General features: G+C 38.7%; 1 protein-coding gene across 1 annotated transcript; it reads left to right on the top strand.

The window, feature by feature from the left end:
• The first annotated feature begins 3,831 nt into the window (after nt 1-3,831).
• LOC110680243 (RNA polymerase II degradation factor 1-like) lies at nt 3,832-54,264 on the top strand. The gene is made up of 2 exons (XM_021856057.1): nt 3,832-3,877; nt 51,886-54,264. Exon 2 carries the CDS (start codon nt 51,904-51,906, stop codon nt 54,262-54,264), a length of 2,361 nt encoding a protein of 786 aa, XP_021711749.1. The 5' UTR covers nt 3,832-3,877; nt 51,886-51,903.
• The last annotated feature ends 17,825 nt before the right edge of the window (nt 54,265-72,089 follow it).

The raw sequence follows: 72,089 nt of genomic DNA on the forward strand, positions 1-72,089 counted from the left end.
AAGCTTCGTACGCCCCTGACACGTAACCGACCTGCTCACACTCTGAAAGCACATAAAACGATGGTTAAAGCGTAACTCTGAAAAGGTTAATATTTCCCAGGGAAGCATTCCAGACACGCATTCCCGGACTCGGGAATCAACTTTCACCAACAATCCATCCATCTATCGTTCAAAACTGAACAATGGCATCAACCTTGAGTTCACTCTCATCTACTGTTTTTTCCAATGCACTAGAGCCAGAACGAAGATCTCACCCAACCATTTCGTAATTAACAGGTTACTCTCCATTTCTTGTCTACAAACTTGATTCCCCCAACAAGTTAAAACGTTTTCATTTTCATTTTACCTCACTCCTGGTGATGGTGCATCACTATAATCATCTTCCACTGTGGACAATTCCGGAGGAATGGGCTTCAAAAGAACCAAAGAAAATTAAAACCGGTTTCATACAATCATGAGAGCCCGTGAAGTGATTTGCTCCAGAGTTTCAAAGCAGGTGCTCCATGGAGGATCTGTATGTAATGGGGGATCCACATCACAAACAACGTTTACCTTGACCTATTTCTTGGCATATTTCCGTTCCAGTGAGTGGCTAACCCGTCTGGCCGGCTACATGAGCTGTTGGGAGCTTTGATAGAAGAACGAAGCAAGGAAAATGAAATATAAAAAGCAAATACCTTTTTATGAGGTGTATGATTAGTTCATCGACAGCGGAATTGAGTTGAGGTCAGTAGAGTAAGTTTGGTCATTAACTAATTTCCCAAAAAATAGCTTCAAAACCAATTAATTGATAAAAATAATCTATTTTTTTTTCTTATTCAGTTAGTATACAAACATAATTTTCAATGTATGTAGAGTAAAGGTTGGGCAATGATTTTTTAGCTCTATTCAAAACAAATATTTAAAATTCATGTTGCTTCGAATGCTATGTAAGAATTTATACACCAAAAATGTTATTAATTGATTGAAATTTAGTAAAATTATGGCCATTGGACATGATTATTTCCGTTTTAAGGCAAACGTCACTTGATAGCTGGTATAAAATATCGTAATTTTGGGTGAAATTGATATTTTTTTTACGGTTTTTCAGACCGAATGCAGGAAAACAAGTACATCGGTGAACTTCATTGACTGATAAACCGAAATTTTTGAACAGATTTTAAATTAGTGCTAAAAATCATGTTTAAAATAAAAAGTGAATCCGCCTAAAGTAAAAGCCTCTATAATAAAGAAAATCATCAAATCAATCTATATGGAAATTAACAAATCTAATTCTAATTCTAATTCTATATGGACTTCAACAAATCTTTGAATTGGTAACTTGGAATCCTGGAACCTGTTACGGAACCGCTAGGTGCCCAATGTTGCTTTAAATAACTGAAAATATCTTTGATGAGTTCGGTGTGGAATTCTACAAATATTGATGTGCCACACTGCTCTGTTCTATCATATGTTTGAATTGGCCACTTCTCCGAGAATCCCGGAACATGTTCCGGAACCACTAGGTGACCAATATTGATTTAGCTTACTAAGTGCATATCTCATGAATTCTGTATGAAATTCTGAAAAGTTTGATGTGTCGCATGATATGTTTGCATCAAATGAAAAAAATTAACCACTACTCCGGGAATCCTGGAATCTGTTAAGGAACCAATGAATGGCCAATGTTGCCTCGGATAATTGAAGGCATCTCCTATGAATTCTGTATGAAATTCTGAAAAGTTTGATAGGTCGCTTGCTATGGTTCCATAAAATGATTGAATTGGCCACTTTCCCAGGACCCCCAAGGAAACCTAAGAATCTGCCATGGTAACCTGTTGGCGTAGTTTGGAGGATTAAAACACAGTCCTGTAGTTGCCAAACTGGGCAGCTTCAAAGCTGCAAATATATTTACTTCATTTTAAAACTATTAGTTCATGAAGTGCAGATTTTTTACATTTCTGTGTACTTTTAGTTCTTAACCTGCGCCAACTAATTCTTTTAAACTAATTAAACTATTTCTCCTTACTACAGAGAGCTCATTTGGTGTACATACTACGTAACCAACGGAATGAAAACTAACTGAGAATGCATGAGCTGTGTCAATACTTTTGACAAATGTTTCGATTGTAAACTATTCTCAACCAAATACAATAAAAGATTCATCTTAGGTGTACATGTAACGTAGATAGAGATAGCTGAATTTTGTTGCTTCACCACTTCTATCTATTGCGCACAGTGGTTGCGGCAACAGTAACCCATGTGGACAATATTGCCATACTCAGGTGGCAACATCTTGGATCAATTTCTTATAAAATTCTGCAAAATCGTGGTGCCGCACGGGTTGGTTCTACTAAAAACATAAATTGACCACTAATACGGATGCCGTGAGAACCGTTCAATAGCCTCCGGAATTGGCCCCTTGACCACTTGGTAACCGGTAGTGCTCTGAACAATTAATCAAATGATTGGATACCATTTTCAATGCATTTTACATCAAATCCTATGTTTCACAATTGACAACAAATGCATTTTGCTCTCACAAATGCTCTTTCAAAAAATGGCCAAACCTTGGTCTCTTCGGCACCGGTTCTGAGCGGCCAATTCCATCCACACCAAGATTGATGGCTAGATTCACAAAATATAAGCCTAGACGATAATTTTGAGTATAAAAACATTTATATTTGGTTATAAAACGGCTGCGAAATTCTTAGGTCAAATCCGGGTCAATATAACTCGAAACACCTTAAACTTATTTTTTTTTGACCAGCCCTTCAGAATTGTCCTAGATTTTTTTTTCAAACGTGAAATTCTTATTTTCCACAAAAGTTTCAAAGTAACCAAATTTTGATAGCAATAGGAAGTAACAAACAAAAGTTGTGGCGCTTTGAAAGTGCGTTTCGGGTTATATTGCTACGGTTAAATGAAAAAAATCGAAGGTTTCGGCTTGAAATCGATCACTTGCCAATTCGATTATTGTAAGTTTCGAAAAGAACTGTACATACCTATTTTGGGCTCCCCAAACTCGAATAAGCTTACTAAATTCTTAACAATACACTATTTATGAAAAAAAATATTATAAAATTCAAGGAAAACCGTGGAAACCACCTAAATTTAGGCAATTCACAAAGAAATTTCTGAATATATAACAATTATTTCTACAACATGAGCAAATTAATACTTATTTTGATTATCAAATCTGTTTCAGGGATATATTTTAAATATACTTACAAGCATTCAAGATTATACTATGCCAAACCCTTGTTTATGAGCACTTGCAAAATTTTGGCGGAAAACCTGAAAACTATTTAATATTCATAAACTATCCTAGGTATCATGTCATCTGTAAAATATTGGGTTCATCTACGATGCATGCTAATCTTATTTTTGTTAAAATTTCTGCCACTTTTCGACCAATTTCAATTGTCTATAACTTATTTCAAGGAAAATAATTGGGCGTACATAATTGGTATGAGTTTTCACAGAATTTTCGTGTTTTGCGCACGATACACACTCCTAAGTAGTGAACCCAAACTTCTGCGACGATTCACAAAAGAGTTAGGTATATGGGAAAATCATGGCCAAAATTATTTGCTGCCTTCAATGATCTCCTTATGTCCTTATATTGATATAAAACTAGTTTTAGTTTACAGATAATTCATTAAAATAAAAAAATGTCATTTTTGCATAATAAATGATTTACGATTGATTGTTAGAATGCTGTGAATTTTCTGTTTAAATTTAAGTTGTATCTGAGCTGTGTTGAAAATTGATATATATTTGACTATGTGATAAAAAAATGCTCATGAGTTCATTTATATTTAAATGATTGAATTGTTACTCTTTTCTTCTTTTGCAGGTGCAAACTGTCGAGGACGACGCATAATTTATCACCGAGGTGAGACAATTTATATTTTTCATCATAATTGAAAAACTTTGGTAGATCATCAAAGACATTCAAGACTCAATACATTGATCCAGCAGTATGTTTCAACTGGTGGCATAAGAATTGTAATTCTGCAGTCTTTGAAAAATACTTGCAAAGTTCTAGCGTAAACATATATAATCTACTCAAAGTTAATAAAACAATTATACAAGTCATCATGTGAAAGTTTGGGGTCATTTGCGACATAAGGTCTACAAACATGATAGACGACAATAAATAAATAAATATTAAGAGATGATCCAGTCTCGGGCAACATATCATCCGAATAGAGATATCTGGCTATCTAATTGCACATAGTTGTTTTTTAATAATGCTATTATTGTTCATCTTATTTCAATTATAAATCGTGTAAAACCCAAAGGAAGAATCCGAGAAAAAATATGTTTGGTATAGTGACCGTGCACAGGGCATCTACTACTTACAGAAACCTGGGATATCAAGGAAAGAAAAAACTTAGCATCTTTATTGTTCTTTAATGAATGTTCGAATCCTCTGGGAATCTCAAATAGAGAAAAGATAAGCATTTAGGAGCGGAATTAAAAGGTACACGGTACTTCCATCTACTTTTAAGTTTCTCTATCTTTATTGTTTAAAATAGGGATTGTTCACATGCAACTGTGTTCACTGAATTTTGTTCATCAACAGACACACAGTGGAAATTTTTCATAAGCAAAGATAAGCATTTAGGAGCGGAATTAAAAGGTACACGGTACTCCATCTACTTTTAAGTTTCTCTATCTTTATTGTTTAAAATAGGGATTGTTCACATGCAACTGTGTTCACTGAATTTTGTTCATCAACAGACACACAGTGGAAAATTTTTCATCAATGTTGATTAAGTTTTGTGTGTGTGTGTGTGTGTGTGTGATCCATCTAACCCCCACTGTCCGGCAGTGGTATTATGGAAAAAAGTTTTCAGAAAAAATGTAGTACATTTTTGCAAAAAGCTTCAGTCCGGGAGTTAGAAGGTGATAGCTCTATTGCAGATCCAGTGACCCATTTCAGAATGGCTGGAGAGACACGTCCATTCAGAAGTCACTTTCACTAACAACAAGCCCCGCATGTATGCATAACCGTTATCAAATGGATAATGATAATACATACACACTTCATGTTTCGAAGATGTTTACTTCGAAACTGGCACGTATTTAATTTTTAAGTAGCAATATATATGTAATCAGAACAATCTCACCAAAATCCATCCAAGGCGGCGGTGTCATCAAATCCAATCAGTAATCGATTTTCTTCTTCTTCTTTTTTCCTCTGGGTGGCATCCATTTCCTTCTCCTTGTTACGCATATACCATTTCTCGTTGCCAGATCACATTTCGAACATGTTTTATCACTACTAATTCTTACTTTCACTTATTTCTCACCCATTATACTGATGCTTCTAAATTCCTAATTCCTGTAAGGTACTTCAGCTGCCGTTCCTTCTAGCCGGTGCACACGTTGCGCTCGGCCTCTGCAATTTCACTCGCTTGACACTTGTTTGATTGCATGAAAAGCGTCAAAGAATATTGATCTTAGAGATTATATATTTCAGCCACTATTGTCACTTCACTAACTTTATTCTTCAAATCATTAGCCGGGTGGCATAGCACCATCATCCGTTTCAGTGCCTCTCCGGACGAAAAATCGCGAAAACCGAGGAAAAAGCGACAGAAAATTTTAAACACACCTACTCGCGCGCATGGCTTGCTGCGATCCTTCTTTCATCAATGTTGATTAAAGTTTTGAATCGAAAAACTGTTTTTGAATTTTGGACGATATCGATGATTACGACGATGGATTTTTGAATGTTAGTTGTCTGCAAAGTCACTTCAAATTATTACAAAAAAAAATAATAATAATCGAAACAAGCTCATAAGCAAAAGACAGGATTGAATGAAGAGAGATTGCTCATGTCGAATCCAGCAATATAACAGCTTCTTTTTCTTCTTGGCATTACATCCTCACTGAGGCAGAGCCTGCTTCGCAGCTTAGTGTTCAATGAGCACTTCCACTTTATTAACTGAGAGCTTTCTTCGCCAAAGTGAGTGCTTTCGTGAAGCCCAAGCAGGACAGTTCAGTTTTGCGTCGTCCGATAAATTTGGCTCACGGTTTCCGCGCATGTTTTCGTCGCCGCGAGATTTTTTTTTTCCTGTTTTCAAGCGTCTTGCTGGGTAGTGCTTCGGTGAAGCCCAAGCAGGACAGTTCGGTTTTGCGTCATCCGATAGATTTGGGCTCACGGTTTCGCGCATGTTTTTCGTCGCCGGAGATTTTTTTTTCCTGTTTTCAAGCGTATTGCTGGGTAGTGCTTCGTGAAGCCCAAGCAGGACAGTTTCAGTTTTGCGTCGTCCCGATAAATTTGGCTCACGGTTTCGCGCATGTTTTCGTCGCCGGAGATTTTTTTTTCCTGTTTTCAAGCGTCTTGCTGGGTAGTGCTTCGTGAAGCCCAAGCAGGACAGTTCGGTTTTTGCTGTCGTCCGATAGATTTGGCTCACGGTTTCGCGCATGTTTTCGTCGCCGGAGATTTTTTTTTTTTTTCCTGTTTTCAAGCGTCTTGCTGGGTAGTGCTTCGTGAAGCCCAAGCAGGACAGTTCAGTTTGCGTCGTCCGATAAATTTGGCTCACGGTTTCGCGCATGTTTTCGTCGCCGGAGATTTTTTTCCTGTTTTCAAGCGTCTTGCTGGGTAGTGCTTCGTGAAGCCCAAGCAGGACAGTTCGGTTTTTGCGTCGTCCGATAGATTTGGCTCACGGTTTCGCGCATGTTTTCGTCGCCGGAGATTTTTTTTCCTGTTTTCAAGCGTATTGCTGGGTAGTGCTTCGTGAAGCCCAAGCAGGACAGTTCAGTTTTGCGTCGTCCGATAAATTTGGGCTCACGGTTTCGCGCATGTTTTCGTCGCCGGAGATTTTTTTTTCCTGTTTTCAAGCGTCTTGCTGGGAAGTGCTTCGTGAAGCCCAAGCAGGACAGTTCGGTTTTGCGTCATCCGATAGATTTGGCTCACGGTTTCGCGCATGTTTTCGTCGCCGGAGATTTTTTTTCCTGTTTTCAAGCGTATTGCTGGGGTAGTGCTTCGTGAAGCCCAAGCAGGACAGTTCAGTTTTGCGTCGTCCGATAAATTTGGCTCACGGTTTCGCGCATGTTTTCGTCGCCGGAGATTTTTTTTTCCTGTTTTCAAGCGTCTTGCTGGGTAGTGCTTCGTGAAGCCCAAGCAGGACAGTTCAGTTTTGGGTCGTCCGATAAATTTGGCTCACGGTTTCGCGCATGTTTTCGTCGCCGGAGATTTTTTTTTTCCTGTTTTCAAGCGTCTTGCTGGGTAGTGCTTCGTGAAGCCCCAAGCAGGACAGTTCGGTTTTGCGTCGTCCGATAGATTTGGCTCACGGTTTCGCGCATGTTTTCGTCGCCGGAGATTTTTTTTTTTTCCTGTTTTCAAGCGTCTTGCTGGGTAGTGCTTCGTGAAGCCCAAGCAGGACAGTTCAGTTTTGCGTCGTCCGATAAATTTGGCTCACGGTTTCACGCATGTTTTCGTCGCCGGATTTTTTTTTTTCCTGTTTCCAAGCGTCCTGCTGGGTAGTGCTTCGTGAAGCCCAAGCAGGACAGTTCGGTTTTGCGTCGTCCGATAGATTTGGCTCACGGTTTTGCGCATGTTTTCGTCGCCGGAGATTTTTTTTTCTCTGTTTTGGAGCGTCTTGCTGGGTAGGTATTTGGAAGGCACAAGCAAGACGGTTTGTTTTCGGGACGCCAAGAAGTTTTGCTGTCAGTATCAGTTTTGTGTTCAGTCGAGGATGGATTACCAACTGGTGAGTTCGTTTCATTCTTGTGATAACACATATTTTCTTGAAAGCGTAACTTTTAAGTAATTTTAAAACAAACTTTGTATGGTTCGGTCGCTATAAGTGTCGGCATTATGTTTTTTCTTATACAATTTCAATATACATATATTTGTCTCTTTTATACATTATTAAAAATTATCTTTTGAATTGTTCGACATTGTGAATGTTGACGTATTTTTTAAAACTTCTACCATATCGAGACAAAATGCACAGTAATACTCATATGTAATTTTCAAACAAACTATGTATAGTTCGTCACTACAAGAGTCGGCATTATTCCTGTTTCATATAATTTAAAATATATACATGTAATTTTCAGTTTTCGTCATTAATAAAAACATCTTTTGAATTGTTCGACATTATAGATGTTGACGTATTTTTTAAAGCTTCTACCAAAAACTTCTCGAGACAAAAATACAACACTAGCTTTAAATATGAGTCGTATATTTCCCCCTTGTCCATGGATCGCATCATCGACCAGAGGTGACTCCCAGATCTTTTCCTCCCTCAATAATAAACACCCTTCCCGAGTAGTGTTTGATCCTTCGACCTTGACGCTTGCTCCTGCGGGGGCGGGTGATGAGGGCAGGATCAAACATGTCGCGCGTCGGTCAGGTGAAGTGAAAAGTGGCGTGATCCGTTAGTTGTGTTTGATCCTTCGACCTTGACGCTTGCTCCTGCGGGGGCGGGTGATGAGGGCAGGATCAAACATGTCGCGCGTCGGTCGGGTGAAGTGAAAAGTGGCGTGATCCGTTAGTTGTGTTTGATCCTTCGACCTTGACGCTTGCTCCTGCGGGGGCGGGCGATGAGGGCAGGATCAAACATGTCGCGCGTCGGTCGAGTGAAAGTAAAAAGTGGCGTGATCCGTTAGTTGTGTTTGATCCTTCGACCTTAAGGCTTGCTCCTGCGGGGGCGGGTGATGAGGGCAGGATCAAACATGTCGCGCGTCGGTCGGGTGAAGTGAAAAGTGGCGTGATCCATTAGTTGTGTTTGATCTATTGATCGCATCGCTTGCTCTTGCGAGGGCGAGCGATGAACACTTGTCCGGCGTACAATGCGATTATCGAATTATTTCGCGAATTCGGTTAAGCGTAATTATATCATGGATCGCATCACCTACCATTGGTGACTCCCAGATCTATACCTTACCCACTAACCCAATATCCTGTCCATGACAACCGTGGAGATGCAGAGGTGATCTCGGTCCTCTAGTAACAACGGTAGTTGCACTAACATTCCTTCCCTTCCCCGATGACCGTAAGGACGTGGCCGGCGCCGTTATTGACTTTTAAAATTTGAGCTCTCGATTTGTGCACATTGAAGAATGGTAAGCTTATCCCAAGCCCCATTCATTAATTCCCTGTGCAACTTCGATTGTTCTGGTCAATCACGGAGTAGCAACTACGAATTGTACGGTCATCTATGCTTATGCTTATGCTTATGCTTATGAGAGCTTTCTTCGCCAAAGTTGCCTTTTTCGCATTCATATATCGTGTGACAGATACGATGATACTCTATGCACAGGGAAGTCAAGGAAATTTCCTTACGAAAAGATCCCGGACCGACTGGGAAAGACTTACAGCATGGCTTTGGTTTGTAGCCGTGGACTCCAACTACTTGGCTAAGGAAGGACCCCAATATAACAGCTAATAATCTTTGGGTATTCATTTGAAACATCTAGATACCATCTCAACATTCCTTATTCAAATATTTTTCACTCATGATTAAGAACAATGGAAATTCGTGATTACGCGGAAGCCGTGAAATGTGCGAAATTTAGAAAATCGCGCGAATTTGGTTAAATTTAGAAAAATGTTGCGTTTTGATTCATATTCCGAACACTTAAGGCTTTCAGTGACTTCCAACGCATATAATAACCATGAGGAAGTGCTATTAACCTTAGTAAGGACCATTTCAAAATTCAAATCAATGCAACTTTTGATTAAAATAACCTAGCAATTTGAAATTTTCTGTCAATTATTTTCTTTGTACGAAATTTAATTTTTACAGAAACAAAAGTTTTTAATGACTTCTCGGGGAGCATCCATGAAAAAAGTTACAAATTGTGACTTAGGGTCGTTTTCGCCACGAAAATTCAAACAGCTAACAAAAATCAGTGTTTCAACCTTTCAGTTCTGTTGGACTTAATTGAAAGGCACACATGTCTAGTTTCAGAAACCCTCCCGGAGATCCAGATTTGATCACTGTGCCACCGGGAACCTACTACTTCTGAAAAAAGTCCTTTAGAGATCCTTACTTTAACAACCTGTAGTTTCGTTACTAAACAAGTAATCTGAACCGTCTTTTTATTCTTGAATAGGTATTCACGTGGACTGTGAATAGAGATTCTCAAATCATCTACTTATTCATACCCCGGCTCCGGAAACCCGGAACATCCGAAAAGTATGTTGCTATCACAGTTTTGTTTATGTAATTCATATTGGTACTATTTGGTTGATGGATATTTTGGCATAAAACTTATCTGTAATAAGGAACCAATTACTGGAGCACTTTCTTGGAAAATTGGGTCCACTGTGGCCCATGAGGAACCGAATCCTGGAGTGCTGGAAGGTGGTCAATCTGTACAATTCGATGAAATTGTTCAGATTTATGCCTCAAAACCAAATGAATTGTGTCCCAATTCTTTACGATTTTTGTATGCTTAGATAATTATTATTATTATTATTTATACCCAACACTTTATGTTTAGATGTATTTTGCCAACAGGACGAAAGGATGGTTATGCTGCTCCTATTGGAGCACCGGAATGGTCACCGGAAAACCTGTCACATGTAGGACTTCAACTTTCATTTTTGATATAATTTGGTTGAAATGGCTCGTTTAAATTTAGAATAAACCTATTTTTTTCAACATGTTTGCGGTCTCCATACAAAACTTCTCGTTTCTCTATATGAGAAAGTACAAAACTTTTTTAAAACCACTAAAAAATAACTTTTCCACATCGAAATTAGTAATAAACTTTGTCGATAAGTATTGTTATACACATAAAGTTTGAATTCTGTAACAAATTAGGCAAATCAATTACCTTACAAGCTGGCAAACTTGCATGCAAGTTGGCTAAAATAGTAAATTTTGCATTTTCGACAGCCAATATCTCAAAAACTAGACATGCTATGATATTTTTGAAAATGGCCATGGATTCAGCACCCCTTAATTGAGTGTATAGCGGTATTTTGGTGTTTGAGACAAAAACGTGTTCCGCAGTGTTATAGACCACTTTGGTTCTCCTGAATCACCAAAAAATCAAGAATGACCACCGGAAATACCCTTATTGTGGAACAATTCAGTTTTCAACAATCTCAAGGCTCATACAATTAAATACATCTTTCTTGTAGTATCTACAACGAAAATTAGTTGAAATTATGAAAATTTTGATACTCGGTAAACGGTAAAATGAATTTTGTGATATTTTGGCTTTTTTACTAAGAGTTTTGAAAAAACTTATTATTGATCAGAATTCACATGATTTTGACTACATAAACTAAGTTTTTTAAGAATGCATTGTGACAAAACTTACTTCATTTCATCAGTTTTACCTTATTTTGCAAACAATTCAATTTTGTTTTACAAATTGTATGTATATGCTGTGGGAATCTATATATGTGCACGGTAACTGAAGGTCGACAGTACCTGTGACTGTGGGGCCCAGATAGCCGTAGCGGTAAACGCGCAGCTATTCAGTATGACCATGCTGGGGTCGTGGGTTCGAATCCCGCTGGTGGAGGATCTTTTCGTAAAGGAAATTTTCTCGATTCCCAGGGCATAGAGTATCTTCGTACCTGCCACACGATATACATATGCAAAAATGGTCAATCGGCAAAAGAGAGCTCTCAGTTAATAACTGTGGAAGAAGAAGTACCTGTGACTCTTCTAGTTCAATTATAGGTAAATGACCACTTTGGTACTTTTTGATCAACGAATAGCGCAGCAATGGCAACCGGAGATACCCGTGATGTATCCTTGTGCCTTAAACACAGAAATAGACCTGGAAAGGACACTGGAGAAACTCGTATAGTGAAACATTTTCGTTTTTTGTACCAAAACTAGATAAGCATTCGACAGCTCAATCTCTCAAGTTTTTGAACATCATGTCACATGGAGATTGAGCCGTTGAATGCCTTATTTTGGTACTTAAACTAAAATTCCCCTCAATACGTATGAGTTTCTGCGGTGATCATTCCTGGGGTATTTCTATGGCCACAAATTGGTCATCCACTCTTCATTGTGTGAGATGAGTCACATGCCCAATACACTAGAAAGATTGAACCGTCGTTTGCCTGTATTTAGTATAAAAATAATTCCCAGGAAACATTTTGACTGATATAATTTTGTTATGCATCGTTCTATATGAATCAATTCTATCGTATATAAAGCATGAAAAGGCTATATACATACTAAAGTGGAGGCTATATACACCATTGGCATGACTTTTTCAGACTTTCTGTGGCCAGCAATACGATGCCACAAAATTTGTATGAAAATAAAAAAAAGTTTCCAGCCGATATTCAAACACGGGTCCTTTGGATTCAAAAACCTACAGTTTACCACTGCTCCACCAGAGATACTTGGCAAGAGTGTAATTATTTGCCAATATGAATACATGTTTTCTATACAGCGCGACTTGCTTTGTTATTCTTTGGGACCATCCTCAGAAGATAGCGGAATTTGGGGCAAGTGTGCCACCTTAAGCAAATTGGTCTCTAGCTTTGCCTAAAGCTTATAAAATCAATTTAGCCAAATCAAAGCAGATGCTAATCGATAATTTAAAAAAATATTGTAAGTTTACCGTAATAAGGGGTTGTTTTATAACAAGGTTCAAAATGAGATTGAAGAGATGATTTGAGAATCTCTATTCACAGTCCACGTGAATATCTATTCAACAGTATAAGGACGGTTCAGATAACTTGTTTAGCTACGAAACTACAGGTTGTTCAAAGCAAGGGTCTCTAAAGGGACTTTTTTTATTAGATGTAGCAGGTTCCCGGTAGCCCCAGTGACCAAATCCGGATCTCCTGGAGGTCTTCTGAAATTAGACATGTATGCCTTTCATTTAAGCCCAACAGAACTGAAATCGGTCAACACACTAACTTTTGCGAGCTGTTTGAATTTTCGGGTCGAAAACGATCACAATTAGTAACATTTTGTTAGAGACTGTTCCAACCGGAATCCTTGGAATTCCAACCGGAATCCTCGGGATTCCAACCGGAATTAATTATTATAAAACTCCTAAAACATCAATTGATTTCAAAATAAATGAGACGGAATCGAAAGGTTGTAAGCCAAGAACCAGCTTAAGGCCTCGAAACTCCATAGGTACAATAAAAAACATTCCCCCGATGCCCGTATTTTTTTTTATTCTTTATTAATTTATTTAAAAATTAATGGAATAAAGAGGTTTAAAACCTCTAGTGTATGTGATTGGTTCAATTTTTTCAAAATAGAATTCGTCATAGTTCTTATTAACAAAACTGTTTTACATGTTCGGCGTCGCGGGTCATCAAACTTTTGCAGATTTTTTTGCCAGTCCGATATGGGGAAATTTTATCGCAAGCGATAGCTAAGATCAGATATCTTGATCTTAGCTATCGTTTGAGTTAAAATCCATAAAACTGATCCATTTATAAAACTTTGAATTAGAATCAACTCTTTTGATTGAGGTTCAAACAAAGGCAAAAATCAGTCCGGCTCGCGGGCCGCACGAATGTTTGTACTCAGTTGCATCGGTAAGATAAACATAAGAATAGTTTGAGTTTACCTCATGGGTTAGAAAAATAGACAACAGAGCTTTCGTTTGAGGTAGAAATTTCTCATATCGGGATATTATTGCGGCCACACCAACCATTTAAGTCAAAAATCAGACAAGAAGGTTGGGCAGCCCTGGAAAAAAAATAAAGAAATGTCAGAAAATATTCATATAGCGATCTCTTGAGTAATTTCTAAAAAAATCTTAAAAATTGCTTATTTAGTTCCTAGAATGTTTTTTCAAGAAACTGTAGGATGGATTAAAAAACAGGTACCGTTTTGACTCATATTCCGAACACTTAAGGTCAACAGTGACTTCAAATGCATCTGATAGGCATAAATTAGCTGATATTTGTGAAAATTTAATTTCTTCACAAACCCTAACCGTTAGTTGTTGGGTGTGTCGCTAAAATTTTTTATTCAAACTTGTTTATTATTGTTTTATTGTTTTTAGTTTTGTTTTTTTTTTTTAATTCCGAACAGCACGAATAAATTCAAATCGTTTTCAAATGAATAATTTTGCAAACAAATTTATCTGAGCCAGTAGTGCAACCAGGATTTGACTCTAGGGGGGGTTTTGTGAACTTTAAGGTAATGTGTTTTTCGGAAAGTAAGACGTGCGTAAAACATTTTAAATATTGCTTAATTAACATTAAAGAAAAAACGTAACAGTTTATGCAAAAATTAAGCTTTTCTCATCCACCCTGAGCATTCCATTTTTATATGAATTCACAACGCTCCTCTAAGAAAATCTGTTGCATCAGGTGAAATTTTCCAAAAAGTATTACGAAATACTTTTTTGGGGTTTGGAAAATCCTTCAGATTCCAAAGAATACTTCGTTCTCTACAAGCATAAGACAAAGCCTTTAGAGAATGAAATATTTTTTGGAACCTGATTACATTTTTTATATGTTAATGGCTAAACGGGATTACAATATTCTGATATCGATTATATCTACATTTTTCGTAGTTTGTTCGAAAGTTTATCCAAGCTGCATTTGTATGCACGTGTCCCAGGCTAGGGACACGGTTATATGAAAAATTGAGATTCTCGCTCCAGTCCACTTTTTGGATTGCATTTAGGTCCCATAACAACTGTGCAAAATTTCAGCTCGATCGGAGAAACTATATGCTATATGAATAGCATAGACTATTCGGAAATTTTGCCCGATTTTGTTATTATTGTTATTACTTTACGTGTTAATCAACGTCGCGTTGCCAATAGGTTTTCATTGAATAACTTTTTTCACAAGTGTCGGATTGTTTCGCGGTCTTCGGCAATATTCTTCGTCGTAAAAATACCTATCAAGGTCTGTGTTCAGAATTTTTATAGAGATCAATGTGCGACCTCTGGCGATTTTTCTTTGCAAAAGTAAGTTTTCCCATAGTAATCCCATACAAACTTTGAACGGCTGGCGCTAAAATATAGTTTATACGATCGAGCTGAAATTTTTTCACAGTTGTTATGGGACCTTAATGCAATCCAAAAAGTGGACTGGAGCGAGAATCTAAATTTTGTCCCACACTTACGCACACACATTGGCGTGATAGCGTTCAATCTCTCTTCCTCTGTTCTAATCTATTCCTTACATACGTTTTCAAATTTTTCAACGAAAAGAATGATCTTTCAGTGTAAGTCGCGGTAAGAAAGCATTGTGACTATCATTAGCAGTTTGTCGAAGGCAAATCAGCATTGCAAATATTAAAGCATTTTCAGATTGTAGACGAAAGTTTGTGAATTTTCGGCTTAGCAGCTGAACCACGGCACTCCATTACTTCTCCTATGGAAAGCAGATCCCGGCCGTATTTTTGCGAAATTTCAAAAATTGAAAAAAGCGTATAGACATAAATGTATGTAAATAAGCCCAAAACACACATGGCAAGTAATCTACTTAAAATATTCAGCTACTTAGCAAACGGCTTGAGTTTTTAGTATAAAAATATGTTTTTGGTATGAGGTACTATAAATAATCTAAAGTAGAGTAGAAGCGAAATTCTTGAGAAAAAAATAAATAAAAAGTGATCGTAGAACAGTTACGACAATGATTTGATATTAATTGTCTATTTGACGGGAAACCACTTTGTAAAAGAAAGGAACTCGTTTTTTATCATATTGCATACTTTCTGCAGTCGTTACATATAGGAGACTAAAGGCAATCTTTATAGCAGACACACAAACACAGAACAGTACAAAATGCAAGTAATGGAAAATAAAAGCAAGCATAATGTCAAAACGAAAACAAAGCAAAGGAGTACAACATCAGCAATAACCAACAAGTGTATTGCACGAAATGAAGTGGTTGATTCGCGTAAAGCATTTGTAAAAATGGCCTCAATAACCTGTTGCCCTATCATTTGATTGATTGCACCGTTTCTTCTAAATGGTTCATCATATGCTGTTATATTGTCAATCAGATTCAATTACTAATGCGAGAGGACTTTCAGTTTCTGTACCATTGTTTCTATTTCGTAACATTTTCCAGCGCTCAAATGTTTAAAATCTATATCTGTACATGCATCATCCGCGCATTCTTCGCAAAAACCGTTGTTGTGTTGCTGCAATAAAAGTTTCGACCAATTTTCCGACAAATGTAGGTATCCGGCGAACCAAATAGAGAAAGAGAGAGAGAGAGAAAATTGATAGATTGCATACCAGCACACACATCACATTGAGAGCATTGTCGGATCGAGATGTAGAGCACCTTGCATAACAACTAACTGTGTATGCGACGAGGTGATACCATTCTTTGCCGGTTAATTTTTCTCACTGAAATAGAGTAGCGATATAATAACCACATAAATGCACCCACACACTCGGAACGATCGTTATCATCGAAGATATACCAACAGTGGCACGCGTACATGCAGTGTAAACGTGCAAATATGCAGATAAAAGTAGATAATGGTTCTTTGAACCATTAAAAAGCGAAAGTTTATGTGCACTGCGAAACGTGGACTACATATGCTAACACTCATTATGGTCCTAGGATCTTTTCAAGCTGCAAGTATTCTTGACTTTTGTGTCCGAAAAACTCTTTGCATGCCATATGATATACTTATGTGAATAGAAACTTTTGTGAGGAATGCACTCATTTGATAATTGTCTAAGTGCTCTTAGAACATTAAACAGAGTGTTATTCTCTGTTCCTGTTGGAAAGATGAACCTAAATAGTTTTAAGTATCGAAACGTCCTCAAATCATTGCGCTAGAATTGAAAAGTCACGTGCAGCGATGATACATGGTATATTAACAAAACATACATACGCGATCGCGGTGCGATGGGTGCGTCAAAAATAGGTGAATAAATTTCAAACACGTTTGTTTTATGGAGCTCTTTTTCGCTTATGTCTAAGGTATCTTCAAGTTGATGTTTGTCCTTAAGTTTTACACCTGAGTGGGTGGATCAAGCAGTGGCAAAAATGAAATTCCAATGATTGCCCATTTGGCTATATAATTTGCATACTTTTCCCGTTGCGTTGTTGAGGAATTTGACCCCCTTTAGAAATGGGTGTGTATTTTGAATGGCAAAGGAGTGAACAATAATACTGATCAATGACACAACGATGTCCATCGTCACGCCAAAACTTTTATTCATGGTAAAATTAGTAGCTATCTTACTCTTAAACGTAAGATTGTGAACGAAAAAAATTGTATATCAATAGATTTAAGATGAATTACAGCAGACAATCTTCAATTTTTTTTTAAAATAATAAATAAAAATGCCTCAGTCATGAAATATTGTACTAAACATCTTGTTCCCGTCCTCTAAAGTAAACATTTGAAATAGAAAAATATTATTTTTTTGTATGATTTGAAATAGGTATAAGGTTTATTTTTCAACTTTCCCATGATAAAACAAACATTTTTTCAGTGCATACTGTTTCATCTAGCCCCAACAGTTACGTTTTCGATGTTGGGAACGTTTTTCTCTAAAATTAACAAGTTTCTATCCTAAAGATGCATTGAAGATTATTCGCTTCTGCTTAAATGTCTAATAGTCATTTTTAGGCAGATCTTTGTGATTTAAATTTGTGGGGCGACAGTTTGAAAACATATTTTGACTCAGGGAAAAATTGAAAATTTCCTGAAATCTTTTGAAAAAAAAAATACCAGAATTTCATGTTTTATCTCAGTTTTGCGAAAAATATCTATATTTGGAAAAAATTAAATTAAACCTCTTTCGGTACAGTTATCCCTTTAATAGGGTAACTGGGGGTAAAACGCGCCCTCTAAGGAAGGAAGCGTTTTTTAGCTATGAAGAACATTATTATAAGCCCTTTTTTATTCATTATCTCATAGGACAAACATGTTTTCTATCAAATAGCAGAAAACAGCCATCCATTTTCTATTTTCTGGAGTCAATAAATCAATTTTTATAAAATGCTTGCTTATCTTCATTTTATTTTTTGCGGGGTAAAACGCGCCACCTGATCTCGGCGTTAGTCGTTCGCTCGCACGCATGCGCAATCGTGCTTGTAAATACGTTGCATACATAAGGGCGTTTAATCAGATGTTATTGTTCGATTATAGTATAGAGGTCCCCAAGCAAACTGCCACGAATACCAACGCACAATCAATCTTACACAAGTCGATTTCCTCAGAATGAAAACGTATCGATGTTTGTTTGACGTAATTGAGCTTTCGGCCAACGGCAGTCCAACAAGGAAGCGGTTGTTTTGCAGCAATTCTGTTTTATATTTGGATTCTCACAGCAAACAAAAGCAATGTTGTGACAGTTCTCACAGCAAACAAAGAAAATTTTGTCAACATTGCACTACTACGCAGGCAACTGGATTGGTCTATACATGCTGATTCGAAAAATGTGCATTTGTAAGGTTCAAATTAGCACGTAACTACAGCTTGGCATTACGTTTGCTGGAATTTAAATTCAAACGGCTGTTTTGATGTTATGCAGGGGACTGACACGGCTGTCATCCTGCATACATCTCGGCTCTTCCTCACATCGTTTTGGTACTTCGCGTTTTGGTACCCACTTTCTGGGTCGGTTTGCCCCTAACTTTACTCCTGATTTTCGAGTATACGGCTCATACCGCTGCTAGTGCTAGATTCTGGCAATTAAACATATCGCATTGAATCGTCGTTTTTGATGACGCTTTTCATTAGTTTCATCATTTTGTTTAAAGTTTTACGCATCAGCGAGGTATCATTAATGTCTCCTACTCATAAAAACATATGTTTTGTCCCTCCCAAAATAGTCAAAACAAAAACACTGGACGCCATGTTGAAATTGATGTTGGGTTTGATAAATATTGGTTCATTCCACCCCCTGGTGTTATGAAATAGGAGTGGCCGTTTTGCCCCACGAGTTGATCAAAGTTTAAGTCCTTCAATACGCTTTTTAAGGACAAATTCAACACTTTTTTCGCACGGAATACTAACTATGGGAGTGCACAAGTCGATTCTCGGTGATAGTTTCAAAAGTGTTGTTATATATCGGGCCTGAAAAATGGCCCAGAAAATAAGACAAAATTACAACGAAAAACAGCGGAAAAACGTTTTTTTCGAGTTTTTTCACGATTTTTTCCAGGAAAACACATAAAAATATATATATGGAGCAGTGATGCTTTTTGAACTGAACGCGAGCCAAAAGTGAACGGAGCCCGAGCCAAATTTGCACGAGAACGCAGTAGACAATGAACTTCCGAGCAAGAGCAGCCGCTGCTCAAGAACGGCCCGTTCAGTTCACAATTTTGCTCGGAGCTCTTAAGTGAGAAATGAATGAATTGATCGTCTAATATTTTCATGAACAGAAAAATCATACTGCCCTAGGTGTTTTAAATACCTAAACATAACTTTGACTTAGATTTTTGTCGTGTATCAGTCATAGTCATTTGGGTTCAATTTTTTGGCTCGCACGGGTTCATATTTTTGAACTGCTCAATGTTCAAGCCTACTTGATCGCTGCTTTCAACAAATTGAACTGGAACGCGAACTGAACACGTTCAAATGCATCACTGATATGGAGAAGCATTTTAATACATTTTCCATAATCTCGAGTGCAAAACAGCGTCCCAGTTCCCCTACCCAATTTTTGTTTTAGATCAAAGTATCATTTTTCACTATCTTAAAACAATTGAAATTGTTGATGACTTCCCACGAACTCGTATACTGGTGACTGACGTCGGAAGATGATCTGGGATAACGCTTTGTAGGCTGCGTTTAGGATGGTGATTGCTCGAAAGTTCTAACAATCCAACTTGTCACCTTTCTTGTAGATGGGCCATATTACCCCTTCTCTCCACTCTTCCGGTAGCTGTTCTGTTTCACAGATTGTGCGTATCCGCCGATGCAGACAAATGGCCAGCTTCTCCAGGTCCATCTTTATGAGTTCAGCTCCGATACCATCCGTATCAGCAGCTTTATTGTTCTTGAGCTGGTGAATGGCATCCTTGACCTTTCGCAAAGTGGGAGCTGGTTGATTTCCATCGTCCGCAGTACTGACGAAATCATTTCCTCAGTTGCCTCGACTTCATTGCCAGATCATTCAGGTGTTCATCGGAATGCTGCTTCAACCTTTCGATCGAATCATGCTAGTCCGTCAAGATGCTCCCATTCTTTCCTGCAAATCTAGGCTCGAGCACGAAGCCATTGCGGGATGCGTTGAGCTTCTGATTCTGAAACTTCCACGTCTATTGAGACCGGCTCAGCTGTTCCATCTCTCGCACTCCGATCTCCTCTAGGCGGCCATTTTTTCTCCCGAAAGAGGCGGGTCTTCTACGTTCTGCGGGTCCCTTACGGTGATCGCCCATGCTGCATTCTTCTCCAGTATCTACTTACATTCCTCGTCGAACCAATCGTTCCGCGACTCCTTCCTACGTACCCGACGCTTTAATTGTACTCTAGTAGTCCTCAGATGGGCTTCATCCAGCTCACCATCTTCTGGTATTGCAGTCTCGAGTTGTGATATCCGGTTGCTTTAACGCTCTTGTCATTTATTATGCTGGCGTTGCACATCGGCGAGTATGCTTGTGCCTCCCGATGAAATTGAGAGATTTACAGTTCCCACGTTACCGAGCTTCCAATCGCAAGTCCCTTTACGTCTCGTCGATTGGTCCCGGTTCGTATTCTCTCGTTGATTATTCAATTATTCATTGTTTGATTTTAATGAATAGCTTGCAGGGCCTGACACCCAACCCCCTAGATTTCCGGTGGACCATTCCCCTAATTGTTCAGAGGGCCAAGTGCACAGTTTAATATAGAAGAGTCCTTTTCGGGCACTCGGATGATCAGCCTCCCCTGATATGGGGAACAGACGCCATTGTGAGCTTAGCCGCATAACCATGTTAGGAGTACACTGGCCGTTATAGCCATAATTGTCCCACTGTTCCAAAATATGCAATCGAGAAAAACGCGTTTAAAGATTTTAACACATTTAGGCCTCGTATTGACAGGGTGTGCGGTAAATTGAATTAAAATCTTTACAATAGTATAAAGAATTAGCGTGTTTATTAAAGTCAAGAGTTTGTATTATGGGTATAAAGTTAATTAAGCTACAAAAATCAAGTGGGACTGTTATGCCTAGAAATTACGGGGTTTTTGATGATTTTCTAACGCATAACAGTCCCACTGGATTGTGCTAACTTGTTCCCGAATGCAGTTTCCCCGAATGTCGGTTCACCGAACGTCAGTTCCCCGAATGCCCCGTTTCCCAGAATGACCCGTTTCCCCGAAAGTGTAGCAGTTCAAATAGTGCTATTAATAGTTTTCAGTGCAGGATGGTGAATTAGAAAGAATGGTAAGCAATCAAAAGAAGGAGTCATTCTCGACTAATCACATGTTTGCCAAAAATGCTGAGGATGGAAAAAACTCGTAAGAACGCCAATCAAAAAGAAGCGTGCATATCAGATGACCAGTTACTACCACCAAGCATGCAATATATGTCTTTAACTTTCATTTTCAAATATAATTTGGTTAGGATTGCACGATAAAATCAGATTTGAACTAATTTTTCCAACATACCGGCAGTCTCCATTTCAAAATGTTTTCGTTTTCCTTAATGGCATAATACAATGCTTTTTCGGAGCCATACAAAAAATAACTTTTGAGCATCGTAAGTATTATGAATTTTCTTTATAATAATTGTCATATACATGAAGTTTGAATTTGCGGCCAATTAAGTGAATAAATTGCCATACAAGCTGGCAAACTTGCATGCAAGTTGCCTGAAATAGTCAAAATTTTGCATTTTCACAATATCTTAAAATCTAGACGTGCTATGACATTTTGGAAAACGGCAATGGATTCACCAATCCTTAATTTAGTACAATAGCGATATTTTGGTGCTTGAGACAAAAACGTGTTCCGCAGTGTTATGGAGAGCCTGTTTAGTATACGATCTACAACTCTGATTAGATCGGGGGGATAATAGTGCATGATAAAACCCCTCTAAACAAACTCCAAACCTGGGGGACACAATTGCTATCGGATGTTTGGGGATTGTTTATCAAGGCAGTAAAATAAAACACCTACCCCAAATGGTAAACAAGCGAGAAAAAATGGATTTAATCATCGCTCTCGTTCGCTCACTGCTCTGCTTTATCCAAAACTGGTTACAATTTGCGATACATGGACCTATGCACGGGTTCACAGTTTGACGGTTTTAACGGTGCCGTGTTATTTATGTGACCATGGTAACCAATGAATTCGGCTCCGCTCAAACGTCAAATTAGTGAACTCGGCATCGATCCAAAAAAAAACCGATGCACGAGTTCACTAATTTGCCCATAGTTTAATTCATTGATAAATAGGCCAAATTTTAATGCGCCACCATCATAGAGGTCGCTAGGGAAGAAGGAGAGAAATTTCATTGGGAATGTTTGTTACGTCTAAAATTCAATTTTTGACCCAAAATTAGCTCATAATCAATTAATTATTAAACTATTTTCCATTGCCATAATCATTTCGACCCTTTATTCTTGCGATACGCGTGATTTCATAACAAATTTAACCACAAACAAAGAATCCGGAATTTTATAACCGATGTAGCCAAACACCAATTTTCCAATTTTATCCCACTAATCGTACATGAGCACTGACCGGATCTGTACATTTTTCGAAGGAAAAAAAGTTTATCATGTTTTTCAATAGGCTAAATATTTTCAAAGCTAAACGATCACTTCGAACATCTGGTGGCTAGTAGAAGAACCTTCAAAAAAGAGGTTGGATTAAGAACGACCGTGTGCAGCATAGGCAGGAGCATACAATTTACACTTTTTCTCGGAATAGTTATTTTGTAGACGATCAGAAGAGCATTGAAAAACATAATAAACTTATTTTCCAACGAAAATGAACAGATCCGGTCAGTGCTTATGTACGATTAGTGGGATAAAATTGGAAAATTGGTGTTTGGCAACATACCGTTTGACTCATATTCCGAACACTTAAGGTCAGCAGTGACTTCAAATGCATCTGATAAGCATAAATTAGGCGATATTTGTGAAAATTTTAATTTCTTCACAAAAGTCTAACCCTTAGCTATTGGGTGTACCGAAAAAAATATTTATTTAGACTTGTTTACTATTGTTTTTACGTTAAAGTATGGAACAACATTTTGATTCAAATACCGAACACTGTGTTCATTCTGTCTCATATTCCGAACACCTTGACTCAAATTCCGAACAGCACGAATAAATCTTATTCAAATAAATAATTTCGCAAATAAATTTATCTGAGCTAGCCTTACTGGTCTTGAACTAGAGAATCATCACTACTCCAAGGCTATACAATAGATTTGAAGACGTTAAAATGTAATTGCAATTGACAGCCATTTCGTAGTGATATGATGGCATATTTCAGCGAAACATTTCAACCAAGTCGCCATACAAAAACCGAGTGTTCGGAATATGAGTCTGTTCGGAAATTTGAGACAAAACGGTAGGTCATAAACTTCCGGATTCTTTGTTAGTGATTAAATTTGTTGTGAAATCACACGTTATTGGCAAGAATAATGGTACAAAATGAGTATGCCAATGGAAAAAAGTTCAATAATCGATTGATTATGAACTAATTTTTGGGTTGAAGAATTGAATTTTGGACGTAAACAAACATTTTCAGTGACATTTCACTCGTTCTTCCCCAGCGACCTCTATGACGGTGACGCATTATATTTGCATATGCTCTCTGATCGTCTAAAACATAAACTATTCCGAGAAAAAGTGTAATATGTGTGCTCTTTCCTATGCTGCATACGGTGCGTTCTACACCCAAACCTCTTTTATGACGGTTCTCCTACTAGCCACCAGATGTCGAAGTGATCGTTCAGCTTTGAAAATATTAGGATCCGTACTGCCCATAAAAGCATAACTGTCTCATATGGATTTCTGAACCAACACTTTTTTCATTGCATCACTCATTTTTTAACATATACTTTGTTATGCATATAAAAATCCATCTACATTATTTGAAAATATTAAAGAAAATTATTGAAGTTCATGCATTCCCCTATTGAAAAATAGAAGCATAAAAGTCTCTATTTGAAATATTAATAAATCAATATTTCACGAAATTCCGTTTTATTCCGTTTGCAACTGAACTGCTTGGACGATTTTTTTTTTCAATGGGGCGTAATGAAACGTAATCAGAGAAACAATTCGCCAAATTGGATTCCACGAAACTCAATGTCCAATATAGTACGCGAGCATATTACATAATAGGCCAAATTATAATGATAAATTACATGAAATTATAATGGAAACATAACTGTGCTAGAAATGTAGTAGGAAAAGTAGTTGTAATTATGAATCTGACAAGTTTTTGCATTATTGAGGTAAAAAAGTTGGAATAAGTAAATATCTTTATTTTTCCAAAAACTTTCTATTGGTTGTCAATATCGTTTATGTGCTTAAATCGCTAATCACATAAACGCTATTAAAAACCAATAAAAACATAATTGAAAAAAAATGTACAAGAACATTAAAACAAACTCATAAGTAGAAAGTACAGTTGCATTTTTTAGGACATGGTAACTGGTCGATGTTCAGACTGACTGGACCCAAGTGTCTTTTCATAACTTTGGAAATCATACTCAACCCAGTCAACAAAAGGTAGTGTGGGTGTGATGTAATTTATATTAACAAACGAGTTATTACGTGAACTATTATACGACTGCTGGTTGTCTGGGCAAGTATTCGGGGGTAACAAAACATTTGCATTATTTTCAGTAATAAAGGAATTTATCTATTTGATGAAAAGTCAATATCAAAATGTCATAGGAAAAACAAAAATTGACGTAGTCCTTGACTGATCTTTTCAAGACCAAATTGAATCCTGTCCGGTCTGTCTGAGCACCGATCAACAGTAGTTTAGTACTCTTGTACAGAATTAAAATAAAATCACACTTACCGGTGATAACCCTATTCTTAAAAGCTTTTGACACGCATTCACCAGCATTGGCTTTTTTTTTTGTTTAGTTTCAGCAGACCAAAATATCAATGGGTAATGTACATTTATGTTTCCGGTACCACCGTATAAAAATCTTGGTAAACATCAAAACCATAATTTTGTAATTTTTATATATTTTGGGAACATTTGCATAATCTTCCTTGAGAAGTTTCTTAAAGTTTGACACTGTATAGCCTACATTTCAATTCTTAGTAAAATTGTCCAAAAACAAAATGGCGATCGAAAAATATGATATTTATTTTTAGGTTAAAGTCTTCCATGAAAAATAGTAATAACTCCAAAATAAGGTTACTAATGATTTAAAATCAACGCAGATTCTGAACAAGAAGTTTTGAAGACTTGTAAAAAATAGTGCAGAATATATACATATATAAAAAAATCGATATTTCATTATTCGAATTAGGGTCTAACGCTAGTAATGCACTCCTTAATAGCTGATATTTATTCTCGACACTTTTCCGAAATGATATCTCAGACGCATATACGTTTTGTGGAGTCTAACAACAAGTTCAACGCCTATGAAACATACAAAATCATTCGATTTTTCCAGCGAAATATACATTTGAAAAACTGTTGTCCAAATGCCTATTATGGACCCTCCCGGGGTCCATAATAGGAAATGTTTATAAACTTTGATGTTTCCTTTTTATGGACCCACCTGGAAATTCGTATTATGGACCCTCTTGTGTGGTTTCATAAGCATAAGCATAAGCATTGATGACCGTACAATTCGTAGTTGCTACTCCGTGATTGACCAGAATAATCGAAGTTGCACAAGGAACCAACAGATGTAGCTTGGGAATAGCTTTCCATCTTCAATGTACACTTTCGAGAACTCCAAGCATTATAAAGTTCAATAACGGCGCCGGCCACGTCCTTACGGTCATCGGGGAAAGGTGGGATTATTAGTGTGACATCCATTGTTACTAGAGACCGAGATCACCTCTGCATCTCCATGGTTGTCACAGGGAGGAATTGTTAGTGGGGAGGGTTCAAAAGCTACATAATCAGGATTCACCTTGGTAAGTGATGCGATCCATGCAGCCTTAGTTCAAACAGTCACCTATTAGTCACTACAGACAACGTGCTCCTAAAGTAAGTCTACACTTTCAGTGTCGAGCCATTTCAAAACGATTTGTGTAATGAAAAATGTTGGATAAAAGGTAAGGTATGTGTATTTGAATACTTTTTAAACAATTACAATAGTCTTTGCCGACACTTATTGTGAAAAAAACATTCATGTTTGTTAAAAAAAAATATACATAAAAGTGACTTTTCTATCGTTGTCATGATTAAAAAGTGTTTCACAATAAAATATACATTAAAAATGAAAGCATGAAACGAGCTCACCAAATTGATCCTTCATCCCTGACTAAGCAGCCATAAGCAACTTTATCAGCATACTTGATATGCACACGGCGACGCGAAAACCGAACTAGCTTGCTTGGGCCTTCAAATGCACTGCCCAGCAAACGAAACGCGTGGCAGAAAAATAGACGTCTCACCGGCGACGCAAAAAACCGAACTAGCTTGCTTGGGCCTTCAAATGCACTGCCCAGCAAACAAAACACGTGGCAGAAAATAGACGTCTCACCGGCGACGCAAAAACCGAACTAGCTTGCTTGGGCCTTCAAATGCACTGCCCAGCAAACAAAACACGTGGCAGAAAAATAGACGTCACTCCGGCGACGCGAAAACCGAACTAGCTTCTATAGTGGTTATCACGCCCAATGGTATGGGTGCCCTAGTGTAGATGTAGTTGTGAACCTTAGAGGAAAACAATATGCACTCAGTCTCGAAAAACACCCAGAAACCGGGTGTAAATTTTTCAAATTGGGTAATATTTCCATATGCATTTTGATGAGTCTGGAAAGCGTGTGCAAGTTTCTTTGAGGAAAACAAAAACAAACTGTGTATGACGAGCGTATGCTAGTCTACGTGTGTTCAAATGTCACTAAGCTCTATAGTGGTTTTCACGCCCGATGGTATGGGTGCCCTAGTGTAGATGTAGTTGTGAACCTTAGAGGAAAACAATATGCACTCTGTCTCGAAAAACACCCAGAATCCGTGTATAAATTTTTCAAATTGGGTAATATTTCCATATGCATTTTGATGAGTCTGGAAAGCGTGTGCAAGTTTCTTTGAGGAAAACATAAACAAACTGTGTATGACGAGCGTATGCTAGTCTTCGTGTGTTCAAATGTCACTAAGCTCTATGGACCCTCTTGTGTGGTTTCATTTAAAAAACTGCTCCAATATATGTATTTATGCGTCGAAAACCAAATATTTTGCCTGAAACTGCTGACTCACAATGCAATCGAAGTTCCCCCGGTGGATTTTCATAGGAGTAACGTTGGTTTGAGTGTTAATTTTAGGTTTTATGTAGGAACTCCCTAATACGTGAAGGTTCGATAACCAGCATCGACTCCCTATCTTCGAAATAAATAAAAATTAATATTTGCAAATAGGAGAATCTTAACAACTTTCACTTTTCGGTTTTATCTTTACTCTCGATATCAATCATCCATCACAAAGGTGTCTACTATTAATATACGACCTCAGCACTAGTTTCTGGGACTGCACACTGCGCAAAATGGGACGGAGTACCAGACAAAGCTAACGTCGCCACCGAAACGTTATTTATTTTATCTGATTCGTTTTTTTTTTTTCAAATATGTCATGTGGTTTCTGGCCAACCAACCGTCGCACAACCGCGGATGATTTCAAATAAATAATGAAATATATGCATACGAAACCGACCACAGCCAACACGGTGTTGCAGGTTTACTCTTACCGCTATATCGATAAGCATACAGACAAAAATAAACGCTCAGAGAATTAATTAGCATATTCTTCCAAAAGGTGTCACCTTGTCCAATGGGAAGAATCAAAACCGTCAAACGAGGATGGAAATTGACCTACACATACCTGTATATAAGTGACTTAAAATGCATCTGATTGGCAAAAAATTAGCTGATATTTGTGAAAATTTAAATTTCTTCGCAAAGTCTAACTGTTAGCTGTTGAATGTACCGATAATAATGTCGAGTTAATACGTTTTAGTAGCGTTTTTTATGCAAAAGAATAGAACAACATTTTGATTCAAATGCCGAACAGTGTTAATTCTGTCTCATATTCCGAACACCTTGATTCAAATTCCGAACAACACGAATAAATCGTATTCAAATGAATAATTTCCCAAATAAATTTATCTGAGCTTGTTCTACTGGTATCAAACTAGAGAATCATCACTACTCCGGCGGTATAAATTATATTGGATACGGTTAAATTGAATTGCAATTGACTGCCATTTCCTTGTTATTTGGTGACATATTTCAGCGAAACATTTCTCGCATAACTTGAGATCTCGCCCTAAAAGCCATTGGTAACCGAGTGTGTAGCTCCTTGATTCTAAGCAAATTCATGGACCTGGATGAAAACTATCACCATTAGAAGATAGAGGAGGGTCTTCTCTTCATTGTAGCATTGTTGAATTACGTGAAAATCCATTCGTTTGCTCGGTAGCTACAAGCTACACACTCGGTTACCAATGGCTTTTAGGGCGAGATCTCAAGTTATGCGAGATTTCAAACAAATCACCATATAAAAACCGAGTGTTCGGATTATGAGTTTGTTCGGAATTTGAGACAAAACGGTACGCATATTTGTCCCGCAGTAAGGTTTATATAGAACATGGGACAAGGGATCTGCACTGTTTTGATTTTTTTTAGATTTTGACGTTTACTGACCTTGTTGTTTACTCATTTCACGAAGGAGTGAAAGAGAGAGATAGATTTTTGTGCAGAGCACTATATTACGTTGAAAGTTGATCGAGTAGAGGCGATTTGCGAAAAATGGTTACACATTGGCAAATAAATATGCGTCTCAAAATGATTCAAAACATGGCCAAATTTTTTTTTTCTTTTTTAGTGGGCTTCGTGGCCATGCGGTTAGTGTCGTCAGGCATTTAAGCGCATCGTGTCATGGGGTATGGCTTCGATTCCCGCTTCAGCCATTGAAACTTTTCGTCAAGAATGTTTTACGGCTGTGCCACTGGAGCATGCTTGTCCGTTGTCTAGTGTTAAGTTACAGTCTGTGCAGCTAAATAGCTGAAGACCGTGTCCGTGTCTTTTTCCTTTTTTTATAATTCAAAATCTTTTTCAACTCATGAGATTCCATAGCAGCCAAAAATATTCTAGGAGGAATATTTCCACAAGTTTGTGGCCCCAGGCATATGTAAATTCAGCCCTATGACTAAGTTGGGAGAAGAGGGGGAAATGAGCACTTAGCTGGTTCAACACTCAATAATCATCTGAAAAATGGAATCATTGTATAATTTTCTTCTCTTGCTTTTTACGCATGTGTACAAGTTTATATTCACACACCTGTTGACTGCTTCCTAGTGATTTCAACAGTTCCGCATCGTAACTCTGCTCATATCGAATACCTCCGTATGTAAGAAAATAAACTAAACTCCCAAGAGCCCGCCGCTAATTAAGATATTAGGCAAGCCGTTTCATTTGAATCGAATTTAAATACACCTTTCTCACGGTGTTTATTTTGTTATCGTCTCACTGAGCTACTGACTGCGTAAATGAAATTAAACGTACATATGTTGTGAGAAATGAATGTGAATGTAAGTCATGATATTGACGCTTGGGTAATGCAAAAGTAATCATAAACGATAAATGTACCAAAACCGATGGTTATATGGAAATGCAAACTCTTATTATGATCATGTTGAATAACCCTTTTGATAGTGCCACTTCCGTACCGTGGCAGCACACAGTGCATTAAATGTATGGAGTTGCGGGACAACAATCAAAACTGGAAGACCAAGCTATTTCAGCACATTGGTATAGAAGAGAAGATTGTTCTTAATCAAAGGAACTGTAATTTGCATAGATGACATAAAATATACGCATCATCAGTAGGGCGGTTCAAAATTTAAAAAATGTTTGAAAATCCAATCTCCCATATGTTCCTCACCATCATTACCATAAAAATAGTGATCTGTGAAATTTTCAACGTTCTAGTGGTGATTTAAAGATGGCCCAAAGACAATATAGGTTTATATGGAAATTACTACGAAGAAATTTTGAGAAATGTTCCAAAGACGCTAGTACTGTAATGTAAGTACAAACCTATTATCCCATAATAAAAACTCATTCTTCAAACCATAATAAAGAAATTTGCTGAAGAGAGAAAATGAATCCGACGGATAGCAGAAGAGATATTCTTGACTCTGTTTACTATTATTTTGCTTAATATGGGATTATAGCTCTGTAAACATGTACTTTCTGATATAAGTTTAATTTTACAGATAGCTTTAGTTCCATTGAGGCTATTCGTTTAATGAGACCGGTAAAGTACTTTCCGTAATTCCTCCTTGAAATACAATCTTCTTTGAGTGCTTTGCTGAATCATACGTTTGCATCTCATAGTACTGCTCGATTCCGGGCAATGGAAAAGCGGACGCACTCGCCAAGTTGGGTGCTATGGATTTTTCGCCTTCAGCAGTCTTTGTTCAGTTGGTAACAAAATGGGATAGAGGGGATTTTGACCGACATTCTCCGGCAGGTGTCCAAGAAATGGTGGCTAAAAGAGATGAAAATGAGTCGTGAATTATTAAGATAATGTAGTCAACACATTGATGTCCAATCACTACTCGTTATGCTCGCATTTGTAACGAATTGAGTTCGCGAATAGTAAAGGTCCAAACGCAATGATAGCGGAACGGCAACGGAATACAGAACCGGTTCGCCAACATGAATCACACCATCTCGACTGAGCTGTCAATGAATGAAAGTGATCCAACACTGAGTCGACTAGCATACTATAGTTCATACTGGCAAACCGGTTCCGCTTTTCGTTGCCGTTCCTCTGTCATTGCGTTTGGGCCTTAATCGATTTTGTGGAGCAGGTTGCAAAGACATCAACCATGTATGTACCTTGATTACATGTTTCTTGTATACAAGTTTTGGAAGCATAATAATTCATAAAAATGCGTCCCCACAAGCTTGATACAGATGTTTAGAAACAAATTGGCTACTTTATAGTAATCTCATGGGAACTCAAAAATGGTCATTTGTAGGATTAATCAAATGCAGGGAACATGGTTCCCAACTCAATCGTTTCTCAAAAGATTCACACTAATGCGTTTTTCTTAAAATTCTTCGATGTGGTGGCCACATTATAGACGATTCCGGAAACTATCAGTAAGTTAAAATTTACCTACCTCCAGGGGCACAAACGTACAGCACCATTTTCAACCGGCATGACCCAGTGACCCACCGGAATAATTCCGTTGACAGCAACATTCCATTGGCCATTTTCAGAAACTAGATATGTGTACGATTATACGGACAATATATAATTTAATCCCGTTAAGTTTTCACTGAGTGGTGAGAGTTTTAGTTTTTATTCGTGCACTCAGGCCTATACGAGTTAATAAAAGCTCCACTGCGAACTTTTTCAGAACTCCGGAATTTTGGCTTCTTGAGTCTAGTTAGCTGAGCTTCTTGAGGTACTTGAGTCTTGTTAGTTCTTATCCCAGTACTAAAAAATTGATTAAATTTTAGTCAAGAATGAATTCCACTCCTAATTTATTGCACGGACTTTTGATAAATTTTAAAAATGTTTTTAATTTCCTCACTTTTTATAATATAAACTCCAGGTTTTTGAAGACAAACAAACATACAGATATGTATGCATATTGAGATCAATTAAAAAACTGATAAATGCAAAATTGTTTTAATGTTTTGAAAAATCTTTTAGTTGGCTCAGCATTTAGCCAAAGTTTATGACCTTTATAGAGCACGTGAGTTTGCGGGGAAGCAATTTTTTAGTTTTTAATGATCACAGGTAAAAATCTTGGGAAATGTTAAGGGAGATCGAGGTTCTATTGCTAAGCTAAAAAATCACAAACATTCTTCTACAATCTGAAAACGCTTCAATATCTGTAATGCTGATTTGCATTCGAAAAACTGCTAATGATAGTCGCAATGCTTCTTACTGCGACTCGCACTGAAAGACCTTTCTGTTCGTAGAAAAACTTGAAAACGTATGTAAGGAACAGCCCACACGAAGAGTGTTTGAAGGCTATCACGCTAATGTATGTGCGTGCATCCAAATGTAGCTTGGATAAACTTTCGAACAAACTATGAAAAATGTGGATTTAAACGACTTCAGAACATTGTAATCCCGAAGATTTTTCCATACCCAACAAACGTATTTCGGAAAACTTATGGAAAATTTTACCATGTACAACAGATTTCCTTACAATACGTTTTACATTCATATTAAATAGATTCCCAGAGTGGACGAGAAAAGCTTAATTTTGCATAAGGCCTTACGTTTATTCTTTAATGTTAATCTAGCAATATTTTTATTTTCTCTGTTCGACATTTTTTGCGCTCGTTTTACTTTCCCAAAACACATGATCTTCAAGTTCACAAAACCCCGCCTAGAGCCAAATCCTGGTTGCGCTACTGTTCGGATATAAATATCTTTTATATTATGACGTGGGCGAACATTCGAGGCAAGGAATGTAAATAATCTCACCCCATCGTTGACGTTTTGAAAGCTCCAATCACTTATATGTTGAGCTCGATAACTTCATAATCAAATTAGATGGTATGTTTCCATATCCTCTATCGTAAGGAGGAAATATAAAATAAAAAATATGTCCAAAAATAAAACTGAGTGCAGACAGATAAAATGAATCAACTGATAAAAAAAAAACATAATTAGTTTTAATATTCGAAATAAAAACTATCACACAACATAACATGATATGACGATTTTCGCATTTGTTATGGGCCATATGTGTAGGCGGCACATTATCGCAGCAAAATGCTGCATATTTCGAACTGATGTAGTAGTTTACGTAACAAGTTGCAGAATGACGATATTACAGCACAAATCGTATATTTGTCCAACGAGGATTGCCGAGTCGGATAACTACGACGGGTGCTGTAAAAATCGAGTTCTGTTACGTATTGCTCCGAAATCATCACCATATCATATGGTGCTGCATGCACCATTATATTGAAAATTTTTCGAAAATGATTGGATAATGATTCATTACACAACTCAAAACAGTGTCATAATGAAAAAGCATCTGTTAATAGTAATTACGCAACTGATTTCGAGTTTTTTTTGTGTATATTTAAAATCAATTTTCTCAATTTACAAAAAATACGTTCTCACAGTTTGTTAGCTGGCGGGTCGGAAGGACCTGCCTTAGGGGTGAGACTCTTAGGGTCGGCACGTTGGAGCTGGTCAAGAACCCAAGTAAAACTAACTTTTTTGGCTTTTAACTTTATATTATTTTTTTACTTACTGCTGTGTGTAGTGTCTGGGTGTGGAGTGTGGAACGTTGCGGCCGGCCGGAAGTGGAGCACGTGAGGGTTGTCCTGGGGGTTGCTGGGCTGAATTCGGGTGGGCCTGATGGATAACGGGTTTCTGGGGCGTGCGGAACGCTCTCCGAACTCACGGATGCCCACGAATGGTGGCTGGGCGATGGCTGCGGAGGGGATGTCGGTATCCTGGAGCGTCTACCAAACGTCCTGGGTGTCGGAGGGCTCTCAACGACGGTCTGGGTCTCTGGGATGACTTCTAGAGCCACTTGGATGCTCTTGGTAGCTTGTGGTCTACACCAGGCGGAAATGGCCTATAATAATGGGTCCTGAGGGAGAACGGAATCGAGCAACGGTTTAACAGAGCGACAGGGTTTAAACTGTCGTTGGTCATACCTGATTCGGTTATATATCACAACGGAACTTTTACTTGAACTTAACGTCTTGACCAACGGTTATTTTTAAGTACACCGGGTCTATGGTTATATTTGCGAACTGGTTGCCTCGAGGTTCTAACTTGAATAGGCTTTGCTCTAATCTCAGTTCGACCCAGATGCCTGTTCCTTTTCCCTCTGTCCTTTTCATCCTTTATTTTCTCTTTTCGACGTGGATTTAACTATGGCAACCCTTTTTCCCCTTTTTGGCTCAATATTGTGTGTGTTGTCTTAGACTTGTTCAGTATATAGTGATAGTGTGTTAACAAATTTTGTTCTCATATATCCTAATTTTCTAATAGTTTACTAACATTTAACAAACAGTAGGATAACAAATAGCACAATATAATATTAACTCTACTAACAAATACTAACCAATCAACAAACTTATTCTTAACAAACAATTAACAAAGTTAGCGTATCTCAACGGTAACACCACCTCCTATCTCCCCCCAAAATTAATTGTATAATTTATTAACAATTAATTTTATAAAGTTTACCTAACGAAGTAGCATACCAGGTTTGAGATGCAACTTTTATGCATTCGACTTTCTCAAAAACAGACATTGTCGCGTGTAATCACCAGATAGTTCATTCCTGCATACTTGGAATGCCATCTGTACCGCTTTAATCCCCGATTCTGTTACTTGGCCTTCTCATCTTCCAAATTACCCAAAACAGTGAAGTTTTGTGAAAGATGACCCAAAACAAAAACTATGCTTGTGCATTTACTTGATGCAAATCGATCGAATGGGTACTAGTTTCTGTTGTTTTAAATTTTAAATGCATTTTTGGATAGATTTTTGTGGATTTGGTATTACGGAGTAATTACGAAGAGTCGTAGTGCAGATTCAACGCGTTTAAAAAAAAAAAACCTGCAAACTGCGGAGAAGAATTTGGTCACTCTAAGTCTTATTCCATTGGTCAGTCGTCTTCCTCACACACAAGCTACGATTCCTCATAACAACAGACTATTGCAACATTGATATTCTACTTTTATCGGACAGAGATAGACCTACAACAAAAAACGGGTACCTACATTCATCTACATCAATTTCACACTCTAGCAATTTTAGCTCTTCACACACAATACGATCATGATCTAGAACAATACTTTCGACCGACGCGGACACATTGAGTACGGCCGAGTACAAAACTCTGAAAATTAGTGGATATTTTAAACTTAAACTACTAAAACCTGGACTACAAAGTGGAGAAAAACGTGCTGATCATTCGAGAATACCTGGTTTTATATCGGCGGCAGAAAATACGCCTAAATTCTTGCCGTTTTCGTCGGCGAGCTCATATGAGCTAGTGCCTCTTCTTGAGACAATAGTGCATGGCACATACGCTAGGCCAAGCTTTGCGTTATAATTGTCTCCAGCGGACGACTGTGCAAAATTTCTTTTGTATACCCGTTGACCAACCTGATACACAGGTGCGGGTTTTTGGAAGCGAAGATTATACGCTCTAGCGCTTCGATCGTGTGCCTTCTCCAAATGTTTACGAACGAGGTTATAAACAGTGTCATCAACCTTCAATCGTTGCTCATTACGGGCTGTTTCAGAAATTTCAGACGTGTCTGGATCCCTCCGATGTTCTTCACCGGTAGTGACTATTTCATGGCCAAATAGGACGCGATATGGTGTGAAACTTGTGGACGAGTGTAAAGTGTTGTTGATGGTGTGCTCAATTTCGGAAATCCTAGTATCCCATTGGCGCTGATCGGATTTCACATAAGTGCGAATGCATGCATTTATGCTCCTGTTTAATCGCTCAACAGGATTCGCCTGTGAGTGATGGCGCGAGTTCGCCCAATGTTTCACCCCATATTTCGCCAAAAAGTTCTTGAAATCGTGACTTAGAAAACTGGTGGCATTATCTGTGATTATAATCTCGGGAACTGAATAGCGCCTAAACCACTGTTCTTCGAGGATCTTCACGATTAGTTCCGTTGAAATTTTCTTGACAGGAACTAGAACTGTCCATTTGGAAAATAAATCTAGGAGAACGAATAGATGCATATTTCCAAGTTTGGATCATGGTAAAGACTGTATAAAGTCAACCGCTACCATTTGAAAGGGCTTCGTCGCTAATCGTGGATTTCCCATTGACGGGTGCTGAGATACAGAACTGGGCTTGCATTCTTTGCACACTGGGCATTTACCCACATACTTTTTCGCACATTCAGCCATTTTTGGCCAAAAATATCGAGTTCTCAGCTTTTCCAGGAGCTTTTCGTAGCCGATGTGAAGCGACTCGTCATGCTCGTGTTGAAGAATTCGCTCTCTATCGCTCTCAGGAACACAGAGCTTCCATTCATGGCGATAGTCGAGCACTTCTGTTTTGTTGGGAACCAGTTTGAGAAGCTTTTGGTCTTCAATTTTATAATCCAAGTTGTCTTCTGGCGAGGTTTCTACCTTTTTGAACAGATTAGAGTACCATGCGTCTCCATCAGAAAGGACCTCAGATACCTCAACCGATCGGGATAGCGCGTCCGGGATAACATTATCCTTCCCGCGTCTATGCCGTATCTCCATGTCGTATCCCTGCAATTGGATACTCCATCTACTCAATCTAGAGGACGTACGCCACTTACCCTTCATAATGTGGGTGAGGGCTGATGCATCCGTGACAACAGTGAAACTGGTCCCTTCTATGTACGGACGAAATTTTGCAATTGCGCATAAGACTGCCAACCCCTCCTTCTCTGAAGCTGCGTAAGCTTTTTGGGCAGGTGAGAGCTTTTGGGAGAAATAAGCTATTATTTTCTCACCCTCTTCATGCTGTTGGGTCAGGATTGCAGCAATTGCGCTATCGCTAGCATCTGATTGGATTTGAAAGGGGAGTGTAAAATTTGGATTTGCGAGTACTGGTGAGGCAATCAAACTTTCTTTCAGCTGTAAGAAAGCTTGTTCTGCTCTCGGGTTCCAAATCAGAGATTTCCGTTTTTTCTTCAGGAGATCAGTGAGAGGCGCAGACATCTCACTGAAACCGGGAATAAACCGCCTATAATAATTGGTCATCCCGAGAAACCTGCGCAACGATTTTAGAGAGGCTGGTCTCTCGTAATTTACGATAGCCTCGATTCGATCGGGGTTTGGTTTCAAGCCTTCAGTGGAGAGAATATAGCCCAGATAAGGCAATTCTCTCAGACAGAATCGGGATTTGTCGAGATTGATCGACAAGTTTGCTGTCTTCAACCGACGGGCTACTTCAGTAAGGGTTTGAATGTGTGCTTCAAATGTGTCGTTCACTACGACGATGTCGTCTAGGTACACGAACACATTCGGTTCCAGTTCACCATACCCCAGGACGTCATCCATTAGTCGAGCCAATGTTGCTGGACTATTGACTAGACCGAATGGGAGCCTGGTAAACTGAAACAATCCTCTCCCCAACACCGAGAAGGCAGTATATTTTCGAGAATCTGGATGCAAAGGTATTTGCAAGAAAGCTTTTGTCAGATCAATGGTTGTCAAATACTTGCTTGCACCCAATCTGCTCAATATTCTGTCTTGGTGTGGGAGAGGATAAGCGTCACGTTTTATTCTCTCATTAAGGCGTCGAGCATCTAGGCACAACCGTACTTCCCCAGTTGGTTTGATTACTGGGACGGTGCTCTGTGACCATTCACTTTTGCTAGGCTCTATGACCTGCTGTTGCAGCATTTTATCGAGCTCTAGATTAATGCGTTTCTGCATTTCAGGTGATGTAGGATACGGGTTGATTCTAATCGGAGGTAGCTTTTTAAATTCGTCTTTGAGCTCAATCGTGTGAGTAGCAAGTGGAGTTACATCCAAAATTTGGCCCTCGAGTGCTATTTTGAATTTAAGCTTAACTTCTTCCAATTGAGCTTTTTGTTCTTCGTTGAGAGTTTCTTTTTCCTCCCCAGTCTCCTTCCACTCCAACTCTTCAATCCTTAAATTTTCCTCCAATTCTTCTTCCCTCTTTCGAGACTCTCGACTTAAGACAATTGGCTGAATCTGAAAAGCTCGCCAAAAGTCGTTGAAACCTAAAATTAGTCTCCTTTTCAGTTTGGGCGCCACGAGAGTCTTAATTATTCGATTTTCGTTGTTGAATGTGATGGGCAAATACACAAATCCCTCAACCTCTACTTTTGACCCTGAAGCAGTTTCAACGTGTACTTCAGATGGAAACACTTTTAATTTCAGCAGCTTGATAAGCTTTTTGCAACCTGCTCCCAAAACAGAGCAGTGAGCACCGCTGTCTAACAGGCCGAGAATTTCTCTACCAAGCACACTCACTTTCACGAACGGTCGGGTGTCTCCGTCAACACGAACTAAAAGTTCGTCCACGTTAGACACGGGAGAGTAGTCATTCTCTGAGACCGTTTCGAATCCACTAAAATCTTGTTCATCAGAGGTCTGATTGTTTGGTGGAGGGTTTTGGCGATTTGCTTCAGCTTGCCTCCTCAAGCTGAACCCGCCTCGTTTTTTGGGCACACGGGACAAGCGTTCGTGAAAACGTCTCCGAAGCCGCAAATTCTACAAAACTTTCCTCTTGGTTTAGAACAATCAGCATAATGATGCCCACTAGTTCTACAATTATAGCACACTCCAATCGGTGGCCGCCGATATTTCTCAGCCATTTCCACCAGAGTGCTTTTAGATGAGCCTTCTACTGGATCAGCAGGTTTTTCTCCCTTCTTCTCCCCTGATATTTTCATCTCTGATAATGGTTTGGTTTTATCTATTGGATCACTTTTAGGTTTGCTCCGAGTAAAAACGCGCGATGCAGAGTTTACATTCTGGGAAGAGCTTTTAGACTTCTGCGAATCTATTGTAGCAACTTCATGGATCTGAGCATTTCTACTACGGCCCATATTTTCGTGAGATTTGTGGAATATGCTCCAGTTATTCTCATCAATAAAGCGTCCGTACTTTTTCAGCTTGGACAGCGACCTAACTCCTGCACCGGTCATGGCGTTTTTATAATCGAAGCGAAGATTACGCCAAATGATGTCAAACTTCCTGCGTTCGGAGATTGAACGGGTCATCGAATGAAAAATTTTCATCATATCATGAAGATAATCAGTAAACTTTTCACCCCTTGCCTGACGCCGCTCTGTAGCTTGCACTTCAAGCTGGAAATCTAAATCGGGGGGCAAAAATTCCCGTTTAAGCTCTCTTTTCAGTTCATGCCAATTCCGAAAATCTCTATTTTCAACTCCCTCAATAAACCAATCTTTTGCACGGCCCGAAAAAAGATGAATGGCGCTCCTAAATAGTTCTTTCTCAGAGATATCCTCGGAAATGCATCTCATTTTTACCTCTTTTTAAAAATTCGGTTAGCTTTCGGCCCTGATCCTTCCCATCGTACTTTAGTCTCCACTCAGCAACAGGCATTCTCTTCAGATCCCAATTTCTCCTACTTTCTCTTCTTCCCCTTCTCTTGGCACAATCAGTGCTCGAATCTGACCTACTTTCTGAACTGTTATACTCGAAGCTTTCGGTTTCTGATGTGGTACTAGAAGTAGACGAGTAACTTGGCCTACGACGTCTTTGATTCTCCCGTTTGAATGTCCTACATCCCTTCTTGAATGTTTTCTTCTCCTTTTTCGATTTGAATTCTGTACTCTCTCTGCTATCCTCGGAACTATCCTGCTTGGAATAAGCCTTATAACCATCAGAATCATGATGAAAGCTAATCCTTTTCTCCCCTACCTTCTCATCTCCTAACCCTCTGTTTTCCTGCACTGAACATTTCACCGCTGTATTCTCTACCGATTCTGGCTCTTTTTTAAGGCGATCGTTTAAACTGATCAAAACCTTCTCCAATCTCTTCCTTCGTTCTACAGCCTCTCTTGCTTCCCTCAAACGTTTTTCCTCTTCAGCAATCTGTTTTTCTCTCATCTGTTTTTGTTGTTCAGTAGTCTGTTGAACAAACGATTTGAAAACCGCGATAAGCTCTAGCGGATTTTCCTTTTTTCCTTCCTCATACTCAGCAAGCACTTTCAAAATCTCTTCCGACCGTTTAACTGATTCATTTATCTCTCTCTTCTTCAATTCTAACGTTTGGTTTGCGGTTTCTGTCTGCTCTAGCTGATCTTCTATCTCTTTTCCTGTCACTGTTGATTCATTCAGAATCTCGATTTCAGTTCTAACCTCCTCTAGCGCGTCATTCAAATCCGATTCAAGCTGTTCTGAAACTTTTGAATGAACGTCAGCTTCATTCACTTCTGGATAAAATCGTCTAAATAGTTCCGTAGCATGACGGCCCACTTTTCCGATTTCGTCCCTGAAATTATCCGCGCCTTTGGCTTTAGAGAGAATGTAGTTACGAACTCGATAATGAACTAGTCGCGTTTTTAATTTCTGACGTTGTCTAGCATCTGTTTTAGGGTTCTCAAGCAAACCCCCTATGACCTTTAACTTGGAGCTTATGGTAACCAATTCTTCATCCACATTTCGCCACGGTTGAGAAAAAGAGAACTTTTTTGATTCCTTTTCGCTTTTCAATCGATCTTTGAGTTTTCTTCGCTTGATACTTTCGTGTTCATCGAAGTGAAACAAAATGTTCCTGATCAGTAATTCGTATTCAACCTCATCGACTGAAAGATGGGAGACATCCATGGATGCGTACATTGTCTGTAGATCCATTGTTCTTTTGAAAGGCTGTTATTCAAAGAATAAAAGCTGGCTATTGTGTAATTGATCGTTTTATTCATGCACAATATCCGATCGACAAAAGTCACACAATTTCAATGAAACATTCACTCTTTAAGATTCTTTGTCGAATCAAGACCCATTAACAAAATAATTTGAACTTATTTTTTAATCGAACTCTAATTTTCGCTATTTGGTGATAACACTACAACACTGTGAGCTTCTGTGAGTGTTCGCGCACTAGTAGTATGGTATCTCGAAACTTTTCACTTTATGGGCAAGAACAAATTGGTGCTACCGGCTTGAATTCACTAGCTTTGCAAATTAAATTCTTAAGAAATCTATTGTTTAAATTGGATAACCTATTTTTTTTTTTCAATCACGCGTTTTTCGTGAAATTCACTAATTTGATAACCTAGCTTTTCATTCACTCCGAAGGAGCAGTCACTTGAATCCTTGACCAGTGCTATTTTTAGTTGGGCGCCAATTGTTAGCTGGCGGGTCGGAAGGACCTGCCTTAGGGGTGAGACTCTTAGGGTCGGCACGTTGGAGCTGGTCAAGAACCCAAGTAAAACTAACTTTTTTGGCTTTTAACTTTATATTATTTTTTTACTTACTGCTGTGTGTAGTGTCTGGGTGTGGAGTGTGGAACGTTGCGGCCGGCCGGAAGTGGAGCACGTGAGGGTTGTCCTGGGGGTTGCTGGGCTGAATTCGGGTGGGCCTGATGGATAACGGGTTTCTGGGGCGTGCGGAACGCTCTCCGAGCTCACGGATGCCCACGAATGGTGGCTGGGCGATGGCTGCGGAGGGGATGTCGGTATCCTGGAGCGTCTACCAAACGTCCTGGGTGTCGGAGGGCTCTCAACGACGGTCTGGGTCTCTGGGATGACTTCTAGAGCCACTTGGATGCTCTTGGTAGCTTGTGGTCTACACCAGGCGGAAATGGCCTATAATAATGGGTCCTGAGGGAGAACGGAATCGGGCAACGGTTTAACAGAGCGACAGGGTTTAAACTGTCGTTGGTCATACCTGATTCGGTTATATATCACAACGGAACTTTTACTTGAACTTAACGTCTTGACCAACGGTTATTTTAAGTACACCGGGTCTATGGTTATATTTGCGAACTGGTTGCCTCGAGGTTCTAACTTGAATAGGCTTTGCTCTAATCTCAGTTCGACCCAGATGCCTGTTCCTTTTCCCTCTGTCCTTTTCATCCTTTATTTTCTCTTTTCGACGTGGATTTAACTATGGCAACCCTTTTTCCCCTTTTTGGCTCAATATTGTGTGTGTTGTCTTAGACTTGTTCAGTATATAGTGATAGTGTGTTAACAAATTTTGTTCTCATATATCCTAATTTTCTAATAGTTTACTAACATTTAACAAACAGTAGGATAACAAATAGCACAATATAATATTAACTCTACTAACAAATACTAACCAATCAACAAACTTATTCTTAACAAACAATTAACAAAGTTAGCGTATCTCAACGGTAACAAGTTTTTGCAGCAAAAGTTAGATTATGGCCTTTCGAATGCCGCATAAAGAAAAATTGTATCAACCCAACTCCATGAGTTATGGGCATCTAAAGATTTCATAGTTTTCCTTTTAAATTTGCTTATAACGTCAAAATTACAAGATTTCTGTTTCTGTTTCTGTTCGGGATGAACCACTGCGACCAGTTTTCTTTGATCTTTTGTGGTATACCCGTGTCCTTTGTTTAGTGCATGTCGTTCTACTCCATTACTATTGAGAAATAATGAAGTAGTCGTTTTTTATACAAATATCATTATATACCATTTTGCATAGCATAGAAAAAGATACCGCTATTTATACCTTTTGGAGAAAACAGTTTGTCACCATTAAACTCTCAAAAGCGCGCCCCTTAATCAGGTTCGACCACTAAGCTGGTTGAATGATACTGATTTTGACCATACATCGGTACTCTAGCGTATCAAATTATTGCTTCTTCTTATAAGGTTCAAAGTCGTTTTTTGAAACTGTGAACAGGTTTCATCCCATGCAACATTTAGATTCCTTGAAACAAAAAGCTTATTTTAGAAGTTAAGAGGTCTGCTACTCCACTGATTCGGAATTGTTTCCCTCCTAGATATCGAAAGATAAACTCTTGAACTCGGAAAGAAATTGTTTCATGAGTTGAAACCAACCTCAGATGCTGATTGAGCCATTTTTTCACTTCGACCTCCTCATCATCTAGGACAAATAGGTGGGTCTTAGTACCTTGTTACTCTCTTATACTCTTCCGACCCTAACTTATAAGTATTCACAAGAACAGATACAACAAGAGTACAATATGGTAGATCTTACCCCGTAACGCACCTCGAAAAGGTGATCTACCCGCGTTACGGGCAATTACAAGATTTACAAACTTGTGATGTTCAGCAAAAATGTGTATCATTACTTCATCTGCAACTCTTATGGAAACCACATTCACGTAGATCTGAAAATAAAAAAGTAAGACCAAAACAACTGATTTTTCGGGTCCACCCTAAGTTAAAACTTTCAATATCACTTAACTTAGCTAAAATGAAGAGTTAGATCAAAAGTGTCTTCGACAAAGTTGTCCAAAATAACTTTTTCTAGTGCAGCCACAAATTTCATCAAACAACAAAGTTTGTTCACTATTTAAACTTAAATAAGGGACACCCTATTCAACTTTTTTCTTAGAAGATGTTAAATTCAATTACGAATAACTTCTCTGAAAGGGCGGTCTATCAATTACGTAAGACCATTTTGGCAGTTTTAAGACCCCTCCCTCCCCCCATAGTAAGATTTTTTTTGCATGAAAATTGAAAATAGTTTGTATGCCGCGTAAGAAATCTCAAAACCCTCCTCCCCCCATAAATCCTTACGTAATTAATGGGTGACCCCTGAAGACATCGAACGTCCAAAATCGACGAGAACAGAGAAACACTTTTTTCCGGCAAAATTGTCGATTAAGACCATTGCTCACGGGCCTTTAATTTTCATAGAAGAACTGCTAAAGAGCTTCCGAGTCAGCTGATTTGAACCATCCCGTGAAAAGGTCTATGTAAAGCCTACCCGAGGAGGAACAAATAACTCCCCAATAACTTATGCATACCATTTTTTGGTATCATACCAAAATTAGGTATTGTTCAGTTGTCAATACCTCAATTTGGTATTATAATGGTATTGAAAAAAATATTTAAAAAAATTAATAATACTTTATTGAGGTATTAAACAGCTATTGAGGTCTGCTGGAGGTATTGAACTACAATTGAAAAATTTCATTTTTATATGAAAATCCATGAAGTATTATTGAGGTATTACAATACCTGATCTAGTTATCAGTTTGGTGTTCGTAGAATATGCTTGAGATATTATTTGAGGTATTTTACCTCTTATGCAGGGCTCATTCATACCTCATTCAGGTTGTAAGTATTGGAAATTATCTGGTATGGAATACCTCAATTTGGTATTCAGTAGTTATTTTCTTCTGCTCGGGTAGACAATCGCTACACTGAACAAAATCTCCCGCCTGAAATTGAATGATTTTTGGATTTTTGAACAACTCGATTCGCAGGTACCTCCCTCCATCCTCGGTGCGGTCCACACTCGCCAGATCTTGCAGCACCTGGTCAGCCCACCGTGCCCGCTGCGCTCCTCGCCTTCTTGTACCTGCAGGATCCGAAGCGAACACAATTTTTGCAGGGTTGTTGTCCGCCATTCTTACAACATGACCCGCCCAACGCATTCTTCCAGCTTTTGCTACCTTCAGGATGCTAGGTTCGCCGTAGAGTGCAGCGAGCTCGTGGTTCATCCTTCGCCGCCACACACCGTTTTCCTGCACACCGCCAAAGATCGTCCTAAGTACCCGACGTTCGAAGACTCCGTGTGCTTGCAGGTCCTCCTCAAGCATCGTCCACGTTTCATGCCCGTAAAGGACCACCGGTCTAATCAGCGTTTTGTACATGGTACCGTTTTGACTCGAAATTCGGACACTTAAGCACCGGGTTAACTTTAAGGCTCAAGAATCCATCATTCAATCATCAGAAATGAAAAACAAGTTTTTTCGTTCAAATTTAAAGATATCCTTGTGAAATGTAATGATAGATTTTCATAAATATTGCTTGAATTTTGAGCAAAAAAACTGGTTTTTAAAACGATGATGGTTATTTTCCTCTTAAGCACCATTTTTAAAATTCGTGATATTTATTTCCTTGAGTTTCTGTGATTTATTATGAAGTTAAATGTTGGATTTTTGGCATGGTGTAGTTAAAATAGCGATTTATTATGCAAAAATGTTTAAATATGCAAAACATGAAATGTGTCTTGATTCGAAATCCGAACACTGTTAATAGGTAGCTTCGAATTCTGGACACTTTTGCTTCAATTTCTAAGCACTTCTTTTTAAAGAAATATTCGCATATTTTGTATATAATTCAATACACCTACTCTAAATTTCATAATTTTAAGCAGTTTACTATATATAATCACAAAAGTCCCGAGTCAGGAAAAACGCTGAAGCTCCCAAAAAGGCACAGAAAGTTATGGCAAAAATGTTTCATTCACCTTAAGCTAGCGCCTGGATTCGCAATGCAATGCGCCTATAGTTTTATTTTTGGTAATAAGCCATTTTACGAGACGTTCGAATGACGTTTTCTGGCGGGCCGCTCATTGTTGTTGTTCAAAAAACTAGCCTGATATCTGAATGGCGCTGGTCACATTTTTGTTGGCGATGACGTCCCCGTCTCTTTCAGCGCATGGTTATACTCGGTTTACATGTATTATATTACCTGTAAATGAAAAATATCTTCTCTGCCTGCTAATTTCAATTTTACATGCGAAAATTAAAAACTTTGTTACACTGCCATTGTTGAATAAGCTTCTTCCAAATGTAGCGCTAGAAGAAACGTAAATAAATCGGCCCGCCAGAAACTTTCAAAGCTGGTAAACAAACGGAAACCATATGATTCGAAACGTCTCATAAAATGGCTTATACTCCTCATTTAATGCACCGTAAATGAATGTGACACTATTTCTCCTTTATAATGTTCAAAATTTACTGTTCGTTGATTAACTAAACACGACAGCTCCCAATGATGTGGATTAATCTTAGTTTTCTTCTAATATTCGTGTGCGTCCGGCTTTCAAAGCAGTCAAATAATTTGTTTCTTAATCCGGACACCGAGTATTTATCACATTTAATCACATTAATTCGAGTGTTTTCGGTTATGTCAACTTCACATCAATAGGAACACAATAGTTGGCTCTTCATTTAAAACATAAACTGGTACAATAACACTATTTTAATTTCAATTCAAATCGAATCTTTTTTCAGCGGCAACTATAAAATACAGTTTAACAAGTACTAGAATGTGTGGAGTTTTGATACGCATTTTGTTTTTTGTTTTTATTTTTTATATTATGCAGCCTACTGCGATATATTAGCAACTACAACATACAGTTAAAGTTGAAGAAGAGTTTTGTACATAAGTAACATAGAAAAAAATAAATTTATATTATTAAAAGTGTAAAAATAGTCATAGTCAGAGTCTATGAATGAAGAGTTGCGCGAAGAGTGAAACCAAATCTACCTATCGAACTGTCAAATTGTCTACCTATCGAGCAGACCAGCAAAACAGATAGGGGCTATTTTCGAAGACAAAGAAGAACAATCATTCAAAGAAGTCTCTTCGCGCAACTCTCTGTATATAGACTCTGGTCATAGTGTCCGGCTTTCGAAGCGTCCGGCAATTCGAAGCAAAACGGTACATTTGGTGCGAGGACGTATCTTTTTTGACCGCAGGTTCTTCTGGAGCTCATAGTAGGCTCGATTTCCACAGATGATGCGTCTCCGTATTTCACGGCTAACATTGTTGTCCGCCGTCAGCAAGGATCCGAGGTAAATTAATTCATCTACCACCTCGAAGGTATGGACCAATGCACGAGTTCACTAATTTGACGTTTGAGCGGTGCTGAATTCACTCGTTGTCATGGTTACGTAAATAACACGGCACCGCTCAAACGTCAGATAATGAACTCGTGCATTGGTCCATACCCGTCAATCGTAACGCTGGTTCCTAGGCGAGCCCTGTCACGTTCGGTTCCTCCCACCAGCATGTACTTTGTTTTCGACGCATTCACCACCAGTCCGACTCTTGTTGCTTCGCGTTTCAGGCGGGTGTACATTTCTGCCACCGTTTCAAATGTTCTTCCGATTATGTCTATGTCATCAGCAATGCAAACAAATTGACTGGATCTTGTGAAAATCGTGCCTCGGCTGTTAAACCCGGCTCTTCGCATGACACCCTCTAGCGCAATGTTGAACAATGTTGCCGTATGATATTGTGTATTTCTTTCACTACTGGACTGCGAAGTGCGGCCTCATAAGTGCGAAATTGTGAATAAAAGTGCGGGATTGCATTCAATCCTGTTGGTGTCTTCACAGCACTTAATCTTTGATTTACAAAGAATATGTCCCCCGAAGACACCTACCCGATTTGATGCAATTGCGCACTTTTATTAGCGTTTCCGCACTTGTAAAAACTTCTGCGATAGTCCAGTGGTGAAAGAAATGCGCAATATTTCAGACAATGATTGGATGATTTCAGGTTTCGGTCATGGAAGTAAATAAAACCATTCATTAGGGACATGATATTCATGCTTGTTGTCACGATTCAACTATCTGTTTATTCTCATACAGATGTATACTGCAAATCAGAATTGGGGAAGATTCAAATATGACGTCTATCACTTTTCGGGATTTCTAGACCTCCCCTCGCCCCTCTGTCACGCTTTTTCCAATACCTAATATATGTACTGTCACACTTTCATATACAAAAAGAAACCCCCACCCAAAAGTTGGATGACCCCTTAGATGATTTTTGTTCAATAGATGGTGTATGCATCATACTCTTTCATTATCATTCAAAATAAGGAATATGATGATTTGCATCCTTGTGAATTGCATGTAAAACGTTAAAGTATTGTAGCATGTTGTGTTCTTAAATCCGGACACATGCACCAAAATGCCGGACTTTTTTGAATCGAAATCCAGACAGAAGCGTTTGGGTAGACAATACATATGAAAAACTAATAAAAGACACATAACTTCACCCTAAAATCTTCTATATAATATATGAAAGACCAATAAGTTGAGTAAAATTACTATTGTTTTACCCACACCCCATGCCAACAGCCTGCATTTTAGTTTCACTGAATTGATCTTCAATTTCTTGGGTAAATTCATTGTCTGGTAACTAGTTTCACTTTTTTTTATGTTATTATATGGTTTCGAATCAATTCAGATAAAAATATTTTTCAAAAGCTCAATAAATATAAGGTTTTTACAATTTTACAATACGTCCGGTTTAGTGATCACTAGCCTATAAATCCGAACAGCGTTCGAGGCAGCTTATTTTCACACCACAAATGCTTATTTTCACAAGTTTTCCCCCTCTTTTGTGCACTACATTTCACTCTTTTTAGAGACGTACAATATCCAAATTGAATGATTAAGTAGCTTCATCTTAAGTCGGAGAAGCTGACGTTCTTGTTGTAAACTTCACTATTGGATTTGAAGCTTTGGAGGAACGACGTTGAACTGGTGTTAGGGGAAGTGATGGCAAAATGAACAGGGGTGGTAAAATGAACATCGTGCCTTCAGCCGAGAAAAATCGAATTTAAATGAATTCCTATCACTCACGGACGATCTAGAGCATAAATCTGAGTGTTCGGGTCAATAAGGAGGTCAATTGAAATAAAAATATCATAGAAAACTGAGGTTTTAGACGTTTGGAAATTAGAACTGATGTAACTTTTAGCTTGTAGGCCTTGAGGTTTTTCAGTGATGTAAATATCGTTATTATATGACGTCAAACTTAATGCTTTTTAGATTTCGTATACCTTAATGCTTTTAGATTTTCGGATACGCAATGAAAATTTTAAAAAATATTTGTTTTGCTCACGATTTTTGCATGATGTTCATTTTACCACCAACAGCTGTTCATTTTACCCACTGTTGGCGACGCCGCCCCTCATTTGGCAACCTTGCTGTCTAATAACGGCAGCCGTTGTCTACAACCGACGATACGAAGTGTCAGGGAAAAGAAAGGTTGTCAAACGAATAAGAACAAATGAATAACGTGGAGTGAACGACATGAAGTTTATTCTTTATCATAAATTGATTATATTTTCTAAGTTTAACTATCACTTGCTATAAAAAAAAACTTACTTATAATTGGTGAACAATTAGTTTAGCTAGTAAATTGCTGGGTTTGGATGTGACAGTGAATTAATTCGAGAGATGCGATGATATGTAGATGTACGAATTTACCACAATTGAATTGAGGTTAGATGGTGAATAAGTTGATAAACAATGAATTTTCTAAAGATTAAACTATGTTTCCATAGACATCCCAGAAGTCACCTACAACTTAAATAAGTGCCAACTTGATAAATTTATCGCGTAAATTTATAAGTAAGACCTTCAGCTACTTATATGCTATTAATTCAAGACAAATTGCACTATGTAATTTCTTATAGATCTCCTATATACCAACAAACCGTTTGTTCGAGGAATGGTTAGTTTTAATGATAAAACCGAATTTGTAAGTTTGGTTTAGATTAGTACATTCAACTTTTCTAAAATAAATTTATATTCTAGCTTAAGGCGAAGTAGGTGGTCATTGAAATTTGTACGTGTACGATTTCGAATCGAAGAAAATCAGTTGGTTTTGCACTGACATAGCTGAAAAAGTATCAGCATACTTTATGCATGTTAGCGCGTACAGTGATTCTTTTTCAAGTCAATATAAAACTATCAAGACTGAGTTTTATCACTTTGAAATGCATGCTGAAAAGTCATCATTGTTGCCAAAATGAATGACTAGCTACTTAGCCTTAAAGCATCACGCTAATAGAATCGGTGTTTTGATTCATTCCCGAACACCCACATAGTGCAGGTAAAATGACCATTTACATCGTTTTTTGCTAGCGATAAAAATATGTAAAAATTAAGCTATTTTGGTCTGCATTTGTGTTTGTTGCTATACATAGCATCCCTATTTTTGATGTTGTGTGATAGAACTATACAAATTCCTCGTTTATCTATCAGAAACAGGATGATATCCTTAAGGTGTTCATTTTACCACCTCTTCCCCTACCTATTTGTTTTTATTTTTTTTTTTCTTTGGAAAGGATTACTAGATGCAACTATGAATTAAAAATGAAGAGCAATATGGAAAGCTATGAATATAACTTTTAAGTCTACATTTATTGTTTATTGTTTATTTATTGATTTCATATCTTATTTGATAAATACTATTAGAGTGTCCGAATATTGGGACGTCTGGATTTTGATTCACCACGGTACGCACGCGGTGAGCGATCATTGTCATATTCTGTTCAAGACTTGTTATGATAAACTGTTGTTGTGAGACAAAATTGTTGCCACAAAATTAGAAGAGGACGATGTATTTGTTGCTGCGTGTAGAACAGCAATTGATTCATAGAGCAAGACTCGTTGTATAAATGTACGACTCTTCATATTACAGCTTGTTTCCTAAAAAAACTATATTGAATTAGAGAGATGTCAGGTTGAAAAGCTTAAAAAGTCCATGTAAAAAGCATACATGATGTATGATGTAAATTGCTGTTTATTTATGTTTAACGATTACATGAATTTATTGAGTACGTTTCGTAAAAGTTCGTCAGAGCATATTTAGAATTGCATGCTGAGTGATTTAACACATTTTTATTTTCTATTTTCCTCTTATTTTTACAAAGTGAAGTATAAAAATCCATTGGTTTTCATATATTTAATGAATACCTCCAAATAGTGAGAGTGTAATGTGCGCATCACTTGTTGACACTTATATAGGGAAAACTGCCCCCAAATTTTCAACAATTGTTCGGGACCCCAAATAAAAACTTAATCTAGTTGGATTTATTCTAGTATGTATTTACACATAATAGAATGTAAAGGAAGAATTGTGCGAAAAAAAACTTCATGGAAAGGTTCTTAGAGGGATTCTTGAAAGATTCGTGGACTAACTGAATGAATTGAAGTGTTCAATTGGGTGTACCCTACGCAATTTCATGAACAATGTATTCTGAGAAAGTGGTTTTGAAATTCTTAGTTGAATGTATGTTGTCATCTTTGGCAAATTTCTTTAGAGATCTATGGTGCAGTATATAAACAAATTTTGCTAAACTTATTGAAGTAATTTGTGTATTTTAAAACAATGTTTTTGATAGAACATTTTAAGATTGAACATGAAGAATTACTTTAAAAGTTCTTGGACACTACACACTTAAATTATTTTACGGATTCATGTGAAATTTCAACAGCTGAACGGTTCGGTAAAATGAAATAATGGAGTACGATAAATTTTTACAGTATTCGGTAAAAAATCACCGGAATCCGTTAAATTCCGACGAAGTTACGGTGTTTTATTTCACCAAACTGTTCAGCTGTTGAGATTACGGTGAAATTCGCCGTAAGTGTGTAAGCTACACACTTAGATTAAATTATTGGGGTCGGTAAAATTTTACTGGGTTTTGGAACCACCGAAAAAGTCAGTAAAATGCAAATTGTCGCCACGCGTAATTGAAAAGCAAATTTCAACATGTTTTAATTTTTACCGATAAATGATATAAAAAAAAGCTCTCTGCAAAATTTCAGTAAAAAATCTCTATTTTTCGATTTCTGACATTTTTTTTTAGTTTACTGACTTTTTTCGGTAGTTCCAAAACTCAGTTATTTTTACCGAACAGATTGAGTGTGTAAGTATCATGCAAAATCGTTTATGTGTAAAATTCGTTACTAAACTCTTGAGGTCACTACCCAAAACTTCGACAACGTAAGCAATGACAAAACATTGAACTTGACGCCGCGAAATAATCGGTTTGAAATAATCTTGACATGCTTGCCGTCAACAGCGATTGTGCATGCAATTGTTTTGTTTTTTCTCACTTTCGCTCTCGTCATAGCTGCGACAAGACAATTCTCATCATTCCCGCGCCACGATGCACAATGAACTTTTTCCTAAATTTTACGCCACCAGTTACCGCACACTCCAGCCGGCGAAAAGAGAAAACAATTGAACGTTAGTCCACGGATTCACATCGTCATCAGCAGGTGCTAGCAATCGCGGTTGAAATTCACACAAACTTGAATCAACCAACACGTGGCCACGCACGTAAAGACGCAATGAAAAGTCAGCTCTTGTATTTGCACGTCTGTGGTGAGTGCGAAGCAATCATATCGAATAATTAAAGTTTAAACAAATTTCATGACGTGTGCATAAATTTGAAAAAAAAAAATGTTGATAGCTTTTTGATACCAAAACGTGTAGCCATGCGCTTGACCCGGATGAGATAAGAAGCGAAAAAATGTTCATCAAGCATCACAGCACAGTAAGGTCGGGCATAAATGAAAAAACGTTGTGGTGCACGCTGTGTGCATAAAAAGCACGTCAATCTTTAAAAGCATTTGCGTAATGTTATAACATTGAGTAATATTGTAATATTTCTTGTTTCTTTTCAGGGCCTGCGACATCTAAGAATGGGGAAACGAAATCGGCTACTGCCGATAGGTATCGTCATCTGTTTAGTCCTGTACGCGGGATCCTCTGTAAAGGCGTTCAATTTCGACGATGATTTAGAGGACCTAATGGCAGAAGAATCAATCGTGGATGAAGAAGTCTACGGAGGCCCTATTTTGCCGTCGAACGTATTCAATGGTGGAAAACCATTTTACGTCGAGCGTGACCCTTCAACGGGAGCAATTGATTTCAACCATAAGAAAACTGTCAATCAAATTGACCTAGATGACAAAGGATCTTACGATACAAAGGACAGTCACGTCAGCGATACAAAAGATGTTATCGTCAGCCAATCTTCGCCAAACTTTCACGATTTCCTAAATCTACCGGTGAAATACTCTTCCTCAAACTTCGTTTATCCGTTGATTTCAAGTTCATATGCCAATTTAAAATATCAAGGTAGCAACAAAGTGTCGAATCACAAGAACGCAACGTCCACTCCATCTACGACGACAGCTGCACCTAAATTCCAATTTACGCGTCCTCAGTACACAACTTCCAGGCTTAACACCACACGAAATCAACCAAGTCCTACTACCACCCAAGTGACACAACCATCTTCTCGTTATACTTATCCAACTACTTCAGGACGACCGATAACGACCACCACTACTACCACGACCACCGAAATACCGATGACAACCATTCCAGCTAAACAATTATTCACTAGATACCCTTACAAGAGTACTATCAAGAACAAATATTTGGAAACGACAGAACAGACACGTAAGAAGTTCTTCTTGCCTTCGACTCTTTCTATGCCGACCACGACTACTACACAACGACCTCAATTCACCGAACCAGAAACGACTCCTATCCGTTCTTCAACCTACTACTCGCCTTCTGTTAGACCGTGGTCCAGTCCATCGGCAACTCCACCTGTCACCACTACTCCTGAGCCAACCACTGTATCCCGTCCTGCAAACCCAATTCGTTTTGAGGAAACTCAACCTTTACCACCGGTAGATGATGAAGCTCACAGGATGAAATATACCATACCAGCACTCAAATACGAGGGTAACCGTCCAGCACCATTCCGACCACTGCCACCAAGTCACATTATGTTGAACCGTAAGAATGAAACCAGCAACAAGATAGATCTGCCAAATGATCCAGCTGTAATGTCCCTTTCTGATATCTTTAACTCGCTCGGCTTGGATGACAAACAAGCTGCCGCTGAAGAGAAGGAAAATAATATCGTCTTCGAAACGACTATTGCTCAAACCACCGATCAAACAACGCCACCAGCAATTGTGCTGATTTCGGACCAACAAAAGCAGGAATCAATTCAAGAAGGTCCAAAAATTGAACAGTCCATTGACCTTACTGATCAATATGTGAAGTACGATATCCAGCAATCGAATGGCCATCGACCACAAAAACCGACCAATGATCAATACGACCATTATGAAGTTTATCAATCTAACGGACACCGTCCACAAAACCCTCCGAAAGATTCCAACTTTGGAAATCAATATGTCAAGTACGAGGTACAACAACCACAAATTAACATAGTCAAATACGGTACGGTTCCAAGCATGAATAGTGTTGTAATCAGTCCCAATCAACATTCGGCTACATTCGTCTTGGGATCTCAACAATCGGTAGGAAGTTCAAGTGATGGACATTTTGTGAGCTCAGTCTCGCAGGAACCTGCTTCTGCTGCTCTTAATGGCCATCCGACTGGCTATCAAATGGGGCAGGTGCTGGACGAACCAAACGAAAGCTCCAATGTGCAAGTTGGCACATCAGTGAACGTTCAAGTTAAGCCTCAAGATATAATCAAAACCACCAGCGTGCGATTTCCCAGTGAAAGCGACGACAAGTATGAGAATGCACCCATTATTAGTGGAACCCATAAGAGTGAAGTTTTGCCACCCAATGGACATTCTGCTCCTATTGGTGTTGGTCCAAACTCAATGGTTGTGTTCCCCAAGAACGATCAAATTGAAAGCACTCTTCATGAAGTTTCAAACAGAATCGTTTTCGATACACCAAATGCTGAAGCTTTGAACAAGAACGAAATTTCAAATTATCCCTCAGATCTACCAGAACAGCTAACTCCTCCTTCAAATCCGGACAACTCCCATCTTTCAAAACGTCCCCGACCCCCAATTCCTGCTCAAGGACCACCATTCATTTACAAAGAAATCCAACGTAGGCCATATCCAGGAGGAATTCGACCACCTCTACAGCTACCTAACATTTTACCCCAATTCAGACCGAACGCTAAAATATCACATGGTCATTCCCCTTACCATAAGGAAGCCGGTAATTTCAGAGTGCCTCCACCGCCACCAGCTAAAAAGTCTCCCCGCTAATGGACCACCAAGAAAAGTTTTCGCTGATCCTTCAACAACACATGTTCAATCATCTACTCTAGCTATTCGTCGCGCACCAGGTCCAACTAGATTCATGAATCGCATCAATACCATGCGTCCACCTCAACAAATGGAAGGGCCCAATGAAAACCGCCGTTACTATCGTTTGCCTCCTCCAATGCTAAAAGATCGCGTATTTCACATCGCTCCCCAAATCTAAAGCCACCTCCACCACCTGGCTCTTCCCCAGCTTCTAGATTTGCTGAAAGCTATGCTCCTCCCACACCTGAAAAAAACTGTACCAAGCCGCAAAACTGAAGAATCCGAAAATAATGAATTCCAACGTGATCCTCCAACAATTCTGAAAAACACCATGACAGAAGATAAACCTCAGCGTCCTAAACTAGAACCCGTGGTAACTTTACAAATGCTTCAATCGAAAAAACAAACCGAACAATCGAAACATAAATTGCCATCGGGTCAAAAACTAGACCTAGCTGTTGAGGGCCAACCTCCATCTTCTCCCGTACAGGCTGTTAGCACCGATGGAGCCCAACCAGTTTATGTAGTCTACCCTGTCAAGAGTACGCCTATGAATCTGGATTCCATTCATGCAGGAAGTAACATTGATCCCGTTGTGGTAGGACAACATGGAGAACAGTCACATATTCCGCCACCACCCGCAAGAATTAGTCCAGGTAGTGAATATCAAAATACGCCATTTTCGATAGCTTCTCATTTCGAGCAGGAACCAATTCTTATGGCTAAGGATAAGAAAGCACTTCAAAAGGTTCATTTCCCATACAATATTGAAAAACCGGATCCACACACATTGATTGAGGTGGAAAACGAATCGAAATATCGCATGCCGGAGATTATAGAAAAGAAACAGGATAGCATTTACAACATCGGCGAGGAACCAATCAGTAAGGAGCAACCAGAGGATTCCGTTATATCCAGCAAATTGCAACGTGTCACCGAAAGCACGCCGATTGCAATTGCCTACACACCGACAGAATCTACACAAAAGTACAACTACAACAAACATCCAAATTCTCCATATTATTCACCGTATGGTGAAACACAAACTGAAGTGTCCTATCTGAAGATGGATGATTTCGATGAATTCGGAAATCCAGCACATCGGTACGAACAAAACTTCCAAGCTCCATTCCAAGCCAGTATCAGTTTGGATCCAGTGAAAGTTACCAACCCATACGAAGGATGGGCGGTTGTGACATCTTCGCCCCAGGCACTTATCAAAGAACAGAACAAAATTGATCGGTCAGATGATCATCATTTCGAAGAAACCGATTTGTCTACAAAGAAACCTTTAGAAAAAGGAAGTTTTCAACCGGAATTACAAGGAGGTTTTCGACCTATCTACGCAGAAGATATTAAACTAAGCGAAATGATGAATCCGGACCCCCAATCAAGAAATGCATTCTTAATGGAGCGCGAAAGTGAACCCGAAATATCAATGAAACAAGAACAAAAACAGGAACAAGAGAAAGTTCAGGAACCCGAAAGGAAGCCTTTGTTTGATAGTTTGGAAGCATTTTTCGATAACTTGACTAAAGATTATGATGACAATACTGAGATGACTGGACTTGGTGATGACATGGATGATAGTACCGCCAAAATCAGCAACGAACTTGAGGGAAGAAGTAGTGATAATTCTATTACTGAAATGACAATAGACGAAGAAAATACAGAAGAGCCGTCTAGTGATAAGAGTGCAGAAAAAGAAAAGAGCGTGAAGGAATGAGTATAATACATTATTTTTCGATGGCTGAAAGTAATTTGGCACAAGTTTGTACCGAAACAAACAATTGCCAAACAAAAGCGACTATGCAAATAGTTGCTGATTTGGTAAAAAATGCATTTTGAGGTTACAGTGATAAAAAAAATCTCACATAGTAAAGCTAGATTTTACTAAAGAAAATCAACATCTTGAGTATCTAATGTTAAGTGCAAATCTTTGGGCGCGATTAAGCTTCCTGTACCCTTCATAATATTCTGAATTGTCATCCAATCCACACGTCTCTTACCAACAAATCTATTCGAATGCAAAGAAAAGAAGTATGTGCGTAAAATCATAAAAGAAGCTAGTCAGCTAAACTTAATATTAGATACTTGATAAACCAATTAACTAATAAACTGAATCAACAATTCCGAACCACCCTTCTCCAATACACTTGTACAGTTGTTATTATTTTCTAAATTACGCGTAATTTTAGACTGGTAATGATGTATAGAACACTGAACGAGAGAAAGCAAAATTATCGAAATAATAGATTTTAGGTAGACACTGCCAGAAGCATGAAACCGATAAGCAGCGCAATTATTAGGGTTTTTTGATACGGAATAAGAATAATGGACGCAAATAACACAGCATGGGCAAATCATGATTTGTGAACATGCGATCATCGCACTTCTTAACTAGATATCGTTGAAGCATCAATATAAGTAAAGAATTTGAGAGTAATGAGGTAAAATAAAAATAAAAATTTGTAGAAAAGTTAAAACTTTCACGCTCTCTTCTTTCTAGTGCTCGCACGCTACGGCATTCGATGCTCTTGAGCTTAATTGTAGGACCAGCACCATCGCGAAAATTGATGTTTGCAATTGTCGGTATCGAAAACACACGAATCATTGTGAGAACATAATTTATACTTTATTGGGGCTTAGTATGTAATTATTTAGCTAAGACCAGGAAACTCCTATTTATTTATCTATTTATTGAAAAAACTATCCACTGGAATGATTTAGGGACGAAATCTTTGTTGAGGCATCAAGATCAGTATCATTAACTTACCTCATTAGTAAACTGAAAACCCAGAAGACGATTTGTAGGTTTTATTGAAAATAAAATGGTAATAAAATAAAGCTACCCTTTCAAATTTTGTATCACATCCAATTACTACTTCTGTATTATTTTTCATCAATTTTCGTTCCTACCAGCATTACTGCGAGCAAGCGAATTCAAAACGGATCATTTTTTGTCTCAAGAATCAATTTGAGATTGCTGAATCCATTGCCGTTTTCAAAAAAAATCAGCATGTCTAATTTTTGAGAAATTGGCTATTGAAAATGCATTATTTTTTTTTGTTGTATTATTCAACAATTCTAGTATACTTGCATGTAAGTTTACCAGCTTTTATGGCGAATTGTTTGCTAAAATTACCATAAAAATTTAACTTTATGTGTTGAAAAATACATATCAGCAAACTTCATAATACCTTCGATGCCCAAAAGTTATTGTTGATGATTTAGAAAACCTTTGTATCTTGCCATACACTAGAAACGAAGAGTTGTACAACGCATTTACTCACAATAAAGTTGTAGAAAGATAGCTTCGAGAATGTTTACATCTGCACTAATTGTTAGTTGGGAACTTTGTATAGAAACGATAAATTTAATCAAAACTTAATCGTGCAATTAAACCAAACTTTATCATTATTGAAAGTCCTATTCTGCATGCTTAGTGCATTACAGCAACTTTAACGGTGCGCAACTAAACTAAATTACATTGCGCAGTTTCATTACGCTGAACAGTAGCGGGTGCTGCTAACCGGGGTAGCAAAAAGAAAGCGCTGCTTTCGGAAAGCATCAGGACACATTCCACGCACATCTACGCCAAGACATCAAAATTTCAAACTCTGAAATAATTCTAAAGCTATGCAGAACATGAAAATCAATTTGTTGAATTGTATGAAAAACATACATTTGATTGAAAATACCATAACAAACATACCTGAAAAGTTATATAAACTTGATATAATTTATTGTTGAGAAATTGAGATATTTAACAACATTTTTATAAATGTGTTGTATCACAATTTATCAAGTGTTATATGAATCTCTTATACGTTGGCTAGGAGGGTATTTGATAACATTGTTATGTGCGGGTTGTGAAAAAAGCTTGTGAAAAAAGTTATTAAACAAATACTATTCGGAAATTTTGAACAATATTGTTATTATTGTTATTCCTTTACGTGTTAATCAACGTCGCATTGCTAATAGGTTCTCATTGAATAACCTTCTTCACATGTTTCGGATTGTTTCGCGGTCTTCGGCAATATTCTTCATCGTAGAAATACCTATCGAAGTTTGTGTTCAGCATTTTTATAGATGTCAATGGGCGACCTCTGGCGATATTTCTTTGCAAAAGTATGTTTTTCCATAGTAAATCCCATACAAACTTTGAGCGGCTGGCGCGTAAATATAGTTTCACTGATCGATCTGAAATTTTGCACAGTTGTCATGGGACCTAAATGCAATCCAAAAAGTAGACTAGAGAGAGAATCTAAATTTTGTCCCACACTACTGTTCTCGTCTATGATTCTCCATAGCTCTATGCGGTCGATACTGTCGTATGCCGCTTTAAAATCAATGAACAATGGACCTGATATTCCCGGTATTTTTGGAGAATTTCCCGTACTGTAAAGATCTGGTCCGTCGTCGAGCGGCCGTTCACGAAACCGGCTTGATAACTTTCCACGAACTCATTTGCTATTGGTGATAGACGACGAAAGATCAGGGTGTCTACTACCTGGAAAAACCTGGAAAACCTAAAATTAACAGGAAATGTTATTCAACCTGAAAAAAACTGGAATTCTCATGGAATTTCGTAATACATGCACTCTTAAAAATAATGGAAATTACTGTGGACGTATTTCATAGTATGACTGAATTGCACATGATGAAACGACACAAAAATGTGTCCTTGAAGATGTATTGAACAAAAAATGTAATTTTACACGTTAATGTACACGAAAACGATGGCACTATAATCGGCATTTTCCGAATCAGACGCTATGGTATTCAAAATGTGATATAAATTCACGTCATTCGGCTCGCTTCTTTTATGTGCATCCAAAAGACGTGAAATCACATGATTTTTTCGGAGTGTGTGTTATAATATGTCCTTTTTATGACACACAAGTTTTTCGGCTGCGCCGCTATTAAAACGGTGTTCTGTATTTTGATTTTGAAGTCAATTTTTATTTATTCAACAGAAAACATTTTTAAACAATGAAGAGTAACATAAGAGTTCCAAGTTGGTAAATGCAAGTATAGTTCCCAGTTCCAGTTAGTTACAGTTCATGCGCTTTTGAAACATGGTTGAGAACATTCCATTTTTTACAAAAATGTTTTCGTCTATTTTACAAAGGTAGAGAAAGGCCGAAAATTTCAACAGTTACGAAATACAGTACATTTCTTAGGTAAGTAGGTCTCTTCTTAAGAGTCTTGGTCACTATTTTAATGCATGTCTTTTAAAAGTTTTTATATTTTATGTAAAGTCTCTAATTTAAACAAAATTTTCTTTTAAGTCACTTTTTTGCCTTTATCTGCTTGCAATCAATCATATCCTGATGCGAAATTCTAGAGAAAAATTCTAGAACCTTTAGGCTTCAGAGACTATTAGCCACCATTTCAAAAGTTCTTAATTATATTTTTCTCAGTTCTCGAGGAATGCTTATGAAGTGTTCTTTCAGGAATTTCTCCATGAATGCTACCAGCGATTACTCGAGGGATGCTTAGAGAAATTTCTTTGAAAATTGGTCCAGAAAATCCTTCCAACGATACCTCCTCTAATATTTTTTAGAGAGATTACTCTGAAAAAATCCTAGGTATTATTCCACGATTTCCTGCAGATGTTGTTTCACTGGTTCTTTCACCAATTTCTTCAGTTGTTACTTCTAGGAGATTTCCCACAGATCCTATAGGAGTTCTTGCACAAAGGTTTATTCCAAAGTTTTTTTTTTCAATAAAAATCGTTTTGATATTTTTCCTAGAAAGGTTAGAATAATTCCGACGTTGGTTTTCTCTTTTATGCCAGGCTTTTTAATGAGGATTATTTAAAAAAAATCATCTACGATTATTGCTAAAAAATCGGCATTTCTCCAGCGTTTTTTTTTATTGAAATATCATAGGCCTCCAATCGCGAAACGCAACATACTGTTAGCCATCTATACTTTGGTAGCGCAACTAGTCAGATGATGAGAGATTTGATTTTTCACGCATCCATCACATGAATAGAGATAGAAAACTATAGAGGACGAATGTCGCTGCTGTTCCCTTTGTTCTCGCTCAGAAACATGTCGGGTACATAAGTGTCAAACTGCATACTTTTTCGCGTTGACATTTATAGCCCCGCCTATCTCCGCCAGCAAAAGATGTTCCTGCAGCGACGCCAGCGACATTCTTCCTCTATAGTTTATAACCTCTATTATCACATGCCGCTGTGTGGAAAAATGTTTTATTTTCCTGATATAAGACGGTTCACAGTGAAACAGTTAGGCGGAAAAGGTAGGAATATCCATTCTCTATGTTCTACATACGTTTGTTTTTTATATTATTCCACTACTTTTATAAAAAATGAGATCCGGCTGGTAGGAGCACTAGTTTGAGGTTGGAAAACCAGGATATGTGAGGTTAGTTTCATTGGAACTTTCGCCTGAGCGATTTTTGCACTTGAATAAAACACGTTTCGAAACATTGTCCGCTGCCTCTAAAAATACCTTTGGGTAGAGAAATGAATTCTCTACCATTGAATTTCATTCTATTTCACTTATTTCACTTAAGCAGTGAAAATAAATATTTTGTTCCGAATGTTTTGAAACCATGAATGAGTTTGACATTGCTCTCGTCAACCATCATCATGACGACAGCAGCACACCCCACCGGACGAATGGTCGTCTTGGGAGCGAATTGCTGCGATTCGAATATTTTGCGTTGAAAAATGGGTTAACCAACGTGCGAAGTTTGATTTTTTACCAACTTCGCCGCTTTTATATCCTGCAAATAAAGAATAAAATAATATGTTAATCAGTCCACAGTCCGGGAACTCTCTCATCTGCGGCTACGGTAGCCAGTATTTAAAGTTCAGGAATCCCGTTGGTACGAACAAGTAAAAGGTACCAGAGTCATAAGGAATATTACTTGAGATACTTAGACATGACAGCCGCATCGCAACTCGATTCTCAATAGTGCGCATAATGCACACGGTGGAGGGCATAAATGCGCACTATAGCGAAGTGACTCGCAACGCGGCGAAGTTGGTCAAAAATCGAACTGCGCACGTTGTCTTCTTCTTCTTGTAGCATCCACCCTAGCTACACCACTGGCTGTCTGGTACAGCAGTGGATATCGTATCAATAACATAATCAGTTTATCTTCTGACTGCACACCCGAACAGACGCGCGTTTCATTACGTATCATTTACCGTATCACAGTCTCGGTCATAAGTAATTAATTAGTGTTTAGAACCCAATCTCCCTCAAGATATTACAGTGGCGACGAGGTGGAGATTTGTTTTTTGCGTCCCGGGAAGTGCAAATCAGTGCGAGTTTTCCGGTTTGCCAGTGATCTTTTGGCGATTTTCCCCTGGGAGAAACAGTTTGTTTGCGGACGAGCCATTCATCCCGTTGGGCTGTGTTTTTGCCGACGGTGAAGAGCAACAGTTTACGCTGCGCAGTACCTACACTGCAGGAGTTGGTTTGGTTTCACTTTGCACAGGTTTGCTGCAAAAACCGTAAGTTTTTCTCGAAAAGTGGAAATAAACAGAGAAAAAGTGTTTTATTTGCATGCCGTTTGTGTGTTAAAAGTGAGTTTTATGAGCCATTTTCTTCTGCCTAGCAAGCAAAGAATTTGTGTTTCATTTTGTTTCCGTACGGTGACCCGGCTTTGTGTGTGCATAATAAAAATTAAATCAATCACAGCCGAAGTGTTTGTCACGTACGAGGAGTTTGTTTCGCCAACATTGTAGTGTGTTGCGCCAAAGTTTGTTTGCAACAAAGTTTGTATCGCGAGAAATTGGTTTGTAGCGAGAGATTGTTGCACTTGTTTATGCTCATGTTTAATAGCAACCGAAATTTATGCTAGTTTTGAGCAACAAAATTGTTTGGTTTGTTTGTGTTTCACGTTTCGTTGATAAAGTTTGTCGTTGCATGTTGCATACGATCGTTTCGAAACAGTTGAAATGTGTTTAGTTTGACACAGTAGCAGTTTATGTTTTGCACTGTGGGACAAATTGTTTCAAAATTGGACAAAAAAAGTTTTGCAAAAAAGTTTTTTAAATTTTTGCGTTTGTTTAGTCAACTGTTTGTTGTGATCAAGTTTATTCGATTGTTACACTGAAAGAAATTTGTAGTTGAATTTCGTGTAATAGTTTGTCGAATCGTTTTCAGTTTTTCGTCGTTTTTCATCGCTGTCAGTATGCCGTTGGTGAATCATATCGAGCCGTATGTACCCGGCACGATTCCGTTTAGCCAGTACTTGGAGCAGATGGAATGGGTGTTCATCGACAACAAGATGGCGGATGCGAATGAACAGAAAGCATCGTTTCTGGCGGCATGCGGAAAGGAGGTGTACAGCGAGTTGAAGCTTCTGTTTCCTGGAAAGGATTTAAAGACGGTGTCATTTAAGGAAATCACCGATTCGTTGAAGAAGCGATACGACAAGACTGAAAGCGACTTGATCCAACGTTTCAAGTTTTATCAACGAGTTCAAGGCCCTACTGAAAGTGCGGAGGATTTCATTCTAGCTGTGAAGCTGCAAGCGGAGTTGTGTGAGTTTGGCGAGTTTAAGGACATCGCAATCCACGACAAGCTTGTGTGTGGCATTCGTGATCCGGATGTGCAACAGCGTTTGTTTGATGAGGAAGCTTTGACACTTGCGAAAGCGGAGAAGATCATCATCAACAGGGAGCTAGCTGGAGCGAACCGAAAGCTAGTTTCTCGTGAATCCGGTCGAGTGAGTGTGTTGAACAGGCTTGGAAAGAGACAAGAGCCAGCAGTTTCACGTGCGAGATCCCGTGGTAGGAGTCGTGGACCAAGTAATCGGTACAGGAGCCGTAGCCGATCAGTTTCGTTTGACCGTAGAAATCGTTCTTCATCACGATCACGGAAGTTTCGCTGCAATTTCTGTGGCAGAGATGGTCACACGCGTCGTTTCTGCTACGATTTGAAGAGTAAAGAGAAGAAATCCGTAAAGTTTGTCGATTCTCCAGCAGCAAAGCCGAAGATGACGGAGTACCAGAAAAGTTTGCGTCGTCGGTTAAACAGATCTGTCTCGGATGACGAGGATATGGAGTGTTTGTTGATCTCTTCCATCGGAAAAATCAACGAACCGTGTTTTCGATCCGTTTTGATCGAGGGTATCCGTGTCGAAATGGAGATAGACTGTGGAGCTGCAGTTTCTGTCGTCAGCAAGGAGACGTACGAGGGAGAATTCGGCGATATACCGTTGCAGAAGTGTACAAGGAAGTTAGCGGTGATCAACGGAAGTCGTTTGGTGGTTGAAGGACAGATTCCAGTGCAGGTGGAGTTGAACGGAAGACGGAAATCCGTAAAACTTGTTGTTTTGCGCTGCGGAAGTTCGTTTACACCGTTACTTGGACGTGATTGGCTGGATATCTTTTTCCCTGAATGGAGGAATGCGTTTGGCAGTGGTACAAACCTGAACCAGCTATCGTTGCCGACTTCAGAGGAACGTGTCGTGAATGATATTCAAAGTTTCCGTTGGAGGGAGAGTCTACTCTGCTCACCGCAATCAGCTCAAGCTGGTTGGCACCCCAAAGCGCCGAGGTTTGTTCTTGGGGAGGAGCGAGAGTAACCAACGCAGAAAACGAACTAGAGAGGACGATGACGATAGGTTTAGCGACGACGACGAAGAGGACTTTTACGGTTTTCCTTCAAATTCTTTCATCTATAGTGACGGGGGCGGTCGTGCAGAGGTCGCAAGTTGTGGTCCTGAAGTGGATGTTAGTGTTCCGCGCCGTCGAAGTGTGTCACGCGAAGAGGAAGGTCTACAAAGATCGTCGAATTTGCCGGTTGAGGAGGTCGAACCGCAGGCTGGTCCGTCACATCGAGCTGTGTGCCAGTCGTCACCATCGAAGAATCGACAGGAGAATGTCAGGCGTTCTAAGCGACCTAAGCGTCTGAAGAAAGATGTCGATTACGAGTACTATTGAAATGTTGTGTTTGTTTTATGCCATGGAGGCGTTCAAAAATGGACTAGTTTACCGGCAGTCATGTTTTGCCGTGTTCTGTAGTTTTGGTAGTTTTTACCGATCAAATTGTTTAGACGGCAGTGAAGTTTCGCCGTAGTTTTGTTTGAAGTGTCCGGCAGTCGAGTTTTGCCGAAAGTCAGTAGAGCGGCAGTCAGGTTTTGCTGCGTATTCTATGTATATATGTTTTGAACTAAAAGGGGGAGAACTGTAGCATCCACCCTAGCTACACCACTGGCTGTCTGGTACAGCAGTGGATATCGTATCAATAAAATAATCAGTTTATCTTCTGACTGCACACCCGAACAGACGCGCGTTTCATTACGTATCGATAACCGTACCAGAGTCTCGGTCATAATTAACTAATTAACAGTTAAGAACCCAATCTCCCACGAGATATTACACTTCTTTCTGGCGTTACGTCCCAACTGAGACAAAGCCTGCTCTCAGATTGGTGTTCTTATGATCTGTTCCACAGTTATTAACTGGTAGCTTTCTTTGCCGATTGACCATTTTTGCATGTGTATATCGTGTGGCAGGTCCGAAGATACTCTATGCCCTGGGAATCGAGAAAATTTCCATTACGAAAAGATCCTCGACCAGTGGGATTCGAACCCACGACCCTCAGCATGGTCATGCTAAATTGCTGCGCGTTTACCGCTACGGCTATCTGAACCCCTGAAAAAACCTAATTTATAAAATAATTTTTGAAAAAAAAAATCTTGTGCGACATATTCGGAAATTCGATTTTTTTTCAGTCAATTATCATGAAAATCCTAGAAAGAATTTCATCAAAAATCCATTCAGAGATTCATCGTAGACATTTTTCAAGGCATACTTAGAAATTGCACAAGTTTCATCAGCGATCATCCAAGAATTTCCTTAATTATTCCTCGCGATTTTTATTTCTCAATTTCCCCCCAAAAAATCTGAAAAAATTTCCTTGGCATTTCCTTGGAAACATCCCTTGATGAATGATTGGAAAATTCTTTGAAGGCTTCCTTGGAAAAATAAAAAAAAATGGAGGAATTCCTGAAGGAAATTCGAATTTTTAAAGATGCTAGGGAATGTTAGAAAAACTTAGAATTTTGTTGAAGAATGAAATGAGCTTTGGAGGGAGATGCTAATTGCTAGAAATAATCATGATTGAATTCATGAAGGAATCTAAAGAGAAAAGCATGGAAGAATTACTCGTGGAATAACACCAATCAAACTTCTGAAGAGATCTTTGGAGTTATATGTGAAAGAAATCTACAGCAAAACGAGCAGTCATAATTATTATATTATCACGAGGAATGTTAAAAAGAGTCTTAGAAATATTCTTAAAGAATTGCTTTAAATGAGGAATCAAACTTTCATGTCGTGGTTCCTGTTATGTTTTTTTTTTGTTTGTTTATTATGTTCATCTAAAAGATCTCTAAAGTTGTTTTTTTTTTCAAGACGGTCAGTCACTAACAGCCCTAATTACCCCAAGACATCATCTATGCAAAAATACAAAACGGTATCCAGAGAAATTTTCTGGGAGCGATGCTGATGTCAACAAAATCTGAATCCCTTTTTAATCTGTTCCTAAATTAATTCCTGAATCTGGAACTTTTTTTTTTCAAACCTGGAAAAACCTGGAAATCTCAGGGAATTTCTGTTCTGTAAATGAGTAGACACCCTGAGATGATCTGGGATAATATTTTGTAGGCGGCATTTAGAATAATGATCGCTCGATAGTTCTCACATTCTAGCTTGGTGCCCTTTTTGTAGATAATGCATATAATCCCTTGTTTCCACTCCTCCGGTAGCTGTTCTGTCTCCCAAATAGGGTCCTAAAGCCCTGTCCCAATTTTAGTGCCAAACGCTTAAGTTTAGGCCAAAAACACATGTTTACTCAATTTTCTAATGTTTTCCGTTGGTTTAAGCCCAAAAAACATTTTTTTAGATTTTGTCACATCCTTTGGCTTAAACTAAAATTTTGGGTGTATTTTGTTTTCCGTGTCTTTTACGAAATGTCAGATACACGGGAAAAAATTCTGTGGTAAAAATAACTATTTTAGCTGACTACGCCCATTCTTGAAACTACCATGGAAATTCAGACCAATTTACTATGTTTACGGTACACCCCACCGCATTACTGGTACATTTGACAGAAATAATTTACAACAATCTGATTCCGACTACAGACATGGTAAAATCAAGCGCATTTCTGGTCTGCTGAAAATTGCCGGTGCGAGCGCTTAAGTTAACCCCCTAAAATGGTAGTTTTTACCGCACAATTTTTTTGCGTGTAGGAACAACCCCAGTGGTCGAACTAAAACCCCTGTGGTGTTTTTGTCAGGGGGGGTATACGCAACGAGGTTCGCCTACCGTACATGTTTTGTGGGTGTATTCGTTTGGCTCACAACGCTGCTAGGCATCCCGCTGTTTGAGTGTTGAAATGCACCAGCATTTGCTGTCTGGCATGGCCCGCGTTCGACCTGTGCTGTTTGGGTCGGCCCGTGTGAGAAATGATGCTGTTTGGGACGGACCGCCCGAGAGATGATTGTTAGGCGAGCTTTGTTTGTAGTTGACAGCCGTACACCCACCCTGGTTTTTGTCGACTAAGCGAACGTCAAACATGATCAAAAGTGTCAAGGTTCATTTATGGACCAAATTTTTAAATTAAAGTTTGAACATGATATAGCCATTATTTGAGCGGGAAAAATTGCTAAAGTAGTTACAGTAACATGCTTTTTCGTGTTATTAAATAAAAACAAGATTTTATTAAAAATTTTAGGACCCAATTCGGACTATCAGCCGATGCAGACAAGCGACCAACTTCTCCGGGCCCACCTTAATGAGTTACGCTCCGATACCATCCTTCCCAGCTGCCTTGTTATTCTTGAGCTGGCGAACGGCATCCTTAACTTCCCTCAAAGTGGGATCTGATTGGTTGCTATTGTCCAACATTCCGACGTAGTCATTTCTTCCGCTGCCTTGAACTTCCCGTGCCTGTGCTCCCAGCGCCATTCAAGTGTTCGTCGTTGTGCTGGTTCCACCTTTCGATCACCTTGCGTCCATCCGTCAAAATGTTCCCATCTTTATCCCTGCACATTTCGGCTCGAGGCACGAAGCCTCGGCGGGATGCGTTGAATTTTTGATTGAACTTTCGCGTTTCTTGGATGCGGTACAACAGCTCCATTTCTTCGCATTCCGTCTCCTCTAGGCGGCGTTTTTCCTCCTGGAACAGACGGGTCTGATGCTACTGTCTATAACGTTTCACGTTCTGTCGAGTACCTTGCTGCAGCATTACTGCCCGCGCTGCGTTCTTCTCTTCCAGAATCATTTTACACTCCTCGTCGAACCAATCGTTCCGTCGACTCCGTTCAACGTACCCAACAATGTTCTCACCTGCGACGTTGATGGCTGCTTTTATTGTACTCCAGCAGTCCTCGAGAGGGGTTTCGGCGAGCGAATCCTCTTCCGACAACGTTTGCTCGAGATGCTAGTCGTATGCTGTGGCGATATCCGGCTGCTTCAGTCGCTCAAGGTCATACCGAGGAGTGCGGCGGTACCGTACGTTGTTAACAACGGAGAGTTTTGGGCGCAGCTTTACCATTACCAGGTAGTGGTCAGAGTCAATATTAGTGCCACGATAGGGCCTGACATCGATAATGTCGGAGAGGTGCCGTTCATCGAACAAAACGTCGTCGATTTGCGATTCGGTTTGCTGTGGTGATCTCCAGGTGTATCGGTACGGAAGACTATGTTGAAAGTAGGTGCTACGAATGCCCATATTCTTGGAGGCGGCGAAATCAATCAGTCGAAAGCCGTTCCCGTTCGTCAGCCGGTGGGCGCTGAACTTTCCAATCGTCGGTCTGAACTCCTTCTTCTGGCCAACCTGAGCGTTTAAATCTCCTATGATGATCTTAATGTCGTGGCTTGGGCAGCGATCGTATTTACGTTCAAGCTGCGTGTAAAATGTATCTTTATTATCATCAGTGCTTCCGGAGTGTGGGCTCTGCGCGTTGATTACGCTAAAGTTGACGAATCGGCCCTTGATCCTCAACCTGCACATTCTTTCATTGATCGTTCACCACCCGATCACGCGCTTTTGCATGTCGCCCATCACGATGAAAGCTGTTCCCAGCTCGTGTGTGTTGCCGCAGCTCTGGTAGATGGTATGATTAGGGGAAGTGGTGGTAAAATGAACAGGGGTGGTAAAATGAACTCCGTGCCTTTTACCGAGAAAAAAACAAATTTCGATGATTGTTTATCACGCACGGACGATTTAGAGCATTAATTTGAGTGTTCGAGTTGATCTTCTTCTTTCTGGCGTAACGTCCCCACTGGGACAGAGCCTGCTTCTCTGCTTAGTGTTCTTGTGAGCACTTCCACAGTTATTAACTGAAAGCTTACTATGCCAATGACCATTTTTGCATGCGTATATCGTGTGGCAGGTACGATGATACTCTATAGGCCAGGGGAAGTGGTTCACCTAGAGTGAATTTATGTCAGAGAAAAAGTAGATTTTGTATGAGAATTGACAGAAAAATGAATGACAAGTTCATCCACTTCTCCTGGCCTATGCCCTGGGAAGTCGAGAAAATTTCCAACCCGAAAAGATCCTCGACCGGTGGGATTCGAACCCACGACCCTCAGCTTGGTCTTGCTGAATAGCTGCGCGTTTACCGCTACGGCTATCTGGGCCCCTGATACGTAGGTCAATAGAACTGACGTAACTTTTAGCTTGGAAGACTTAAGGTTTTAGAATTCTTTTTGAATGGGTTACAATCATTAATAGATGTATTTATGGTGAGACAATGAAAATTTCCAGAAATATTTGTTTTGCTCACGTTGTTTGCATGGTGTTCGTTTTACCACCAACCGCTGTTCATTTTACCCACATAGTGCAGATAAAATGAACACTTGCATCACTTTTTGATAGCGATGAAAATATGTGAAAATTTGTCTATTTTAGTCTGAATCCATGTCGCTGCTATAGATAATATTCCTATTTTGATGTTGTGCGATAGAACTATACAAATTTTTAGTTTTTCTATCAGAAACAAGATGATTTCCTTATGGTGTTCATTTTACCACCCCTTCCCCAACCTCTAAACGTTCGCACTAGAGTGCCTGTAAATGTATTTAAATCCACTCTGGTTCGCACCATTAAACCCTTCCAACAAACCTCCTGCATCGCTTCGATGTCGAACTTACGGTCCTTTAATGCATCAGAGTATGCGGGTGCTTCCAATGAAGTTAAGGGATTTACAGTTCCACTACAGACGTTCCAGATTTGCAGAAGCAAAAGCAAACCCCCCCTTCCCTGTCAGCATACGACCAGTGATCCCACCGGGGTTGGTTGCCCGATCTTCCCTCAGGTTACTCGTACCCCAGCCATTACCGCGTGGAGGTAGGGATAGGAGTTGCGTAGGCAAGAGGCTAAGGACCACACAAAGAGGTCTATTTCATTCCTGCAGGTACGCGAGGTACCAATGGTACGCCATGCCCAGCTATTTATCATGCCACCTATCAAACTATGTAGCAATAATTTATACAGCTTGCCTGCTCATAAGATTTCTCCTATACGTTAAACAATAACTTTGAAATATGCGAGAAATAAGTACGTTCCACATTACGTTTCATAGCTTGCAATGGTCATCCCCATTTTCATTATGACCTATTTTCACTTTGTTTTAAATCAAAATGTTCCAGTACTTAATATCCAATGGATCATTGAAGGTAGTTTTTGTCAGTGCTCACCGCATCAAAACAAAGCCTCCACTATATATGGGATTTAACATTGTAACAGCATTGCATAGCGGCCGTTTTGGTTAGTTTAATGATCCATTGGAAATATTTTTCAATGTGTTGCCAATCGAGAAGAAAAATGTTCTCAAAACGGGTGCTACCAAAACCGGGAAGACACTGTATTATTGACTGGTTCGCAGGATATGATATACCGCGCGGCTGTTGTAAAGTTTCCAAAAACGCGCATTTGCTCAAAATTCCACGCGGCAAATGATCCAGGAAAGGAACAACAGCGTTTAATGAAACGCCGCAATGTTATCTCCCATAAGAATAAAGTAAAAAGTGAGCAAAACCGCGGTTGTTCCTTTCATCCGTGGTACGCCACGTGTCTTTTTGAGCAAACGCGCTAATAGCTTTTGTGCTAACAGTATTACAGCACTATTGAATCAAATTTCAAAAAAAAAAAAAACAGTGAGTGCAATTTCCCATTGCACGGTGACGTCATCAGAAAATCGCTCTCTTTCCCTCTTTCGGGAAATCTAAAAACAACGGTGCAAGTACCTGTCAAAGTCGACAGGTACTGGCACCATTGTTTTCAGCTGCGTACTGTGATCAGAAAGAAGCGCATTCTTGATCTATTCCTTGCGGAAATTTCCCATGCATCAAGATAGGCCGAGAAATTACTTCTTCTTCTTATTATTATTCTTCTTCTTTCTGGCATTACGTCCCCACTGGGACAGGGCCTGTTTCTCAGCTTAGTGTTCATATGAGCACATCCATAGTTATTAACTGAGAGCTTACTGTGCCAATGACCATTTTTGCATGTGTATATCCAGAGCCGTAGCGTGGCCTCATGGCGCCCTTGGCGAACCGTCATTTAAGCGCCCCTTATTCAAAGGTCATTTTTTGTCAAGTTTACGAGGAACAACATTTTTTCAAGAATTATTTTTAAAAAAATAAATGGAAACCCGAATTTAGTACTAGGCCATTTAATTCCATTAGAGTTTGGTGTTGCACTAAATTGAGTTTTTCATTTATTCATAGGTGTCCCACTAAACAGCTTGAAGATTTATTATCTTTTTGAAAGCCTAGGGTAGATTCGTAAATCGGAAATCTTAAAAAGTGTCATGATATAACTCAAGTAATGCTTAAACACAGATAACAGATGTTTATGCTAAAAAAAAAAATCTTCTGAAAACTTGTGTAAATATTCAAATCAAAATACTTGAAAACACTAGCGCCGCCACACAACGTATTGTGGTTATCAGTGGTGAATATAAGTATCTTGAAATATCTTGTCTCATATTCACCACTGACATCGTCATGGGAACTTGACGATAAAAACACCACCACGATGTTGCTACTAGTGTTAAAAAGACCATCAATTATCTTACACAGTTTCAAAATCGGACTTAAACATCTGTTATAACATAAATGTGGCTTAAATATTAGTTTACATTACTAAAACTTATTGAAGATGGCATACAACTTGTTTCAAATATTTTTTAGTAAAATATCTGAATTTTCCTAAGTTCTTGGAGATTTTTGAAAACATTTTAGAATAAAATAAAACTGCAAAATAAACCTCGTAATCATTATTTATAAGTCATATTTTGTAGACTTGAAAAACAATGGAGTACTTTTCTTGATCAATTACTCTGTCTGAGACTTAAGAGTTTTCCGAATATTTTTTCCTTGAATTATACAATTATTTTAAGGATAATTTTCGAAGTACCGCAAACAATTTGTGTAGAAATATAAAGGAAGTTTTAGTTTCAGGTAATACTCATGGAGATCAAGAAAAGGCATCTAAGAAAATCTTACCAAGATACCCTCTAGAGATGTTCCAATGAAAAAAAATGGCAGACCTAGAATCCAATAGCTAATGCTGTCAATAATCAATGATATAGTGGACAATGTTACGTAAAGTTGTGCAGTCTTATTCCACCGTCCGTCAATCACATTCAAATTGCAATGTTATATGTACAATTCTCTGATAATTCTATACGTTATAAATGCGCTCAGGATTCAATTAAAATTTTCGTTTAAATTCTTTTCAAATCTAGCCTGAGGTAATGGCAGACCA

Source organism: Aedes aegypti, unplaced genomic scaffold, assembly GCF_002204515.2.
Source record: "Aedes aegypti strain LVP_AGWG unplaced genomic scaffold, AaegL5.0 Primary Assembly AGWG_AaegL5_hic_scaff_1097_PBJ_arrow, whole genome shotgun sequence".
NCBI classification, from domain to species: domain Eukaryota; kingdom Metazoa; phylum Arthropoda; class Insecta; order Diptera; family Culicidae; genus Aedes; species Aedes aegypti.

Excerpts from the sequence above, each read along its gene's own strand:
- LOC110680243 (XM_021856057.1), top strand. The coding sequence starts at position 51,904 with ATGGGGAAACGAAATCGGCTACTGCCGATAGGTATCGTCATCTGTTTA.